The sequence below is a fragment of the Anomaloglossus baeobatrachus genome, chromosome 6, assembly GCF_048569485.1.
Source record: "Anomaloglossus baeobatrachus isolate aAnoBae1 chromosome 6, aAnoBae1.hap1, whole genome shotgun sequence".
Taxonomy (NCBI): Eukaryota; Metazoa; Chordata; class Amphibia; order Anura; family Aromobatidae; genus Anomaloglossus; species Anomaloglossus baeobatrachus.
The window spans coordinates 223,484,748-223,556,836 of NC_134358.1; positions in this window are offsets into that span (position 1 = coordinate 223,484,748).

The window sequence follows — 72,089 nt, forward strand, 5'->3', positions numbered from 1 at the left end:
ATGTTTAATTTACTCAGACGTAGGCGTACTTCATCTTGTGTTAAATTAATTATATCGGGTGGTGGACTTTGATTTTTCACTTGTTGAATGATCCCTGGTACAGTCAGTTCCTTGGTGAATACAGATGAGAAATGCCTATTTAATATCTCAGTCTTTTGTTTGTCCTCTATAACTAACTTGTTATTATATTTTAAGGGGCCGATACTATCCTTTGTTTTCCTTTTAGTAGTAAACAAGACAGGCGGGAGGGCACCAAAAATAATGAGGAAATAAATAAAGATGGGATCACAACCACTAGCACATTCAAAGCCAACAATTATGGTACACAAGAGAAAAAGAAAATGTGCAACAAGTGGGATCACCAGAAATGACCATGTAATATCATTTTATTAATCAAAAAAGACATACAAACACAAAGATCTTCATTAAAAACAATTAAAAAAAGCAAAAAAGCTTGTACATACATTTTGTTTCAGTAGCTAATTTTGCTTGTTTGATTTCTTTTTTACATTTCCTATTGATATCTTTATACTCCTGCAATGCTATTTCTGTATTCTCAGCCTTTAAGATTTTAAATGCCCTTTGTTTTTGTTTTATTATACTTTGTACAGTCTTATTTACCCATAGTGGTTTCTTTTTATTCCTGGACATTTTATTACCAGAGGGTACACGTTTTTTACAGGACTCTAGTAGTATATCCTTAAACTTACCCCATTTATGTTCGGTATCCCCAGTTACCATGACTTTGTCCCAATCTACACATTTAAGCTGTTCCCTTAATTTGTTGAAATCAGCTTTCCTAAAATTCCAGGTTTTAGCATTCCCCCTTTGAAATGTTCTATTGAATATTATGTTGAAGCTTATCATATTATGATCGCTGGTGCCCAAGTGCTCCCGGACCTGTAGATCTGAAATTGTATCCGGTCTATTTGACAGGACCAGATCTAGCAAATTATCTCCCCTGGTCGGTTCACCTACCATCTGAGAGAGGAAATGGTCTTGAATGGTAGATAAGAACTTACAGCTTTTAGCAGAACCAGAAGATTCTATGTCCCACTGTATGTCTGGATAGTTGAAATCCCCCATAATAAGAACCCGATTATTATTATTAGCTAACAATTCACATTTAACGAACACCACATTTTCCAAGTAAGTGCAGCTATACATTATTACTATCATTTTTTGTTAGGTATTCATAGTTTACAGTTGCAGGTTTCTTTTATTTGTATGGTTAGCACTATGCGGTAGTTTTAATATTGATATTTGGGTGTGATATGGATTTTGTTTTTTCATGCTAATAGGCTGCAGTAAGTTTATATGAGTGCAAGGGTGTAGCAATACATATTTTTTTTGTTTTTTTAATTGGTGTGGTCTGCAGATACCCACATTTTGCATTGGATCGGATCACTGGTAGTTTATTACATCCAATCATCTTCCCCCATTATTTATTTTTTACACCATGCTTTTATGAAATAATTATTCTATAGACAATACAGTATGCATATAGTATATACAGTCATGAGAAAAGCTACGTACAACTTCTTATGTTTCATTGGTCTTTTGGCAACAATTGCTAATCTAAGATCCTTGCTACCACCTTTCCACTTTGGCATTGTGTCGACACATGCCTGAATGCTCCAGACCAGCAAACTATCAAAACTTCTGCTTTTATACTGCTCAGTTACTGGTGAGCAATTAATCAAGAGCATTTGATTAGCACCTTCTGGCTACTACCTTACCCGTAATTCCTATGGAAAGAATAAGGTTGTATTTAATTTTTCAAACACCGTTTCTGCATTTTGACTCAGTTTTGGGGAAAAAAATGACACATACTGTAATAAATTTTCATGTGTTGCTGTTCATCTTAAATTATAGCTAATGTTAACACCTTATAAAGATCAGATGATTTTTTTGTTATAGCTTGATACTTAATTCTATATATTTAAAGAGTGTGTACTTATTTTTTCTCATTACTCTATATCAGATTTTTGTATACTTTTTTAAAATAAAATACAACCACAGAATCTAGAGAAAATAAAAAAAGAGAGAAGAAAACCTCTAATTTATTTCAGTGCCTAATGGACTTTCAAATGGCCATTAACTGAGAGTAGAGGGCTTTGTTTACAGAATGCCTCATGCTGGTGACTGTCACACTCACACTTTCTAACTGATGGCTGCTTTAATTAGCCTTTTCTTTCAAAGGGTCACTCAATGGAGCAATTACATCTATAAATCTATTTGTGAGACGCTCAGTGAAAAAAAAATCCTCTCTTCAAAAGCCACTGTGTGTCAGGCTGAAACCTAATTAATTAACAGTACAATTTTCCTCCTAGCTGAAAGTAGCTAGAATCACAGACTTATCCCCAGCCCCCACTTACACACACACACACACACACACACACACACACACACACACACACATACACACACACACACACACACACACACACACACACACACACACACACATACACACATACACACACACACACACACACACACACACACATACACACATACACACACACACACACACACACACACCACACCACACACTGATACTAGTATACTCTACAGCACTATATCCTTACTAATGAAAGATTCTAGGACAAGGGAGTGATTTTCGTATATTTTGCCCTCCACTCTCCATGTGATTGACATTTTAGAAGCGCAACGTCACATTCAACTAGGGCAGGATTCAATTAATTGCATATGAAATATTTATAGCTCATCTCTGTATTTATATCCAACTCGTATGCGAGAGATCTTCTCATTAGCATGTGTGGAGACTCATTTTTATGCTGTCACAGTTATTCTGAATTAAAATCCAATTAGTCCAATAATCCTGTGAATGTTATGAAATTACTGAAAACACCCCATTAAGGCGATAGTGTGCAATCTAAACCATGAGCAAAGATACAATTAGTCACTTGTGTTCATTTATATTCAGAACATTCGTACAGCCGCATAATAACCAGAGCTATGGTTTATATCGAGCATATTCAGAAATATATTTCATTTCATTATATATTGATGCTGCTGTTGAATATTGGGTTATGAATTTTTCTAGGACATTATGAGGGATATAGCCCATGTATGGGAGATGAATATTCCTACAGTACATATATTGTTCTCTGCTGATGGACTTGTATATTGTAAACATACTAAAAATATTCTTTTTTATATGACTAATGATATCTATATTTATATATAATACGTTCCTTATCTGCTCTGATGAGTCTTAAAGGGAACTTTCAACACTGAACATGATGTCTGAGCAGCAGGAGGTTAGCGGACTGATAAATACTTTCGTATAACTCCTAAGGCTATGTGCGCACTGGAAAATGGAATTTTCTCAAGATAATTCCGCAGGTATTCAAAGATTACCGCACCCGCGGTAAAAAACCGCGGCAAACCGCACCCGAAAACCGCATGCGGTTTGCTGTGGTTTTACCGCAGTATTGCTCGCAGCATTGCCGCGGTTTTGCAGCGTGCGGGTTGGTATGTGCTTTATTGCATTCAATGCAATAAAGCACATTGAAAAAAAAAAGAAAAAAAAAAAAGTCATTTCATTCTGAGATAGAGAAATAGGCAGAGAATAGATAAAGCCGGTCTTTTTAGCGCTAATAATAGATCTATTGTCTCAGATTTTCTTTTGTGAATAATTATGCTTTATTTATGACAATTTAAGTAAAATAAAGCTCTTGTTATCACTACGCGTTTCAGCAGGATTAAACTGCTTTCCTCCTTGACACCTGAGGAAAGCAGTTTAATCCTGCTGAAACGCGTAGTGATAACAAGAGCTTTATTTTACTTAAATTGTCATAAATAAAGCATAATTATTCACAAAAGAAAATCTGAGACAATAGATCTATTATTAGCGCTAAAAAGACCGGCTTTATCTATTCTCTATATACCTTCACTCCCTAAAGGGATTCCGGTTTTGAGCTGCTGATAGTAATAGATTTAATCATCCCAAATACCTTGAGGGAAGACAAATGGCCGCAATCAGTTCCTAGGATCTCAAGAGTCGGTGAACCAGGAACCAGGAGCGGTCATCTCCCCAGGTCCACTCAGCCTAACATCGGATACCGCCAGCCGAGACAATCCATCACCCTCCAGAGGAATTACACGATCATCACCGAGGTTGTGCGAGGGCGCACAACCTAATCAGGTGAGCAGTTTTCAATACATTACAATTTAATTGTCCCACGGGTGCTTCTCATATGCGCTATTTTTATTTTCAGAGAGAAATAGACAGAAGAATAGATAGATAGACAGACAGATAGACAGAGATAGATAGAGTCCCTGTGAGCACACTTTGCATTTCTCACGGTCGGCAGTGAGTTCACATTACCGGCCGTGGGAAATGCCCTGGAGTTACCTCGGCTGTCTCGCTGCGAGGCTGCATTCAGCAGTGTCTGTGTCAGTCGCGGCTGGATACAAGCATCGCAGGACGCCGGAGCTGTGGATTACGCCGGAGCTTTGTTTCGGGAGGGGTTAATAAAAGGGTGAACGAGGCTTGTTTGTGTTTTATTTAAAATAAAGGATTTTTCGGTGTGTGTTTTTTCACTTTACTTACGGGTTGATCATGTCAGCTGTCACATAGACGCTGCCATGATCAAGCCTGGAGTTAATGGCGGTGATCCGCCACCATTAACCCCTTGTATTACCTTGACTGCCACTGCTACACGGCAGCAAGAAGAGCCGGGACACGCCGGTACTGCCGCATAATGCATGCGACAGTCCCGGGGCAGCTGCGGCTGATATTCTCGGCTGCGGGAGGTGGGAGTGAGGCGGGGGACATTAACCCTGCCCCTCTCCCTCCCCAGCCGGAGAATACCGGGCCGCCGCTGTGTGCTTACCTCGGCTGGACGGTAAATATACAGCGGAGCCCACGTGTTTTTTTTTCTATATTTCCGTTTGCTTTCTATGTGTGTTCTATGTGTCTGTGTTCTATGTCTGTGATGTCTGTGTGTGTCTGTGTCTGTGATGTCTGTGATGTGTCTGTGTCTGTGATCTGTGTGTGTTTACTCTCTGCTCAGCTTCCTCTTTCTGTAATGACATCACTTCCCTGCAAAACCGCAGGCAAGCGATGTACATTACCGGAGGTAAACCGCGAAATACCGCAGGGAATAATGCAGGAAAACGCAGTGAACTGCACAGAATTTGCTGCCTGCGTTATTCCCTGCGGGATTTCACGATTACATTGGAGTCAATGGAGTGAAATCCCTCAGCGACGTGCGGAAAGAATTGACATGCAATTGTTTTTGCTGCGGGAATCCCGCAGCAAAACATGCAGCTGTCAAAATCCGCCTAGTGCGCACAGGAATTTTTTTTCCCATAGGTTTTGCTGGTGATTCACTGCAGAGATGTTATGAACATTTTCTGCAGCGAAACATGCAGCAAATCCGCAGAAAATCCGCGGCAAAATCCGGTAAGTGCGCACAGGGCCTAAGAATAGCAAGAGCAGGGATTTCAAGAAATAAAGAAAATACAAGTTATACTCTTTTCCCTCAAGACTGTAAAGACAAAAAAGAAATGGTGGCAAGGTACAAGACCAAAAGGCAGTACCTTCAACAGGGTACTGCATTGTTATTGCATGCATAAATTTAAAATTGAATAAGTAAAACAGATATACACTGGAGATCAAAATGAGAGAATAATGTATGATCATTTACTGTTTTCAGAAATAATGTAATCTACATTGATCAACATTTGAAGTTTTTTTGTAGGGCTACACCATGCCACTAGAACAGAGTTTTTTTCAAAAGATCCAAAGTTTATCAACATTAAACCTTTATTTTACCCAAAACATGATGATCATAATTAGAGAATAGCAATGACTGTAGCACAGAGGAAGATTATAACTAAATTTTCTGAAGGTAACAACAGTCACCATTCAGTAGGAAGTGTACAGGCCTTTGCTTTGAATGACTTCAGCACATCTGCAGCCATAGGACATCACTAGTCTCACACACTGCTCTGGTGTGATTTTTGTTCACTCTTTTTCCAGTTCTTTGACTGTTGTGGGATTCTTGGCCATTACTTTGCAACCAAGGATTTTCCAGAGGTTTTCTATTGGGTTTAAATCAGGACTCGGGCTGGTCATTTCATTGTTTCACTGCTTTATGTTTCAAGGAACTGCTTTACCCTTTTTGTTGTGTGACAGAGGGCATTGTCCTGCATGAAAATTTCTGGCTGATTGATTGATGAACGCAAGTAAGGAGCCGTGTGTTGTTGAAGAAGGTTTTGATACACACTTGCATTCACTCTGCCATGTAGCTGTATGAGAGGTCCAACTCCTGCTACAGAAAACATTTCCCAAACCATGACACTTCCTCCACCATCTTTCACTGACTTCTTAACACACTTTGGGTTCAGTATTTTTCCCAGTTTGTTGATGAACATAATGTTTCCCATCAGAACCATATAGATTAAACTTGCTTTCACCACTAAAATGAACTATGGACTGCTTCTCCTCTGTCCACACAACATGCTCCTCACCAAAGGTAAGTCTAGCATTTAGATTCTTACTGCTAATGAGCAGTTTGGTCATTGCAGAATGGAATTTCAGTCCAAATGCTATGAAACGTCATGACACTGTATGACGAGACAGATCCTTACCCTGTTCAGTGCCGAACTGGCGAACAATTCCAGCTCCAGTGTTGAAACGATTACCCATGGAGATTCTCCATATTATCCTGTCCTCTGTTGCCTTTGTCTTTTGAGAGCAACCAGCCTTCTTTGGGGACTTGAAAGAGTTTATGATGTTGTAAAGATGCAATATTCTTGAAATTACAGACTTGGAAAGACCATCTTTTCTTGCTATGGCTGATAGGGTCACCCCTTTGGCCTTCATCTGGACAACCTGCTGCAGGAGGGTTTCAGTCACTTTGGAATGGCACACCATTTTTGCAAAGTCAGTGCAAACTGGAATGTTAGGCTGCCAGTTAAATAGGGTTTGCCAGATAATTAAGGAAATGAGCAGCAAGTGCCAGATTAACGCCAATAACTTGCAGGTATCTGAAAGTGTTCTCTAATTTTGATCAGTGTTCATAGTATCATAGTATCATAGTTTTTAAGGTTGAAGGGAGACTCTAAGTCCATCTAGTTCAACCCGTAGCCTAACATGTTGATCCAGAGGAAGGCAAAAAACCCCCCAATGTGCCAAACAAGTTCCAATGGGGAAAAAAATTCCTTCCTGACTCCACATCCGGCAATCAGACTAGTTCCCTGGATTAATACCCTGTCATAAAATCTAATGTACATAACAGGTAATATTAAATTTTTCAAGAAAGGCATCCAGGCTCTGCTTAAATGTTAGTAGTGAATCACTCATTGCAACATCATGCGGCAGAGAGTTCCACAGTCTCACTGCTCGTACAGTAAAGAATCCTCGTCTGTGATTATGATTAAACCTTCTTTCCTCAAGACGTAGCGGATGCCCCCGTGTTCCAGTCGCAGGCCTAGGTGTAAAAAGATCTTTGGAAAGGTCTCTGTACTGTCCCCTCATATATTTATACATTGTGATTAGATCCCCCCTAAGCCTTCGTTTTTCCAAACTAAATAACCCCAAGTTTAATAACCTGTCTTGGTATTGCAGCCCACCCATTCCTCTAATAATCTTGGTCGCTCTTCTCTGCACCCTCTCCAGTTCAGCTATGTCCTTCTTATATATCGGTGACCAGAATTGTACACAGTATTCTAAGTGCGGTCGCACTAGTGACTTGTACAGAGGTAGAACTATATTTTTTTCATGAACACTTATACCTCTTTTAATACATCCCATTATTTTATTAGCCCTGGCAGCAGCTGCCTGACACTGTCCACTAAAGTGAAGTTTACCATCCACCCATACACCCAAGTCTTTTTCTGTGTCTGTTTTACCCAGTGTTCTACAATTAAGTACATAATCATAAATGTTATTTCCTCTACCCAAGTGCATGACCTTACATTTATCTACATTAAACTTCAATTGCCACTTCTCAGCCCAATCCTCCAATTTACATAAATCTCCCTGTAATATAAAATTATCCTCCTCTGTATTGATTACCCTGCAGAGTTTAGTATCATCTGCAAATATTGAAATTCTACTCCGCATGCCCCCAACAAGGTCATTTATAAATATGTTGAAAAGAAGCGGGCCCAATACTGACCCCTGTGGTACCCCACTATGAACTGAGACCCAGTCCGAGTACGTACCATTAATAACCACCCTTTGTTTCCTATCACTGAGCCAGTTTTTAACCCAGTTACACATATTTTCCCCTATCCCCATTATTCTCATTTTATGTACCAACCTTTTGTGTGGCACTGTATCAAAAGCTTTTGAAAAGTCCATATACACAACATCCACTGCATTTCCCTGGTCCAGGCTTGAACTTACCTCTTCATAGAAGCTGATCAAATTAGTTTGACAGGATCGATCCCTCATAAACCCATGTTGATACTCTGTCATAAGGTTATTTTTCTTGAGATACTCCAGTATAGCATCTCTCAAGAAACCCTCAAGGATTTTACCAACCATAGAGGTTAAACTTACCGGCCTATAATTTCCCGGCTCAGTTTTTGTCCCCTTTTTGAATATTGGCACCACATTTGCTATGCGCCAGTCCTGCGGTACCGACCCTGTTATTAAGGAATCTGAGAAGATTAAAAATAATGGTCTATCTATCACAGAACTCAATTCCTGTAGTACTCTGGGGTGTATGCCGTCCGGGCCCGGAGATTTGTCAACCTTAGTGATTTCGAGGCGGCGGCGTACTTCCTGCTGGGTTAAGCAGGTAATATTCAAGGGTGAATTTATGGTATCACTGGTCATGTCATCTGCCATGGCATTTTCTTGTATAAAAACTGTAGAAAAAAAGTCATTCAGCAGGTTGGCTTTACCCTCATCCCCTTCCACCATTTCACCAAGACTATTTTTAAGGGGGCCAACACTATCGCTTTTCAGTTTTTTACTGTTTATGTAGTTAAAGAATATTTTAGGATTATTTTTACTTTCTCTCGCAATGAGTCTCTCTGTCTCAAACTTAGCTAACTTAATTTGCTTTTTACATATTTTATTTAATTTTCTATAATTATATAATGCCTCATCACTACCTACCCTCTTTAATTTTTTTAAGGCTTTCTGTTTTTCTTTTATTGCTTCCCTTACAGCTCTATTTAGCCATAGGGGTTTCCTCCTATTTCTAGCATGTTTGTTCCCATAGGGTATATTTTCTGCACAAGCCCTATTCAGGATGCTCATAAAAGTCTCCCATTTGCTTTGTGTACTTTTATTACTTAGTACATCATCCCAGTTTATTGCACTAAGATCATCTCTCAACCGTTTAAAATTTGCTTTCCTGAAGTTTAGTGTCCTTGTAGCCCCTCTACTAGACATCTTACTAAAGAATACATGAAAACTTATTATTTTGTGATCACTATTCCCCAAGTAACCCCCAACTTGTATATTTGATATTCGGTCTGGCCTATTGGTTAGTACAAGGTCTAGTAGTGCTCCCCCTCTTGTGGGGTCCTGTACCATTTGTGAAAGGTAATTATCTTTCATTGTTATCAAAAATCTATTTCCTTTGCTGGAACTGCAAGTTTCTGTTCCCCAATTTATATCAGGATAGTTAAAGTCCCCCATAATAATTACCTCTCCGAGACTCGCTGCTTTATCAATTTGCTTTATGAGGAGATTCTCTACCTCTTCCATAATATTCGGCGTCTTATAACACACCCCTATCAGTATTTTATTATTCATTCTCCCCCCCCTTATCTCCACCCATAGGGACTCTACATTCTCAGTACCCACACATATGTTGTCACGCAGGATGGGTTTTAAGGATGATTTTACATATAGACACACACCTCCCCCTCGCTTATTTGTACGGTCATTCCTGAATAGGCTATAACCCTGTAAATTAACAGCCCAGTCATAGCTCTCATCCAGCCATGTCTCTGATATCCCCACTATATCATAATTTTCTTCCAACAATATTAATTCTAATTCCTCCACCTTATTTGTGAGGCTTCGGGCATTAGTGTACATGCACGTTACGTATGACTCTGTACCTGTATTCCTGCTTACTGTATTAACTGTCCTAACCCTTCCCCCCGTACCACCCCCAATTTCATTACTTGTGCCCTGGTCACTATCTGCACTACATTCCCCTTCTATAAAGTGAATACCCTTGCCCCCCATTCCTAGTTTAAACACTCCTCCAACCTTCTAGCCATTTTCTGCCCCAGCAGAGCTGCACCTTCCCCATTAAGATGCAGCCCATCCCTAGCATAGAATCTGTAGCCAACTGAAAAGTCGGCCCAATTCTCCAGGAACCCAAAACCCTCTTTCCTACACCAATTCCTGAGCCACCTGTTAACCTCCCTGATCTCTCTTTGCCTCTCTGGTGTGGCTCGTGGCACAGGTAGTATTTCCGAAAATACCACCTTTGAGGTCCATGCTTTAAGCTTACAACCTAATTCCCTGAAATCATCTTTAAGGACCTTCCACCTACCTCTAACTTTGTCATTTGTGCCAATGTGTACAATGACCGCTGGGTCCTCCCCAGCCCCTCCCAGTAATCTGTCAACCCGATCAGCGATGTGCCGAACTCGAGCGCCAGGAAGACAACACACTGTTCGGCGATCCCTGTCTTTGTGACAGATTGCCCTATCTGTCCCCCTAATAATTGAGTCCCCCACTACCAGTACCTGTCTTGCCTGCCCTGCACTCCTATTCCCCCCCTTACTGGAGCAGACACTCCTCTGGCGTTCAGAGGTCATGTCTTGCTGCAGCAATGCTACCCCTGTAGTGACATCCCCCTCATCTGCCAAGTTTGCAAACCTATTGGGGTGTGTCAGTTCAGGACTAGCCTTCCTAGCACTTTTCCCTTTACCCCCCTTTCTAACTGTCACCCAGCTACCTACCTCACCGTCCTGCCGCTCCCTACTACTATCCTCCCCCACATCTGACCCAGCAAGCTGCTGCTCAGTGTTCTTTTTAATTTATTTAATATACATTTTTATCATGTGCTTTTGAAAAATTTCAATTTATGTAATAAGCTTAAAATACTACTGGTTTACATGTGTTAGGATATAATCACATAGGACTACAAAATGGCCTTAACATTTAGGAAATTGTGTGTTGTTCTCTAATTTTGATCTCCAGTGTATATCTAAAAAGTTTTTTTGTGACATGCACACTTGATGAATTAGATAATTGCAGTTAAATAAAAATGAAATAATACCCATGCGCCAAAAAGAAAAATATCTATAGAAAGGCAAAAGTAATTTAGGACCTTTGTTTATGAAGCAGCATGCGGGTATATGACACACCTGTCAATTGTGTACAATAATTTCAAACAGTAAATAGCATAAAAATACCTCTGCGCTATCAATGTACAATAAACACAATAATTGATAACAAATAAGTCATGTAAGTAAAAACAGTGGCTGATTTTTCAATGGTGAAGATCCTATAGATACGGCAATAAAGTGTATATGCTGTTGTTCACATTAATCAGAAAATGAAGTGACACACAAAGACATCAATAATAGATTCATGTATGAAATAGTTGGCCTTACAATATGGATCTCGTATATGAAACACCGATATATATAGTATTGCCTCTATATAACAAGCTGGTAGAGTCCCTGGTAATGGAAGCAGAGACTTAGTTCATGAACAGCGTGACATCACACAGGCACAGTACAGAGATTACACATTTAAAAACCCATGGGTTCCTTCATCAGAGAAGGCTATGTTCACATTGTTGCAGGCAGCTATAAATGCACACACGTAATCATGGGTGTTTAACCCCTTTGATACAGTTAGTTTGCATTGTTCATTAAAGCATGTCAATAATGAATGGCTTTTCAGCCCAAAGTATTGCTGTGGTTTAAAAATATCAATCTGTGGGTATGTCTCTTTCAACAGTATATAGATTTAAGATAAAAAAATACATATGACACTCCCAGCTCCAGGGCTGGGGGGTACTCGTTACCGGGCCGGACTAGTCCGGTGACGTTGCGGCGGCGTGGCCCAGTTCTGTGACCCTGGCGGCGTCTTTCAATAATAAAGGGATGATGATTATGATGATGGAAGTTGAAGTTAAAAATAAACGTTTGTGACACCACCTATGGTACTACAGCTATATGGGCTGCCGCTGCGCTGTGTATTCCCTGGGGAAGATGATGATAGCGCAGCTGAGTTGATATTGCTCCCCACAGGTGGAGCAGGACCCCGGGGCAACCGTTGCAGAGTCTGTTTTTGGGCAACTGGTGGACTTCATGGTGCATGGCTAGGGATGTGGACAATAACGGACAAGGACTGCAGTTTTGTTACCTTTCACTTTACTTGTTAACCGGTGAGGAAGTCCTGGGAGACTGGTACAGGTGTTGATGATGGTGGTCCGAATAGCTTGGAAGCAGTCGGGGAAGCCTCCCTGGGTGTGAGGCCTAACCGCTACACTCTTTCCTGGTTTTCAGGGCCCCCACTGCATTAGCTAGGCTGAGGCCCTCTCCTCTGTCACTTGTGGTAATTCTCTCACCCATATGGCAGGCTGTGTGGGCCGTCGCAGGTAATGCTTTACTGGTCCCTAATCTGTGGCTTTGCCTTCAGGTGATCTGTGGAGGCCAGGTGACTTATAATCCTCCTTCCCTCCGGATTTAGGTACCAGGGCTCGAGTACCCGAGCAGCCACGGACCCCGGTGTCCAGTTTCTAGCGTGCCCTTCTGGGCTGAGCCGGCTTAGCTCCACTCCCCAGAGTCTTCCTCCTTTTTGCCGCTTTGTCAGACTCCATTTCCCTAGGCCGAGCTTCTCTCAGCTCCCCGACCTCAGGAAAAAACGGTCTTCTCTCCTCAAACTCCTGGCTCGAATTCCTCTCTCTCCAACGGTCAACTCCAAACTGTCAGTCCTCTAACTCCTTCCCCAGGTCAAAGCTTCTGGGAAGCTCCCCAGAACTCCAGGTTTAGAGCTCCCTCTGCTGGCCCGGAGTAGGAACTGTGTTGAATGTAGGTACTTACTGACCAAGGAACCCCTCGCTTGCTTCCAGACTTAGTATTAACCCCTCTGTGGGGGCAACACTACTATGACAACCAGGCCACTGGGGTGCCACACATATATATACAATTTTAAAAATGATGTGTATTGTATTTATTTTAAAAAAATATGCCTGTGTTTTTCAGGTTATTTTTTTAAAGGGTTTTGATCTACTATAATAAACATTGCATTATGGATGCTGCCATATATGTATTGTAAGATAGTCCCTGGTAAAATCCTGGAGGGGAGATATGTTTAACAGAGGTTGTCTGCCTTAGGGATGTGAACCTGGAAGCATACTCCAACATATTATATGTTGAGAGGGTTACTCGCCCATGATCAGGCCAGAGTTTGTAAACAGCTAAAGAGTTGGGTGGGATGGCTGGTCCCATATCTCCATCCTAGGGTGTGCATCAGCAGATAAAATGAAGGTCTTTGGATTCATTGAGTGTCTGCATAGGGAGGTGAGTAGACCTCCGGATCTGTGTTCACAATGAAAGACCTGAACCTTTTCCTGAGCAGGTGGACCCCACAGTTGTATGGACTGTTAAGAGCTGTTTATTTCCTTTATGCTGAACAGGCTGTGTTAGTTTGTTTTATTTTTGTCCTGGTTTATGAAGTCCTAATAAACCAGTAGAAGACTTAAACCAAAACCATTCCTCTATCTCATTAAACATCTGAGTGAGCCAAATCCTTACACTATATACACAAAATGCTTGTATCACATATACATGTTAATACCCTAACAAATAATTGAGATTAATATAAAAAATTGGTAATAATGTATATATAACTGTGCATTAGGAGAAATAAAATAAGATATATCACATATACCTATTAATACCTTGACAAAAATCAATAAATAGGAATAAATACAATAACCGCTGATAAGTATTGGATAAAAAAAATATTGATATAATCAAAAATCTCTCAATTATGTTATGTGCTATGTGTCAAAATTACAACAATACTAAATTCCAAATGCCTATATCCTAAAACACCATGACATTTCAGAATACAGACATTTTGACAAAATGATAATAACCACAATTTTTTTTAGCTTCATGTAAAATTACATTAAAACACAAGAACCATCACCAGTGTGGGGGACGTGGACACAAGAGCAACCAAAACAATTTAAATATACAAGTATAAAATAACACTATAACAAGTATACACAAAGGAACTATACATCTGTATTGTAGGTAAGTTAACTATTCACCAACAGTCTAAGGATCTAAGTCATATATAAATATAGGAGCCTATTCATACAGTGCTAAGTCAAAGAAGTATATATCCCTGTACGGACCTATTTATAAAGTGCCTAGTGCTTAACTAATGTAGTAAATACAGAGGTAAATACCCATAAGTAAAGAGAGCACATACCGTGTTTTTCCAAAAATAAGACACTGTCTTATATTTTTTTTGCCCCTCAAAAAAGCGCTAGGGCTTATTTTTGGAGGAGGTCTTATTCTTGGAGAAACACGGTTGGGGGTAAGTTTACGCCCCAAAAAAGCAGACCCCCCCACTTCCCAGGAGACTAATACTTACCAGACCAGGATGTCTGCGTGGTTCCCAGGTCCTCCTGTGATCTCCGGTCGGTGCTGCACACCATCCTACCCTGCTGCTAGCTGACACGCTGACACACACAGAAGATCCCAGACACACACAGCAGATCACACACAGACACACACACACACACACAGCAGATCACAGATATACACAGCAGATCACACACAGCAGATCGCAGATACACACAGCCGATCACAGATACACACAGCCGATCACACACAGCAGATCGCAGATATACACAGCAGACCACACACAGCAGATTGCAGCACACACAGCAGATCGCAGATACACACAGCCGATCACACACAGCAGATCGCAGATATACACAGCAGATCACACACAGCAGATCGCAGGCACACACAGCCGATCACAGATACACACAGCCGATCACAGATACACACAGCCGATCACAGATACACACACAGCAGATCGCAGGCACGCACAGCCATCACAGATACACACATCCGATCGCAGACACACACAGCCGATCACAGATACACGCAGCAGATCGCAGGCACGCACAGCCATCACAGATACACACATCCGATCGCAGGCACACACAGCTGATCACAGATACACACATCCGATCACAGGCACACACAGCCGATCACAGATACACACATCCGAACGCAGACACACACAGCCGATCACAGATACACACATCCGAACGCAGACACACACAGCCGATCGCAGAAAAACACAGCCGATCGCAGACACACACACACAGCCGATTGCAGACACACACACACACACACAAACATCACCACATCACATCACATCCAGCACTTACGGCAGCAGAGAATGAGAACAAGTCACGTGTCCGGCCGCAGGTCCTGTTTGTTGCGCTTCACCGCACTGCCTCTCAGGATTCTCCCGGCGAGAAGAGATCGGTATCACTGGATGAGGTAAGTGTGTATGCGATCCGATGTGTGTGCGATCCGATGTTTGTGTATGTGTGTGTGTGTGATTTGTTGTTTGCGTGTGAGCCGATGTTTGTGTGTGCGATCTGATTATGTGTGCGATCTGACTGTGTGTGCGATCCGATGTTTGTGTGTGAGATCTGGTGTGTGTGTGAGATCTGATTGTGTGTGTGTGTGTGAGATCTGATTGTGTGTGTGTGTGTGTGTGTGAGAGCTGATGTGTGCGGGTGTGTGATTACTGCAGGTCCTGCCGCTCAGTGTCGGGTGAGTGTAATTGCCGGGTGCCGCTGTGTATAATGAAGTGTCCTGCAGTATCTGTATCTTTTTTAGCTGCACGGACACTTCATTATTGATCTGGGGCTTATTTTCAGGGGAGGGCTTATATTTAAGCCTTTCTCTGAAAATGCTGAAAATCCCTGCTAGGGCTTATTTTTGGGGAGGTCTTATTTTTGGAAAAACACGGTACTAATTACTCTAAGACAATGCAGGGAATGGATGAACAAATAACAGACAATTAAGTTCTAAAGAATATATGTATCAAACTAGATCTGCATAGGAATCAAATACCTGTGGCCTGTGTTCCTGTCTCCTGCCTCCAACGAGCGTTACGTCACTTTCATCAGGGGGGCGTGTCACTCATACTTTTTATATAAGGAATGTGAGACAGCTGTCAGACATCCTTGGTTAATCATTGTGCTTCAGCATGTTTCTAATAGCACATGTTCTCACCTCCCACCACTCTAATCATGTGTCCTCCACCTTCCGGTCGGTGGAATACATGACTGCAGGGTCGCCATTGTAACCGGCGATGCTTGGTGTCACTCACTAGTGCCAGGAAATTCCAGAACAGAAGAGGAGAGATGGGGCATGTACACTACAAGCTGAGCGCAGCACTGCTGGGAATGTTTCCTAGATATACTAAAGGGGCTGAATTCTATCAAGTGTTTGAATGAAAGGCTAAACGACCTAAGATTGTGTTATTAAATATAGTTATTAACGAAGCCTAATGATATTGGTGTAACAAGAATGTCAAGGATAATTAATAAGATGTGTAGAATTGTTTAGAGCCTGATGGCAATAACAGTTTATCTATAAAGTGCAAAGTGTATAAACTATGTGAAGAATAGATGAATTATTTATGGAGTATATGTGATTAATAAAACCTAATAAAGTTAAAAGGTTATTTATAAAGTGCAGGGGTGAATAAATTACAGGAGAACCTACACCTAAAAGGCTAAGGATAAACCTACTGTAATAAAGTGATTATGTAAGAAGTGCTGTGTGCATAGATTGCAGGAAAAGCCCTTAAATTAAGTCAATAAATCCAAACCCATCCAGATAATTAAATATTAATTACTATATGTGACTTATAACCGGATATTACAATATTTACAGTACATTATACATATGCAATAATTTAGTAAAATTAATCCTTATATCAAAAAAGATAGTACACCCCTTATAGTTAATCAATATATAAAAAGACATGAATTCATGTTTAGTAACAGTTGGATATTTCTGAACTATGAGTTTATACATCTAGTCAAACAGAGTGCAAATATAATATTACAAACATTTAGGATTACAATCAAATTACTACATTAATGTCAGTTTTAAAGTTTTTATCTCATTTATGACTCTTCTTTTTCTATCTTCCTAAGATGTTCTTATTATCAACTGGTCTAGAATTTTGTCTTCATCATGTTCACCTTTGAACCTACTGCCAGTAAGTATATACAGATGATACTCTAATAAATACATAAAAGCAATAATTAAAATCTTACAGACACAATACAGCTGAATTCTCTTTATGAATAGGCTCCTATATTTATATATGACTTAGATCCTCCATACTGTTGGTGAACAATTAACGTACGTGCAATACAGATTTATAGTTCCTCTGTGTATACATCTTATATAGTGTTACTTTATACCTGTACACTGTGTACAGAATTATTACGCAAGTTGTATTTTAGAGGATTTTTTTATTATTGTTCAACAGCTATGATCTCAATCAACCCAAAAGACTCATAAATATCAAAGTTTAATATTTTTGGAAGTTGGAGTGGGGGTTGTGTTAGATTTGGCTATCTTAGGAGGATATTTAATTGTGCAGGTAACTATTACTGTGCAGAATTATTAGGCAACTTAATAAAAATCAAATATATTCTCATCTCACTTGTTTATTTTCACCAAGTAAACCAATATAACTGCACAAAATTTAGAAATAAACATTTCTGACATGCAAAAACAAAACCCAAAAGAATTAGTGACCAATATAGCCACCTTTCTTTATGATGACACTCAGCAGCCTACCATCCATAGATTCTGTCAGTTGCTTGATCTGATTACGATCAACATTGCGTCCAGCAGCCACCACAGCCTCACTGACACTGTTCCGAGAGGTGTACTGTTTTCCCTCCCTATAGATTTTACATTTTATGAAGGACCACAGGTTCTCTATGGGGTTCAGATCCGGTGAAAAAGAGGGCCATGTCATTATTTTTTCATCTTTTAGACCTTTACTGGCCATCCACGCTGTGGAGTAGTTGGATGCATGTGATGGAGCATTGTCCTGCATTAAAATCATGTTTTTCTTGAACAATACCGACTTCTTCCTCTACCACTGCTTGAAGAAGTTGTGTTCTAAAAACTGGCAGTAGATCTGGGAGTTGAGCTTCATTCCATCCTCAACCCGAAAAGGTCCCACAAGTTCATTTTTGATGATAGTAGCCCATACCAGTACCCCACCTCTACCTTGCTGGCATCTGAGTCGGAGTGGAGCGCTCTGCCCTTTACTGATCCAGCCTCTGGCCCATCCATCTGGCTCATCAAGAGTCACTCTCATTTCAACAGTCCATAAAACCTTTGAAGAATCAGTCTTAAGATATTTCTTGGCCCAGTCTTGATGTTTTATCTTATGTTTTTTTGTTCAAAGGTGGTCGTTTTCAGCCTTTCTTACCTTGGCCATGTCCCTGAGTATGGCACACCTTGTGCTTTTTGATATTCCAGTAAAGTTGCAGCTCTGAAATATGGCCAAACTGGTGGCAAATGGCATCTTTGCAGCTTCACGCTTGATTTTCCTCAATTCATGGGCAGTTATTTTGTGCCTTTTCTGCCCAACACGCTTCTTGCGACCCTGTTGGCTATTTGCCATGAAACGCTTGATTATTCGGTTATCACGCTTCAAAAGTTTGGCAATTTCAAGACTGCTGCATCCCTCTGCAAGACATCTCACAATTTTGGACTTTTCAGAGCCCGTCAAATCTCTCTTCTGACCCATTTTACCAAAGGAAAGGAAGTTGCCTAATAATTAAGCACACCTTATATAGGGTGTTGATGTCATTACACCACACACCTCCTCATAACAGAGATACACATCACCTGATTTACTTAATTGGTAGTTGGCTCTCAAGCCTTTTCTGCTTCGAGTAGGACAACATGTGTAAATATTATCATGTGATCAAAATACTCATTTGCCTAATAATTCTGCACATAGTGTATGTTTATATTATTTTGGTTGATCTTGTGCCCATGATTCTCACTCTGGTGATATTTCTTGTATTTTAATGTTATTTTAGATGAATTTAAGAAAAATTGTAGTTATAATTAGCATTCAGTGTCAAAATGTCCGTATTGCCATATTTCATGGTGTTTGAGGATAAAGACATTTGGGATTTGGTAAAAAAAAAAATTCTTGTACCAAAATGCAAATAGCTCATTTTCACAATTCAAGCCATTGGGTGTGTGTTTAAATATATTTAGACTCCGCTTGGGAAAATTTAGCAATATAATTCCAACCTCTCCAATCTATTGGTATTTTTTCTACTCCTACAAATGGCACCTCCCATTAAGAGCCTTTATGCTTGAGAAAAAAAATGTTTAGACCTTGATGTTGTGAAATTGTTCTTGCATTTGTGTAGCTAAACTAGGTCTCGTGTAAGTTGTGTCACATTGACAAATAATGGCATAAATAACACCTATATTATGAAAAATAATGCATTGGTTAATAGGGAAATTGTCGGTACCTGTGGAGTTAGACACTGCAGAACAGGTTGTCATTGTATTAAGGGTATATTTACAACTCTAACATTTACCACATTTAAAAAAAAAAACCTTTTAGAGTAGACATAGTTGATCGTCTGTTTCCAATTTTGTTCCCATGTTAGAAATGTATGGATCATTGATTGGTAGTCTTGGACAAAATTGCTTTTTTTACCATTAAGTAGGTTCCCTATATTACGGGCTCTACGAAAGACAAATTTGGAGAAAACTGGTAGATATTTCCAAATTAACAGGCTTAAAAGTTTTTACCAGTTTCTTAAATGGTTCAACTTGAGCATTATTCTGGGTAATAATTAGAATGTTGGCCAGTTCATCTCTCAAAGAACCTACAGAGCCATTATGATATGTTGATTGTCACAATCCTCCATGCAGCACGTTTTGGACTTTTTAGTATGTTGAAGTTTCTGGTACCTGGGTATGGCTGAGTTGTCAGTCTGGTGATGTCAGAGTTATTCTACTTGCTGGTTCTGGGAAGTGTTGGCTCAATCAAGTGTTTCTACTTCCAGAGATTACTTTGCTTCTTAACTGAGCAGCTTTTCCTAGTTTGCTGCCAGTCGTAAACTTTTTCCACCTGCTGTATGATAATGTGCTGATCCTGATCTTTGTTACTGACTTGGAATGACCTTTGTTTACCCCTTTGCCTTTTATCAGTACCTGTTAGCTAGGTCATGGTTTATTGATCACCGAACTGTGACATGTTTAAGCCTCTGTGTTATCCCTTCATCCTCGAAATGCTCTCCTGGAATATCTGACCTTGGACCACTTTTGACCAAATCTCTGGTTTCTCCTTTGCGACTTATCCTAGAACTGACCCCAGGTTGCCTAACCACTCTGCTGTCTCTATCCCTGAAAGTTGTGACATACGTCACAATTTGTGTCACAATTCTTACTGTAGTGAGCAGCACCACATAGATTTATTGATTCATTTGTCCTTAGATAGGGATAATACCACTGTAATTGCTTTATTCAAAGTATTTAGTTTGTATCCTGTATTCGAACATTGCATTTTGAGGCGGGCAGCTTCTGCCATAAAGTCTTCAATGTGTGTACAATTATGACTCATATACAGTTATTGAAGCACATATAGGATCTTCGCAATTGAAAAATCAGACACTGTTTTTATTTTACATTAGTTAATTTTTAGCATTTATTGTGTTTGCTATTGTACATTGATCTATGGACTATTTTTAGCGTAGAGTTGGAGTTAAATGTTTGAATTTTAAGAAATTTTATTTTTTATTATTTAAAAATAATTACTGACGCTTCACAAAACCAATTGTTAAAAAAAAATACAGAAAGTCATTGTAATTGCTTGTGAGAAACAAGCATGCCATCTCTGACTGATACTGATTTCAGATTATTCTTCCTTAAAAACTGTTGTGCAGCCTTAGTTTTGCTTTCTAGTGCTAATTCAAATGCAGTGGGACAAATGCCAGGTACAGCATCTCACTGATCTATCCCATTGACTTTGGCATAGCTACTGGCACTTCTCCTATCTCCCGCCTCCTATCAATTAAAGTTTTTAATTTTCACATAATTCTATTATTATCTTCTTTAGATTTTCAGTTATACAACATATTCCAGTTTAACAGTCTGGGGTATTGTATGATGTTTCAGGGTTTTTTCTTCTTATCACAATTTAACCACCCCATCGTATGTGCGGCACGTTCAATTTTGTTGAATGTGCCGCACAAACGATTAACCCCCGTCACACGTACTTACCCGTCCATACGACCTCGATGTGTGCGGCGAACGTCACTTCCTGGAGTGGGAGGGACATTCGGCGTCACATCGACGTCACGCGGCAGCCAGCCAATAGAAGCGGAGGGGCGGAGATGAGCGGGACGTAAACATCCCACCCACCTCCTTCCTTCTGCATTGCTGGCCGGGAGCCGCAGGACGCAGGTAAGATCTGTTCATCGTTCCCATGGTGTTACACACTGTGATGTGTGCTACCCCGGGTACAATGAACAACCTGACGTTCAATTCATGAGGAATAAACGACGTGCGTGCGATGAACGTTTTACCGTTCATTCGCAATTGCATGTAGCTGTTACACACTACAATGTACCTTACGATGCCGGATGTGCGTCACTTACGACTAGAGATGAGCGAACTGGCCGTGGTTCGGCTCGAGTTCGGTTCGCCGAACGGCGGTCTCGTTCGAGTTCGGTTCGTCAAACGTTCGACGAACCGAACTCGAACCTATAGGATATAATGGGAGGCAATCACAAACACATAAAAATGCATAATAAATCTACACAAACAGTTAATAAATATTGCCATAACACTTACCGGTCCCCGCGATCCCTCCTGCACTCTGTCTCCTGCCGCTATTCCATCCGATCATCGCTGAATCCTCCCGGTGACCAGCACTGCCAGCAGAGATGCAGGACCTATCGTGACGTCAAAATAACCATGTGACCAGTCACGTGGCTATTATCTCACTGGCTACAGACTGGTCACATGACTATGACGCGTCATGTAGGACCTGAGAGTGCATCTCTCCGGTACACGGTGCACATTTGTGTATCGCCGTGTACCGGCGACATGCTCTAGCACACGGTCGACTCCCCATTCCGTTAGGGACCGGCTGACACAGCCGGTCATTAACGGAGATCACCGTTGCCATAGCAACGCAGTTAGCGGTGACGTCACCGCTAACCGCGGCTCCGGGAGCACCGTTGCTATGGTAACGCGTCTGTCAGCGTTACCGCTGACAGCCAGCAGCACTGATCACTCACGGAGTGAAGGCTGCATGGGGAGCAGCAGCGTCTTCCCCCATGCAGCAGTGATGGAGCAGAGCTGCATTTGTTGAACGAGGAAGACAGAAGACCATGGATCGTGGAGGGCTGACAGGGGGTAATAAAGATGGAGTCTCTAATGTGTCTGTGTATTTATTTCTATTAAAGTATTTTTTCTCTGTGTGGTGTCTTTTTTTTAACCCTTTATTGGAGATTCTTAATGGCCGGGTCAAACGTGTCTGACATTAAGAATCTCTGGCTTAATACTAGCTAGTAAAACAAAGCTAATATTAACTCATTTTTACCCAACAAGCCACCCGGCTTCAGGGCTGTTGGAATAGTTGGATACAGCGCCAGATGATGGCGCTTCTATGAAAGCGCCATTTTCTGGGGCGGCTGCGGGCTGCAATTCGCAGCAGAGGCGCCCAGAAACCTCGGGCTAACCTGTGCTGCGGATTCCAATCCCCAGCTGCCTAGTTGTACCCGGCTGGACACAAAAATGGGGTGAACCCCACGTCATTTGTTTTTTAATTATTTCATGAAATAAGTGAAATAATTAAAAAAAACGGGCTTCCCTATATTTTAGGTTCCCAGCCGGGTACAAATAGGCAACTGGGGGTTGGAGGCAGCCCGTGGCTGCCTGCTGTACCTGGCTAGCATACAAAAATATGGCAAAGCCCACGTCATTTTTTTGGTGGGCAAAAAACTTCTGCATACAGTCCTGGATGGAGTATGCTGAGCCTTGTATTTCTGCAGCTGCTGTCTGCTCTTCTCCATACAGACATACAGCAGTTGCAGAACTACAAGGCTCAGCATACTCCATCCAGGACTGTATGCAGAAGTTTTTTGCCCCCTTAAAAAATTATGTGGGCTTCGCCATATTTTTGTATGCTTGCCAGGTACAGCAGGCAGTTACGGCTGCCCCCAACCCCCAGTTGCCTATTTGTACCCGGCTGGGAACCAAAAATAAAGGGAAGCCCTTTTTTTATTATTTCATGAATTTCATGAAATAATTAGAAAACAAATGACGTAGGCTTCGCCCCATTTTTGTGTCCAGCCAGGTACAACTAGGCAGCTGGGGATTGGAATCCGCAGCACAGGTTCGCCTGAGCTTTCTGGGCCCCACTGCTGCGAATTGCAGTCTGCAGCTGCCTCAGAAAATGGCACTTTCATAGAAGCGCCATCTTCTGGCGCTGTATCCAACTCTTCCAGCACCTGCCTGCTATACCTGGCTAGCATACAAAAATATGGCGAAGCTCACGTCCTTTTTTTGTAGTTTTTTGGCAAAAAAAATTAAAAATGCTTCCCTGGATTTTCCATTGCCAGTGAAGGTAACACTAAGCAGTGGGGGTTAGCAGCCAGTAGCTGCTTGGATTACCCTTAGCTAGCAATACAAAAAATGCAGCGGGAGCCCATATATATTTTTTTTAATTATTTATTTAAATAACTAAAAACAAAATGGGCTTCCCTGTATTTTGATTGCTGGACATCACAGTGCTGTAAAAATAAATCTTTAAAAAAAATGACGTAGTGCTCCGCGGTATTTTTGATTCTCAGCGCAGATAAAGCAGACAGCTATGGGTTGCCACCCCCATCTGCCTGCCATTACCTTGGTTGGCAATCAAAATACAGGGAAGCCCATTAATTTTTTCTAGTTAAAAAATAGTTACAAAAAAAATGACGTTGGGTCCCCCCATTTTTGATAGCCAGCTAGGGTAAAGCAGATGGCTGTAGCCTGAAAATCACAGCTGGCAGCTTTACCGTGGTTGGGGATCCAATGTGGAAGTCCCCCCAGACTCTTTTTTTATAATTATTTTATAAATATTAATAATTACACAATAAAAGTAGGGTCCCCCCCAAATTGGATCACCAGCCAAGGTAAAGCGGACAGCTGTGGTCTGGTATTCTCAGGGTGGGAAGGTCCATAGTTATTGGGCCTTCACAGCCTAAAAATAGCAGGCCGCAGGCACCCCAGACGTGGCGCATCCACTAGATGCGCCAATCCTGGCGCTTCACCCCAGCTCATCCCATGCCCTGGTGCAGTGGCAAACGGGGTAATAAATGGGGTTGATACTAGCTGTAAAGTCACCTGAGATCAAGCCCAGCAGTTTGTGATGTCATGGCATCTATTAGATACCCAACATCATAAACTGTCAGTACTAACAAAAAAAAAATCGACAAAAGAAATTTATTTGAAAAAACAGTCCCCAAAACATTTCCTCTTTCACCAATTTATTGTAAGAAAAAAAATAAAGGGGTCCCACGACGACTCTGGACCGTCTAGAATATGGGGGGGAGACACTCAGGGAACGTATCCCCCATTTTCTAGGAGTGCGGACCCTTCATGTGAGGAGTGTGGGTGCAATGAATCTGCACTCACTCTCCCCGGGTCCACAGCAGCAGAGTCCATGTCGTAATGGTTGCTACCAAAGCTGCAATGCCCTGCTCATGAGGTAAGGGCATGCCTAATCAGGAGAACTATTCTACATTTCCAAATATTGGTATTTGCTGATATTATTGCTATTCCACATACTATATATTGGGGATAGGATCTTGGAGATGGAATACCCCTTTAAGTCCAGTTATTCAGCTGAATGAATACTTAACAACAGAGCTCGCTATTTAGATGTGTTTTCTTGTGGCGTATAACGGACTCTCATGTTTGGTAGTCGTTCAACAGGGAAACTATAAAAGCAAATCCCTCCATTTGGAAATGTAGTATATAGCTCTCCTGATCAATTATGTTCCTTACCTCATGAGCAGGGCAATACAGTAATAATAATAATTTATTCATTTATATAGCGTTATTAATTCCATAGCGCTGTATGTCTTTGGAGTGTGGGAGGAAACCGGAGTACCCAGAGGAAACCCACGCAAACACGGGGAGAACATACAAACTCCTTGCAGATGGTGTCCTTGGTGAGAATTGAACCCAGGACCTCAGCGCTGCAAGACTGCAGTGCTAACCACTGAGCCACCGTGCCGCCCATTTAGCTTACAGATGCATAACCACCACTCACTGTGTCTGAACACAGGAAGCTGAGCTGACAGCCGCTCTGTGCATGCGGCAGCGTCTATTGTGAAGGAGAGGGCCGTGGGGGGATCAACGCTGCACAGGTACCTTGGGACACCGGGGAACACCGGTGGGGTTATAGGGGGTGACCTGGCAGGGCCTGGGGAGGAGTTTTCTGTCGCATGTGTCATGGCACATGCGACAGAAATCAGAGGAGTAGGGTGAATGCGGCCGGCGCGCTGCTGTGCGCACGGCCATCTTGGATTTCTGGGAGGGCATCAGGGGGGGCACTTTGGCGACACCGGGGGACCGGAGGGGACCGGAGGGGACCGGGGAGGAGATTTATCATGTTTGTTCATGCCAGATGGGAGATAAATAATTTTTTACCGGCGCTGTCATTTACTGTAACGTGATCATCGGTGTACGGTGTATACAGGTGATCACGTGAGCGGGGACCGGAAAAACCGTCCTGAATCATGATCTCCAGGGTCTCAGCTAGACCTGAAACACCGGAGATTTTCTGACGCTGGGGGGCGTTATTCACTTATTTCTGCCTGCTGTTTATAAACGGCAGATCAGAATAAGGCTACATTAACACGACCGATCCATTTTGGCGGTCTGCAAAAAACAGTCCGTTTTTTTTCACGGGTGCATCCATGTGGCATCCGTTTCCGTTCCGTAGATGGTCCGTATGTCATCTGTTTGTCATCCGTGTGCCTTCCGTTTTTTTTGTGTACTGCAAAAAAACTGAAGGAGGGTAAATGCATAAATTTACCCAGGATCCATAGCTTCATCCTACATGAGGCGGTCACATGTTCACGCCAGTGCCATTTTCTACTGCTTTTCACAGCGTAGAGCGCTCTGGTGATTTTCTTGTGCTTGTGCACTTCATATCAGTCTTTTCTGTCATTATAATGGCAGAAAGACACATAATGTCCCACTCTCCAGCATTTTGTAATTTTGCACCCTTTGGTGCCTTTCATGTGGCACTAAGGGGTGCTTAGCTTTGTATTTAGCCAAAAAAATGAAAAACAAAAATGACGTAGGGTTCCCCCTAGTTTTGTAGCCAGCTAGGGTAAAGCAGACGGCTGCAGCCTGCAGACCACAGCTGGCAACCTCACCTTGGCTGGTAATCCAAAACTGAGGGTACCCCACGCTGTTATTTTAAATTAAATAAATAATTAAAAAAAACAAAACACGTAGGGATCCCCCCAAAATTGGATCACCAGCCAAGGTAAAGCAGACAGCTGGGGTCTGATATTCTCAGACTATGGAGGTCCATGGTTATTGGACTCTCTCCAACCTAAAAATAGCAGGCCGCAGCCGCCCCAGAAGTGGCGCATTCATTAGATGTGCCAATCCTGGTGCTTCGCCCCAGCTCATCCCGCGCCCTGGTGCGGTGGCAAACGGGGTAATATATGGGGTTAATACCAGATGTGTAATGTCACCTGGCATCAAGCCCTGGGGTTGGTGAGGTCAGGCGTCTATCAGATACCCGACATCACCAACCCAGTCAGTAATAAAAAAATATAGACGACAAACATTTTTATTTGAAAAAACACTCCCCAACACATTCCCTCTTTAACCAATTTATTAGAAAGAAAAACAAATCAAGGTCTGGTGTAATCCAAGGGGTTGCCATGACGATCCACACTGTCCCAGTCAATGAAGAGCAGGATGTTCCCCATTGGCTGGGAGAGCAGTGCAGTGACCTGAGCTAACATCAATGGGTCAGCCCAGGTCACTGCAGGGCATGACAAGTGCTGCTGTCAGCGAGGTACATTACCTGCGCTGATCTCCTGCACCGCTGACAGCCCCTGTCACTGAGTTCAATGACCGCCGCCTTCACAGCCAAGTATCGCGAGAGGCCCGTGACGTCACCGCTAGTCAGTCTCGGGTCGGAAGCGAGAGAAGGTGATGTGACAAGCGGCGGCCATGGACGACAGTGACAGCGCTGAGGTCGGGACTTCATCACCGCAGGTAAGCCGAGCGCGACCATGTGTGTAGAGTGCCAGGATGACGGATGTGTGTGTGTGTATGTATGTATGTGTACATGCCAAGTGCAGGAGGGGGCGGAGCGAGCTGAGCGGGGAAGTGTGGGCTTCCTGCACGTAACTAGGATAAACATCGGGTTACTAACCAAAGCGCTTTGCTTGGATACCCGATGTTTATCTTGGTTACCAGCTTCTGGCAGGCTGCCTGCGATGGCTTTTTGCTGCTTTTTGCTGCTAGAACCGTTCTCGAATGTATCTAGAACTATCGAGCTTTAGCAAAAAGCTCGAGTTCTAGTTCTATCTAGAACACCCCCCAAAATCACTCGAACCGCGAACTGGAGAACCACGAACCGCGCTCAACCCTACTTACGACGTGACCCCGCCGACACATCGTAAGATATATTGTAGTGTGTAAAGCGGGCTTAAGATTTTATACAGTCTATGATAGTCCATCCTGATTGGCTGAAATATAGAATGTGATGTCATAGCTACAAGGAAATATGGTGATGCCAGCTCTGTCGTGCCTGAGGTCATGTCAGCCTTCTGTTACTGATGGAATCTTCTGAAGTTTATACACAGACAGATGGTATTTATTTGGTGATTCATGCTAATGGCATTGTGTCACGCTCCCCGGGTCCCCTGCCCAGCTCCCCGGCTCCCCTGCCACGCTCCCCGGCTTCCCTGGCTCGCCTCCCGGCTCCTCTGTCCGGCGTCCCCCGCTCCACAGCCTCCAGGCCTCCTCACCTATGATCCCCAGGCGTCCCGGTCCCCGCTCCCAGCGTCCGCCGGCAGCTTCGCTCCAGCCCGGCTCCCCTGCCTCCTGTTCGCCGCTCCCTGCCCTGGCTTCTGGCACCCGGGCCTCGCGCATGCGCATTAGGGCGCGCGCGGTCATTGACCCTTTCTTAAAGGACCAGCGTCCACGGACAGGATATTGAACACACAGGTACAGGGTATAAAGGGGTTTAATGTCCAAGTGGGCGGGGCCTGTTCTTTGTGTTTCCTAAGCTAGGAGTCAGGTCTCCTTGTGTCTGCTGGTATACTTACCTATCTCTCTTCTAGAGCCGCTCCTGCCTCGCCATCCGGTCCTGCCGATTCCCGAACCCCGAACGCTGACTATCTGCCATCCCGTCAGTCCGTACCATCTCTGATCCCTGTGGTGATCCATCCTCTCGCTCCATCGGTTCCGGACTCCGCCTGACAACATCTCGGCCTCCGAACCTGAGCTCCGTCACCCGGACTACCATCAGTGACTCCGTGGTCCCAGGGACTTCTACATTCCACTCTTTCTAACGGACTGTCCTGCTACCTGTTGTGCTCCGGCTACCGGACCCCTTGCCTTCAGTAAGGTGTTCGGCCCAGTGGATCCACCTCCTGGGTCCGCCCGTCCACCTGGCCCTAACAGTAAGAACAGGCCATGGATCCCGCCGAAGCACTAGCAGCCTTGCAGGAGGAACTCACACGCCAGCGTGAGACCCAGACCCGCATGCTAAACTTCATGTCTTCTGTGGATGCCCGCCTGAACACGCTACAAGCGTCGGTCACATCTTCAGCATCTCGAGCTTCCACTGTACAATCCACGGCCACAGCTCCCGTGGCAGCCTCCTCGGATGCTTCCAGACTTCGTTTGCCCTCACCACCCCGGTACGCCGGAGATCCCAAGACCTGCAGGGGATTCATCAATCAGTGCTCTCTCCATTTCAAGCAGCTGCCGCACTTGTTTGCCTCCGACCAAGCCAAGGTCGCGTTCATGATGTCCCATCTAGAGGGTGAGGCACTGGCCTGGATGAACCCCTTGTGGGAGAAGGAGGATCCTGTGACCACTAATATCCAGGACTTCCTGCAGGCATTTCGTGGCACCTTTGACGAGCCCGGACGCGCCTCCGCGTCTGCCTCATCTCTCCTCCGGCTACGTCAGGGGACTCTGACGGTGGGCCAATATGCCATCCGTTTTCGCACCTTGGCTTCGGAACTCGGGTGGAACAATGAGGCTCTAACCGCCGCCTTCTGGGAAGGTCTCTCGGGTCGAATTAAAGATGAGCTGGCTGGTCGTAACGTGCCGTCCACCTTGGATGCCCTGATTGCCCTAGCGACTCGAGTGGATCTTCGCTTTCAGGAACGATCCAAAGAGGTGTCCCGTGAGAGACGTCCGATACGGCATTCATCTCCTCCGCAGAAGCCCGCCGTACTTCAGTCAACGTCATCTGGTGTCTCCGTCCACGAGCCCATGCAGATCGACCGTTTGCGGCAGTCCGAACAACGCCGAGCAGAACGGCTCGCCAAGGGTCTCTGCTTCTACTGCGGAGAGGGCACACACCTGCTACGCTCCTGTCCAGAGAGGCCGGGGAACTCCAAAGCCTAGGGTTGGTAGGAGAGGCCACCCTAGGTGCTGGGACTCTCTCTGACCCGGTTACGTGGACTGTTCAAGTGACAACGTGAGAGACGCGGTTCACGGCCGAGGCGTACCTCGATCCTGGGGCAGCAGGCAATTTCATCCAGCAGGCCACGGTGGATAAGTACCAGGTGCCTGTTACTCCACTCGACAAACCCCTCGTGATTGCCTCTGTGGATGGGAGACCCCTCTCTGACACCATCTCGTGGATCACCAAGCCGGTGGAACTGCGTATCGGTGCCCTGCACACCGAAAACATCGCTCTCTATGTCCTCCCACACATGTCCCATCAAATCCTGCTGGGACTCCCCTGGTTACGGACACACGAACCGTCAGTCAGCTGAGGTACTGGTGAAATCACCCGATGGGGCTCCTCTTGCCACGAGAACTGTCTGAAGACTATACAGCCCATCCGACGACCTCCGGTTCCTGAATCCTTACCGGGACTGCCCTCGGCCTATTGGTCCTTCGCGGACGTCTTTGATAAAAAGGAGTCAGAGGTACTGCCGCCACATCGTCCTTACGATTGTGCCATCGACCTGCTCCCGGGAACTACACCACCTTGAGGATGGATATATCCGCTGTCTCCTGCCGAAACAAGGGCCATGTCTACCTACATCACAGAGAACCTGGCAAGGGGATTCATTCGGAGATCCTCCTCTCCTGCTGGAGCAGGCTTCTTCTTTGTTAAGAAGAAAGAGGGCGACTTACGCCCATGCATTGACTACCGGGGATTGAACCAAATCACCGTGAAAAATAAATACCCCCTGCCGCTCATCCCCGAATTGTTTGATCGGCTTAGAGGAGCTCGTGTGTTTACCAAGTTGGATCTTCGGGGTGCCTACAACCTGGTCCGCATCCGCTCTGGGGACGAATGGAAGACCGCATTCAATACTCGCGATGGGCACTATGAATACTGTGTGATGCCCTTCGGCCTGTGTAACGCACCAGCAGTCTTTCAGGAATTGGTGAACGACGTGTTCCGGGATCTTCTCTACGTCTGTGTGGTGGTGTATCTTGATGACATCCTGGTCTTTTCTCTGGACCTCCAGACCCACAGAGAGAACGTGCAGCTGGTTCTACAAAGACTGAGGGAGAATCGCCTGTACGCCAAGTACGAGAAGTGTGTCTTCGAGCAGTCTTCTCTTCCCTTCCTGGGTTACGTGATCTCCGATACCGGCCTGCAGATGGATCCGGAGAAGGTCTCTTCCATTATCAACTGGCCCCCTCCTTCTGGACTGAAGGCAATCCAACGCTTTCTGGGATTCGCAAACTATTACCGTCAGTTCATCCCTCACTTCTCTGCTCTGACTGCACCTCTCTCCGCCTTGACCAAGAAGGGGGCTAATCCAAAGGACTGGTCACCTGCGGCCGACGCCGCGTTTGGCTCCCTGAAGCAGGCATTTGCTTCCTCCCCTGTGCTCCACCGTCCGGAGTTAAACCGACAGTTCACCTTGGAGGTGGATGCCTCCTCCTCGGGAGCCGGAGCAGTGCTCATGCAGAAGTCCTCCTCCGGGAAGATGGTGACTTGCGGTTTCTTCTCCAAGAGCTTCTCAGCGCCTGAACGCAACTACACCATCGGTGACCGAGAGCTATTGGCAGTCAAACTGGCTCTGGAGGAATGGCGCTACCTTCTGGAGGGAGCAGTGTACCCCGTGATCATTTATACGGACCACAAGAACATGGAATACCTGCGGTCCGCTCAGCGACTGAACCCACGGCAAGCCAGGTGGTCCTTGTTCTTTGCCAGGTTCGATTTCCAGCTCCATTTCCGACCCGCGGACAAGAATGTGCAAGCAGATGCCTTGTCCAGGTCATTCATGCCCATGGAACAGGAGGAGGAAACATACCAACCCATCATCTGTCCTAGTAAAATCATTCCGGTGGCCCCTGTCACCCTGGCCCAGATACCGCCCGGGAAGACCTATGTCTCTGAGACCGACAGGCAAAAAGTGCTGCACTGGGGCCATGCCTCGAAAACAGCCGGCCATGCTGGTCAGAAGAGAACATGGAGTACGATTGTACGTCACTACTGGTGGCCATCCCTCCGCACGGACGTCGCTTCTTTTGTCTCAGCCTGCTCCTCTTGTGCCAGGAACAAGACGCCCAAACACCTGCCATATGGTCGTCTTCTGCCTCTGCCTATACCCTCCGTTCCGTGGCAACACATTGCAATGGACTTTATTACGGACTTGCCCCTGTCCTCCGGACACACAGTCATATGGGTCGTGGTGGATCGGTTCTCCAAAATGGCTCATTTCGTCCCTATGGCTGGACTGCCCTCAGCCCAGGAACTCGCTGACGCCTACATACAGCACATCTTCCGATTGCATGGCTTTCCATCACACATTGTGTCCGACAGAGGAACTCAGTTCACCTCCCGCTTCTGGAGGGCTCTCTGCAGACATCTGGGAGTGACTCTGGACTTTTCTTCAGCCTACCATCCTCAGTCGAATGGCCAAGTGGAACGAGTCAATCAGATCTTGACCTCCTTCTTACGTCACTACGTCAACGCCCATCATGACGACTGGTCCACGCTTCTTCCTTGGGCTGAATTCTCCCATAACCACCACGTCAGTGAGTCCCCCTCCAGCTCTCCCTTCCATGTCGTTTACGGACTTCAGCCTTCCGTCCCATTACCTGTATCCTCTTCCTCGGATGTCCCTGCTGCTGATGCTGTAGCCCGTGACTTTGCAACAATTTGGGACTCTGTCAAGTCGTCCCTTGGACGTGCTTCCCTGCGGATGAAGAGACACGCAGACAAGAGGCGTCTGGATCCCCCGTGTTTCTCTCCAGGAGATCTCGTCTGGCTTGCTTCCAAGTACGTCCGATTGAAGCTACCGTCATACAAGCTGGGTCCTCGCTACATCGGGCCGTTTAAAGTCCTCAGCAAGATCAATGAGGTCTCCTACAAGCTGCAGCTCCCGGCCACGATGAGGATACCCAACTCCTTCCACGTCTCCCTGCTCAAGCCGGTTGTCCTTGGTCCCTTCTCCGCTGCTGCCAGTTCTGCTCCTCCCCCTATTGCTGATGATGACATCTATGCGGTAAGGGATATCGTGGCCATGAAAACTGTACGAGGCCGACAGTTCTTCTTGGTGGACTGGGCGGGGTATGGTCCTGAGGATAGGTCCTGGGAACCCCGGGAGAATGTGGGTACTCCTCTGATTCGTGCCTTCCTGTCCCGGTTGCGGGGAGGGGGACGTGGGGGGGGGAACTGTCACGCTCCCCGGGTCCCCTGCCCAGCTCCCCGGCTCCCCTGCAACGCTCCCCGGCTTCCCTGGCTCGCCTCCCGGCTCCTCTGTCCGGCGTCCCCCGCTCCACAGCCTCCAGGCCTCCTCACCTATGATCCCCAGGTGTCCCGGTCCCCGCTCCCAGCGTCCGCCGGCAGCTTCGCTCCAGCCCGGCTCCCCTGCCTCCTGTTCGCCGCTCCCTGCCCTGGCTTCTGGCACCCGGGCCTCGCGCATGCGCATTAGGGCGCGCGCGCGGTCATTGACCCTTTCTTAAAGGGCCAGCGTCCACGGACAGGATATTGAACACACAGGTACAGGGTATAAAGGGGTTTAATGTCCAAGTGGGCGGGGCCTGTTCTTCATATTTCCTAAGCTAGGAGTCAGGTCTCCTTGTGTCTGCTGGTATACTTACCTATCTCTCTTCTAGAGCCGCTCCTGCCTCGCCATCCGGTCCTGCCGATTCCCGAACCCCGAACGCTGACTATCTGCCATCCCATCAGTCCGTACCATCTCTGATCCCTGTGGTGATCCATCCTCTCGCTCCATCGGTTCCGGACTCCGCCTGACAACATCTCGGCCTCCGAACCTGAGCTCCGTCACCCGGACTACCATCAGTGACTCCGTGGTCCCAGGGACTTCTACATTCCACTCTTTCTAACGGACTGTCCTGCCACCTGTTGTGCTCCGGCTACCGGACCCCTTGCCTTCAGTAAGGTGTTCGGCCAAGTGGATCCACCTCCTGGGTCCGCCCGTCCACCTGGCCCTAACACATTGCAAATTGTTTTATTTTGCCGGGACCTGTAAATTCAATAAAATTCTACTTGAATTTATATCAAATTGATCTAGGCTTCAAAAATCTTGTTTTACTGTACAGCAACATTATCTGTTGCTGGCAGTGTAATATTATTCCTTCCAGCTTCCTACAGAGAAACGCATGTCGCTATGGATTTTATTGTTAAATCGAACTAATAATACAATAGAAGGCATGTCTTAAAAAGGTATCTTACAAAATGGGGGGTCCTACTTGGAACCAAAGCTGCTAACAAACTTTGACTCTCACTGTGGTAGACACAAGCTTTTCAAATATTAATTGCACGGTGGCCATGTAATCTTACAAGTCTAATAGAGTTCAGTGTATGTTATTTAAAAAGGACCTATTGCTTATAATAAAAACATTAAATGTGACATACAAAGTGACATGGGATGGAATTGTAAGGGCATTGTTCACGTCGGTCTTAGGCGGGCTTTACACGCTGCGACATCACTAGCAATTGCTAGCGATGTCGAGCGCGATAGCACCCGTCACCGTCGCACATGCGATATGTGGTTATTGCTGCCGTAGCGAACATTATCGCTACGGCAGCTTCACACGCACATACCTGGTTGGCGACGTCGCTGTGACTGCAGAACAATCCCTCCCTCAAGGGGGAGGTGCGTTCGGCGTCACAGCGACGTCACTAAGCGGCCGGCCAATAGAAGTGGAGGGGCGGAGATGAGCGGGACATAACATCCCGCCCACCTTCTCCCTTCCGCATTGGCGGTGGACGCAGGTAAGGAGATGTGTGTCGTTCCTGCGGTTTCACACACAGCACTGTGTGGTGCTGCAGGAATGACAAACAACATCGTACCGGCAGCAGCAGCGATATTATGAAAAGGAGTGACATGTCACCGATCAACGATTTTTGACGTTTTTGTGATCGGTGATCGTCGCTCCTAGGGTTTACACGCTGCGTAACGGCGCCGGAAGTGCGTCACTAACGACGTGACCCTGACGATATATCATTACCGATGTCACAACATGTAAAGCCCGCCTTAGAGAATGCTGGATTCACATTCTCCTGACTCGTTCAGAGGTGCACACCTCTTCATGAATCTGGAGTATCTGACGAGTGGTGTGCATCTCACTGCACTTTGCCAGAAATCTCACTCCATTCATGTACTGGAGTGTGATTTGTGGCATACAGAACACCACAGATCCACATGACTAAAGGCGGCGTTACACGCAATGATTTATCGTGCGATCGCATGAGCGATCGCACCCGCCCCCCCGTCGTTTGTGCGTCACGGGCAATTCATTGCCCGTGGCACACAAAGTCATTAAACCCCCATCACACGTACTTACCTCCCTAACATCGTCGCTGTGGGCGGAGATCATCCTCTTCCTGAAGGGGGAGGGACGTTCGGCATCACAGCGACGTCACACAGCGGCCGCCCAATAGAAGCGGAGGGGCGGAGATGAGCGGGACATAACATCCCGCCCATCTCCTTCCTTCCTCATTGCCGGCGGGATGCAGGTAAGTTGTAGTTCGTCGTTCCCGGGGTGTCACACGTAGCTATATGTGCTGCCACGGGAACGTCGAACAACCAGCGCGCAGAAGGAGGAACGACATTATGGAAATGAACGACGTGTCAACGAGCAACGATAAGGTGATTATTTTTGCTCGTTAACAGTCGTTCGGAGGTTTCACATGGTATGATATCTCTAACGATGCCAGATGTGCGTCACGAATTCTGTGACCCCGACGACATATCGCACGATATATTGTACCACCGTGTAACGCCGCCTTTAGACTATAGCTGTAATGCCCTGCTGCTCCCCAGCCTCACCACAACGCTGCTCATTTTGTCTGAGCTAGGAACTCTGGAGTGAAAACACCAAACATTACAAAATTTAGACGCAACAATGATTTTTGCCTAAACTTAATGACTTTTCAAAGCTTTAACGCCAGAATGCGACCTTGAAAGCTTTGATGAATTTGGCCATTTCTCCAGTATAGTGTGTGTAATTAGTAAATCAGGTTGTACTTTCACTTTACCAAAGTGAGCACGAAGTTTGGTGGGATTTTCTCTCGGGGATATACCAATTGTGGTATTGATTCTGTACAGCACGTGAAAGGCAATGTGGGAACTTGTGCTCAGATCTTGCAGGAATTGGTCTTTTTTGCACTTTGTTGGCTTACTGGTACTTAGAATATAATGGGAGAAATTATTCACCTTTTTTCATTCAAATTCTCTAAAGGATAATTCATTAATGCTTCCCAATGAGCATGGAATCAGCAAAATGCATGTTAGGCAAAATTGTTTCTTACGTGCAACCATGAGTCTGAACTTTAAAACCTAGAAAATATTGTTATTTATCAGCCAATAAATATGTTCATGTATAAGGATCTACCAACAGCTAAATCTAATGGTCACTACTCACTGATGATTCTCATGGATTTCTCCGCAGCATTCAACATTGTGGATCACTTCTCACTATCTATTGCTCTGTTGGGCTCAAGGAAACATATTTCGATTGGTTTTCCTCCTACCTCTCCAACCGCTCCTTCACTGTATGTTTTGCTGGCTTCTCTTCCACTACTGTTCCCCTTACTGTTGTGGTTCCTTAGGGTTCATTTCTGTTTTCCCTCCTTTTCTCTCTATATACTGCCCCTGTACTTTACTACATCCCTGTCTATCACCCTACTCATGCCCTCAATTCAACTAATGACCTAACACTTAATGCAGTGGGTCTGGAAAGATAAAAAGCTCAAGTAGGGTCTTAAATGTGTGAAAATGGAGAACCAGATGAGAGATGCAGTCATCTGGTTTGGTTGTAAAATTCACAACTCCTGTAGGAACATCAACAAAAACGTCTGCTGTTCTTTCACAATGTATGGAGAAAAGAGATTAGGAGAGAATTGGATGTAATATGTGCTGTTGATAGATCAATGAAGCTCAAAGTGTAAGAAGTAAAGAAAATGCGGTTTACTGAACTCAACGTGTTTTGAAACCCACAGGTTCCTTCATCAGGACAAACCATCAACTTTGATTCTGACAGTTTGAGCTTCATTGAACTATCGGCAGCTTGGATTACATCCATTTCTCTCCTAACCTGTAATGACCTAAAACTCAATAATCCTCAGCAATCTGAACCTCCTACAAGCTCTACCAAGACTTTTCGCAAGCTGTGCCAATTCTTTGGAATGCACTACCCAGGACCATTTAATTCTCAATACCCACAGTTTTAAGCATGTCTTAAAATGCATTTCTTTAGACTGGCCTATTGCCATACCTCACTTATGTAACTATTTAAGTTTTGCCCTTCCAAAAAGATAAAAAAATTATCTTCCAACTCTGGTCCCTCGCAGCATCTGTTTACACCCCCTCCATACACTTAATAGCATGGCAATTAATTTGTACTTGTACATATACTGGCTGGTTACCGGCTCATGCACTGTTATTTGAATACCCTATTTATTATACTGATGGCTGGGCCATACAATACAAGCATTTTTACCACTTACCTTTTGTGTCTCACCTATTTCTTCATAAATCGTAAGCTTGCGAGTAGGGCCCTCACTCCTTTTGGTATCTGTTGAATGATGTGTTTACTCTGTAATGTCATTGTAAAGTTCTGTGGAATATATTGGTGCTATAAAAATATTATTATATTGGCATTTTGCATACACATATAACATAAAGGGCATGTACACTTTTCTGAACTAGGCATTTATCTATATAGCTTCAAATGGAGAGATGAACAATTGTCACCCCTGTCCTGCTCTGCCCTTATTCACATCGAGGTCGGCTTACACAAGGTTATAATACTGGAGACATGCTAGAACTGTCCATCCCTACTGAGTACACTTTGTTGCAGTTGGAGAAATGTTATGCTTTTTTGATCAAAATTGCATTAACCATGTACTCTACGTTATTTACATGTATTATTATTATTATTTTTTTTGGAGGGGGGAATTTGTTTGTGAAATGGCCACAGTGTGAACCTACTCTTACGCATTGCACGTATACCAACTTATACTTCGGCTTCGGCTTGTTACTTTGGCTTTACACACGCCGCATACACACAGACATGCTGGCACAACACACTGAAGAGAACACCAGAATTTAATTTTATTGTTGCAGCCTCCTCCTTCTGATGTGCCATAAGACACAACAATCCAATGTAGATTCTTTTATAACTGCACTGAGTATGAAATAAGATAGTAACAAATATCCTCCCCGTTTATCCTTGAAACACTCCCATTTTTCCACTCATGCTCTATTATCTCTCATCTCAGAAGCAGTAAGTGTCATACAGGTGTTAAAATAATGAGACAGTGAAGAGTCAATGTAAGCCTCACTTTAATTTCCCTTTCTTGAAGAGATTTTTCCACTACTGAAAATCTATCCACTGATTTTATATAAATGACCTATCCTTAGGAGAGGTCATCAATATCAGTGTAGTGGAAAACCCCTTTAAGGACAGAGCTTTCATCACAACATTTAAAGGAATTTTTTAGCTTTTCGAATGATATAAGAAAGTCTTCTTCTTCTTGTTCTATATAATTCATCATTGCATTTTTCACCATTTTTTGCATCAGTACCTCTCAGGCCTGGAACACACTTCCGTTAAAAACACGCACGTGCCGTTAGACACGTATTTACCCTGCGTGTTGCGTGTGGTAAATATGTGTCTCGGGTACGTGCGGTCCACGTGTGTTCTACGTGTGCTATCCATGATAGCACACGTAGAACCGGTAATTTGCATACTCACGTGGTCCGCGCTGCTGTCCGTGGTGCTGATCTTCGGTCTCCAGCCCTGCCGTCTCCCCGCTGCTGCTGCCGGCTGCAGTGAAGTGAATATTAAATGAGCATAATGAGCGGCGGTCGGCAGCAAGTGGCAGCAGCGGCAGAGACAGGAGGGCAGGAGAAGGTGAGTAAATGTTATTTTTTTTTTCACTGACACGTGTGTTTTCTCCGATGCATGTCACATGGGACCGCATCCACACTACATCCGTGTGGTACGGGTGCGGGACGTGTGACACCCATGCTGCCGGAGAAAACGTGGACATGTCAGTGTGTAGAAAAACGCACACACGTACAAACGTACACGGACACACGTTCCGTGTGGTTTTACGTGTGTGTGCCTGCTACAATAGGGTAGCATTGCTGAACGTGTCTCCGTGCCGCCGGTTCGTGCAAAAAATGGCAAACACGTACCGGCGGCACGGATGTGTGTCGGAGGCCTCAATTAGTGACTTTTTCATTTGTGAAATATTAATCAAATGATTTAAGATTTTTTTCAGATTTTTATGTCAATGTGGCTTTTCCAGGTTTTTTTAAACAGATTCATAAAAAAAGTCACAGAATTTGGCTCAACTCTAACCTAGTTTCAGTCTTGATTGATTTTATGTATATACCAATAATATATTCTGGCAAATTTTTGCAATATTTTAACATTTTCTATAAAAAAAGTATTAAAAAAAAATCCTGTACAAAATTCATGAATTGTTTGTGCCATTTTGATGAATTTCACAAAAAAGCATAGTCAAAACCACAAATCATAAAAGAAAAGTGAATTAAGAAAATCCACATTTGATAAATCGGGCAGTTTATAAAGATGCCTTTTAAATGGCATTCTATTAATGATAATAATCCTGATTATCCTAATAAGACACAATAAAAACAGCATTGTAAAACAGTTATTAGAATGAGTTTCTGTTCTTCTGTGAAATAAATAATTAGTAATTTAATTAGAACTTTTATTATGTTTTTTGTAATAGGTAGTGGACATGCGTTATTATTTAGCCATCTGAGTTTGCAATGAATGCAGACCACAATAATTTGCAATATATTTATATCTTCAATGCTGGAGAGTAGAAGGGGTTAAAGTCATGCTGTCGCCAATGGATGATAAAAAAATTGTTGATTTAATGAAAGATTATTTTATTCCATAGGTCTACGCGTTTTGAGGTGAGGAACTCTTTTTCAGGACCACAAAAAAACAGAAAAATCAACAATGAAGATTAGGCAGCCGCCTATTATCTGTGTGCTTTTTGTGTTGGTTGTGACTATCACAATCACACTAGGTGAGTGTACAGTAACATACTTTTATTTTAACCCCTTAATGACCGCAGGCAGTAATATTACATCCTAGCTGTCATAATTAGAGATGAGCGAACCGGTCCCGGTTCGGCTCGAGGCGGTTCGCCGAACGGGGGGTCTGGCTCGAGTTCGGCTCGTCGAACGTTCGACGAACCGAACTAGAACCAATAGGCTATAATGGGAGGCAATCACAAACACATAAAAATGCATTATAAATGTACACAAACAGTTAATAAACATTGCCATAACACTTACCGGTCCTCGCGATCCCTTCTGCACTCTGTCTCCTGCCGCTATTCCATCCGATGATCGCTGAATCCTCCCGGTGACCTGCACTGCCAGCAGAGAAGCAGGACCTATCGTGACGTCAAAATAGCCATGTGACCAGTCACGTGGCTATTATCTCATTGGCTACAGACTGGTCACATGACTATGACACGTCATGTAGGACCTGCGAGTGCATCTCTCCGGTACACGGTGCACATATGTGTATCGCCGTGTACCGGCGACATGCTCTAGCACACGGTCGACTCCCCGTTCCGTTAGGGACCGGCTGACACAGCCGGTCATTAACGGAGATCACCGTTGCCATAGCAACGCAGTTAGCGGTGACGTCACCGCTAACCGCGGCTCCGGGAGCACCGTTGCTATGGTAACGCATCTGTCAGCGTTACCGCTGTTACCGCTAGCAGCCAGCAGTGATCACTCACGGAGTGAAGGCTGCACGCTGCTTCCCGATTGTAGTGAGCATTGTAGTTAGGATGGAGGTTCCCCAGCCCCAAGTGATGCCCCTCACTACAATCGTCACTACTACTACACTAGAAAGAAAGAAGACAGAAGAGCAGGATCGTGGAGGGCTGACAGGGGTAATAAAGATGGAGTCTCTAATGTGTCTGTGTATTTATTTCTATTAAAGTATTTTTTCTCTGTGTGGTGTCTTTTTTTAACCCTTTATTGGAGATTCTTAATGGCCGGGTCAAACGTGCCTGACATTAAGAATCTCTGGCTTAATACTGGCTGGTAAAACAAAGCCAGTATTAACTCATGATTACCCAACAAGCCACCCGGCTCCAGGGCTGTTGGAAGAGTTGGATACAGCGCCAGATGATGGCGCTTCTATGAGAGCGCCATTTTCTGGGACGGCTGCGGACTGAAATCCGCAGCAGAGGCGCCCACAAACCTCGGGCTAACCTGTGCTGCGGATTCCAATCCCCAGCTGACTAGTTGTACCCGGCTGGACACAAAAATAGGGCGAAGCCCACGTCATTTGTTTTTTAATTATTTCATGAAATAAGTGAAATAATTAAAAAAAACGGGCTTCCCTATATTTTTGGTTCCCAGCCGGGTACAAATAGGCAACTGGGGGTTGGAGGCAGCCCGTGGCTGCCAGCTGTACCTGGCTAGCATACAAAAATATGGCGAAGCCCACGTCATTTTTTTGGTGGGCAAAAAACTTCTGCATGCAGTCCTGGATGGAGTATGCTGAGCCTTGTAGTTCTGCAGCTGCTGTCTGCTCTTCTCCATACAGACAGACAGCAGCTGCAGAACTACAAGGCTCAGCATACTCCATCCAGGACTGTATGCAGAAGTTTTTTGCCCCCTGAAAAAATTATGTGGCTTCGCCATATTTTTGTATGCTAGCCAGGTACAGCAGGCAGGTACGGCTGCCCCCAACCCCCAGTTGCCTATTTGTACCCGGCTGGGAACCAAAAATAAAGGGAAGCCCTTTTTTTATTATTTCATGAATTTCATGAAATAATTAGAAAACAAATGACGTAGGCTTTGCCCCATTTTTGTGTCCAGCCAGGTACAACTAGGCAGCTGGGGATTGGAATCCGCAGCACAGGTTGGCCTGAGCTTTCTGGGCCCCACTGCTGCGATTTGCAGTCTGCAGCCGCCTCAGAAAATGGCATTTTCATAGAAGCGCCATCTTCTGGCGCTGTATCCAACTCTTCCAGCACCTGCCTGCTATACCTGGCTAGCATACAAAAATATGGCGAAGCTCACGTCCTTTTTTTGTAGCTTTTTGGCAAAAAAAAAAAAAAATGCTTCCCTGGATTTTCCATTGCCAGTGAAGGTAACACCAAGCAGTGGGGGTTAGCAGCCAGTAGCTGCTTGGATTACCCTTAGCTAGCAATACAAAAAATGCAGTGGGAGCTAACATATATTTTTTTTAATTATTTATTTAAATAACTAAAAATAAAATGGGCTTCCCTGTATTTTGATTGCTGGACATCACAGTGCTGTAAAAATAAATCTTTAAAAAAATGACGTAGCGCTCCGCGGTATTTTTGATTCTCAGCGCAGATAAAGCAGACAGCTATGGGTTGCCACCCCCATCTGCCTGCCGTTACCTTGGTTGGCAATCAAAATACAGGGAAGCCCATTAATTTTTTCTATTTAAAAAATAGTTAAAAAAAAAAAATTACGTTGGGTCCCCCCATTTTTGATAGCCAGCTAGGGTAAAGCAGACGGCTGTAGCCTGAAAACCACAGCTGGCAGCTTTACCGTGGTTGGGGATCCAATGTGGAGGTCCCCTCAGGCTCTTTTTTATAATTATTTTATAAATATTAATAATTACACAATAAAAGTAGGGGACCCCCCAAATTGGATCACCAGCCAAGGTAAAGCGGACAGCTGTGGTCTGGTATTCTCAGGGTGGGAAGGTCCATAGTTATTGGGCCTTCACAGCCTAAAAATAGCAGGCCGCAGGCACCCCAGACGTGGCGCATCCACTAGATGCGCCAATCCTGGCGCTTCACCCCAGCTCATCCCGTGCCCTGGTGCAGTGGCAAACGGGGTAATAAATCGGGTTGATACTAGCTGTAAAGTCACCTGAGATCAAGCCCAGCAGTTTGTGATGTCATGGCGTCTATTAGATACCCAACATCATAAACTGTCAGTACTAACAAAAACAAAAAATCGACAAAAGAAATTTATTTGAAAAAACAGTCCCCAAAACATTTCCTCTTTCACCAATTTATTGTAAGAAAAAAAATAAAGGGGTCCCACGACGACTCTGGACCGTCTAGAATATGGGGGGGGAGACACTCAGGGAACGTATCCCCCATTTTCTAGGAGTGCGGACCCTTCATGTGAGGAGTGTGGGTGCAATGAATCTGCACTCACTCTCCCCGGGTCCACAGCAGCAGAGTCCATGTCGTAATGGTTGCTACCAAAGCTGCAATGCCCTGCTCATGAGGTAAGGGCATGCCTAATCAGGAGAACTACTGTAGAGGAAGCTCTGCTCACTGGTATATAGGTGCTCAGAGGTAATAATAGATAAAATTAGTGAGTAACCTCGGCACTCTATATCTCCCAGACTAAGTCAGTAAGTCACAACGGATAGTAATGCAAAATCACTCTTTATTGGTCCGTATTAAGAAAAATTTTTTTTCATAAGCATATATGTTTTTGTCCAAAACAAGTTACAAATGACGTTTCGGCCTGAGCCTTCGTCAGATTGGACTTATCTGCATGTAATCATGAAAAATGACAATAATCAGTATCACATAAGAGTGAGAGAACAATAACATAAACTCGAACAATGTAGAGGTACAATTGGGATGCAGCAAAAAAATTGCAACACAGCAAGAAATGAAACACATGATACAAATGTCATAATACAGTACAAGGACAATATAGTAATGACAAATATGGGGTCAGAGTAGACTTAGACAGCTCTGGTACGAAAGAGATGTCAATCATAAAGTAACATGTGCAGTAGGTGTAGAGCTACACTATGCATGGCAGAGCTAATGGGTAGACCGACCATAGAAAAAGTAGAGAAAAAGTGGAGAAAAAGTGGAGAATAAGTGGAACATAAGAGGAGAAAAAGTGGAGAAAAAGTGGAGAAAAAAGTGGAGAAAAAGTGGAGAAAAAGTGGAGAAAAAGTGGAGAAAAAGTGGAGAAAAAGTGGAGATTAAGAGGAGAAAAAGTGGAGAAAAAGTGGAGAAAAAGTGGAGCATAAGAGGAGAAAAAGTGGAGAAAAAGTGGAGAAAAAGTGGAGAAAAAGTGGAGCATAAGAGGAGAAAAAGTGGAGAAAAAAGTGGAGAAAAAGTGGAGAAAAAGTGGAGCATAAGAGGAGAAAAAGTGGAGAAAAAAGTGGAGAAAAAGTGGAGTAAAAGTGGAGAAAAAATGGAGAAAAAGTGGAGAAAAAGTGGAGATTAAGAGGAGAAAAAGTGGAGAAAAAGTGGAGAAAAAGTGGAGCATAAGAGGAGAAAAAGTGGAGAAAAAAGTGGAGAAAACGTGGAGAAAACGTGGAGGAAAAAGTGGAGAAAAAGTGGAGAAAAAGTGGAGAAAAAGTGGAGAAAAAGTGGAGCATAAGAGGAGAAAAAGTGGAGAAAAAAGTGGAGAAAACGTGGAGAAAAAGTGGAGCATAAGAGGAGAAAAAGTGGAGATTAAGAGGAGAAAAAGTGGAGAAAAAGTGGAGAAAAAGTGGAGAAAAAGTGGAGAAAAAGTGGAGAAAAAGTGGAGAAAAAGTGGAGCATAAGAGGAGAAAAAGTGGAGAAAAAGTGGAGAAAAAAGTGGAGAAAAAGTGGAGAAAAAGTGGAGAAAAAGTGGAGAAAAAGTGGAGATTAAGAGGAGAAAAAGTGGAGAAAAAGTGGAGAAAAAGTGGAGCATAAGAGGAGAAAAAGTGGAGAAAAAAGTGGAGAAAACGTGGAGAAAACGTGGAGAAAAAGTGGAGAAAAAGTGGAGAAAAAGTGGAGAAAAAGTGGAGCATAAGAGGAGAAAAAGTGGAGAAAAAGTGGAGAAAAAAGTGGAGAAAAAGTGGAGAAAAAGTGGAGAAAAAGTGGAGAAAAAGTGGAGAAAAAGTGGAGATTAAGAGGAGAAAAAGTGGAGAAAAAGTGGAGAAAAAGTGGAGCATAAGAGGAGAAAAAGTGGAGAAAAAGTGGAGAAAAAGTGGAGAAAAAGTGGAGCATAAGAGGAGAAAAAGTGGAGAAAAAAGTGGAGAAAAAGTGGAGAAAAAGTGGAGCATAAGAGGAGAAAAAGTGGAGAAAAAAGTGGAGAAAAAGTGGAGTAAAAGTGGAGAAAAAATGGAGAAAAAGTGGAGAAAAAGTGGAGATTAAGAGGAGAAAAAGTGGAGAAAAAGTGGAGAAAAAGTGGAGCATAAGAGGAGAAAAAGTGGAGAAAAAAGTGGAGAAAACGTGGAGAAAACGTGGAGGAAAAAGTGGAGAAAAAGTGGAGAAAAAGTGGAGAAAAAGTGGAGAAAAAGTGGAGCATAAGAGGAGAAAAAGTGGAGAAAAAAGTGGAGAAAACGTGGAGAAAAAGTGGAGCATAAGAGGAGAAAAAGTGGAGATTAAGAGGAGAAAAAGTGGAGAAAAAGTGGAGAAAAAGTGGAGAAAAAGTGGAGAAAAAGTGGAGAAAAAGTGGAGAAAAAGTGGAGCATAAGAGGAGAAAAAGTGGAGAAAAAGTGGAGAAAAAAGTGGAGAAAAAGTGGAGAAAAAGTGGAGAAAAAGTGGAGAAAAAGTGGAGATTAAGAGGAGAAAAAGTGGAGAAAAAGTGGAGAAAAAGTGGAGCATAAGAGGAGAAAAAGTGGAGAAAAAAGTGGAGAAAACGTGGAGAAAACGTGGAGAAAAAGTGGAGAAAAAGTGGAGAAAAAGTGGAGAAAAAGTGGAGCATAAGAGGAGAAAAAGTGGAGAAAAAAGTGGAGAAAACGTGGAGAAAACGTGGAGAAAAAGTGGAGAAAAAGTGGAGAAAAAGTGGAGAAAAAGTGGAGCATAAGAGGAGAAAAAGTGGAGAAAAAAGTGGAGAAAACGTGGAGAAAACGTGGAGAAAAAGTGGAGAAAAAGTGGAGAAAAAGTGGAGATTAAGAGGAGAAAAAGTGGAGAAAAAGTGGAGAAAAAGTGGAGCATAAGAGGAGAAAAAGTGGAGAAAAAGTGGAGAAAAAGTGGAGAAAAAGTGGAGCATAAGAGGAGAAAAAGTGGAGAAAAAAGTGGAGAAAAAGTGGAGAAAAAGTGGAGCATAAGAGGAGAAAAAGTGGAGAAAAAAGTGGAGAAAAAGTGGAGTAAAAGTGGAGAAAAAATGGAGAAAAAGTGGAGAAAAAGTGGAGATTAAGAGGAGAAAAAGTGGAGAAAAAGTGGAGAAAAAGTGGAGCATAAGAGGAGAAAAAGTGGAGAAAAAAGTGGAGAAAACGTGGAGAAAACGTGGAGGAAAAAGTGGAGAAAAAGTGGAGAAAAAGTGGAGAAAAAGTGGAGAAAAAGTGGAGCATAAGAGGAGAAAAAGTGGAGAAAAAAGTGGAGAAAACGTGGAGAAAAAGTGGAGCATAAGAGGAGAAAAAGTGGAGATTAAGAGGAGAAAAAGTGGAGAAAAAGTGGAGAAAAAGTGGAGAAAAAGTGGAGAAAAAGTGGAGAAAAAGTGGAGCATAAGAGGAGAAAAAGTGGAGAAAAAGTGGAGAAAAAAGTGGAGAAAAAGTGGAGAAAAAGTGGAGAAAAAGTGGAGAAAAAGTGGAGATTAAGAGGAGAAAAAGTGGAGAAAAAGTGGAGAAAAAGTGGAGCATAAGAGGAGAAAAAGTGGAGAAAAAAGTGGAGAAAACGTGGAGAAAACGTGGAGAAAAAGTGGAGAAAAAGTGGAGAAAAAGTGGAGAAAAAGTGGAGAAAAAGTGGAGCATAAGAGGAGAAAAAGTGGAGAAAAAAGTGGAGAAAACGTGGAGAAAACGTGGAGAAAAAGTGGAGAAAAAGTGGAGAAAAAGTGGAGAAAAAGTGGAGCATAAGAGGAGAAAAAGTGGAGAAAAAAGTGGAGAAAACGTGGAGAAAAAGTGGAGAAAAAGTGGAGAAAAAGTGGAGCATAAGAGGAGAAAAAGTGGAGATTAAGAGGAGAAAAAGTGGAGAAAAAGTGGAGAAAAAGTGGAGAAAAAGTGGAGAAAAAGTGGAGAAAAAGTGGAGCATAAGAGGAGAAAAAGTGGAGAAAAAAGTGGAGAAAAAGTGGAGAAAAAGTGGAGAAAAAGTGGAGATTAAGAGGAGAAAAAGTGGAGCATAAGAGGAGAAAAAGTGGAGAAAAAAGTGGAGAAAAAGTGGAGAAAGTGGAGAAAAAAATGGAGAAAAAGTGGAGAAAAAGTGGAGAAAAAGTGGAGAATAAGAGGAGAAAAAGTGGAGAAAAAGTGGAGAAAAAGTGGAGAATAAGAGGAGAAAAAGTGGAGAATAAGTGGAGAAAAAAATGGAGAAAAAGTGGAGAAAAAGTGGAGAGAAAGTGGAGAAAAAAATGGAGAAAAAGTGGAACACCCTTTGGTACCTTTCATGTGGCACTAAGGGGTGCTTAGCTTTGTATTTAGCCAAAAAAATGAAAAAAAAAATGACATAGGGTTCCCCCTAGTTTTGTAGCCAGCTAGGGTAAAGCAGACGGCTGCAGCCTGCAGACCACAGCTGGCAACCTCACCTTGGCTGGTAATCCAAAACTGAGGGCACCCCACGCTGTTATTTTAAATTAAATAAATAATTAAAAAAAAAAACCACGTAGGGGTCCCCCAAAATTGGATCACCAGCCAAGGTAAAGCAGACAGCTGGGGCCTGATATTCTCAGACTAGGGAGGTCCATGGTTATTGGAATCTCCCCAGCCTAAAAATAGCAGGCCGCAGCCGCCCCAGAAGTGGCGCATCCATTAGATGCGCCAATCCTGGTGCTTCGCCCCAGCTCATCCCGCGCCCTGGTGCGGTGGCAAACGGGGTAATATTTGGGGTTAATACCAGATGTGTAATGTCACCTGGCATCAAGCCCTGGGGTTGGTGAGGTCAGGCGTCTATCAGATACCCGACATCACCAACCCAGTCAGTAATAAAAAAAAATACACGACAAACACATTTTTATTTGAAAAAACACTCCCCAAAACATTCCCTCTTTAACCAATTTATTAGATTGAAAAACAAATCCAGGTCTGGTGTAATCCAAGGGGTTGCCATGACGATGCACACTGTCCCAGTCAATGAAGAGCAGGATGTTCCCCATTGGCTGGGAGAGCAGTGCAGTGACCTGAGCTAACATCAATGGGTCAGCCCAGGTCACTGCAGGGCATGAGAAGTGCTGCTGTCAGCGAGGTACATTACCTGCGCTGATCTCCAGCACACTGACAGCCCCTGTCACTGAGGTCAATGACCGGCGCCTTCACATCAAGTATCGCGAGAGGTCCGTGACGTCACCGCCAGTGTCAGTCTCGGGTCGGAAGCGAGAGGTGATGTGACAAGCGGCGGCCATGGAGGACAGTGACAGCGCTGAGGTCGGGATGGCGGGACTTCATCACCGCAGGTAAGCCGAGCGAGCGAGCGAGCGGGCGGGCGGGCGGGCGGGGGGGGGGGGGTGGATGTGTGTGTGTGTGTGTGTTTGTGTATGTGTATGTATGTGTACATGCCGCGGGCAGGAGGGGGTGGAGCGAGCTGAGCGGGAAAGTGTGGGCTTCCTGCACGTAACTAAGATAAACATCGGGTTACTAACCAAAGCGCTTTGCTTGGATACCCGATGTTTATCTTGGTTACCAGCTTGTGGCAGGCTGCCAGCGATGGCTCCTGCTCACTGTAGCTGTAAAAAGCCCTGCTTTTTGCTGCTAGAACCGTTCTCGAACGTATCTAGAACTATCGAGCTTTTAGCAAAAAGCTCGAGTTCTAGTTCGATCTCGAACAGCCCAAAAATCACTCGAGCCGCGAACTGGAGAACCACGAACCACGAACCGCGCTCAACTCTAGTCATAATGTTACTGCCCGCGGGCTGCCGGCGGCAGCATGCCGCTATCAGCGCACATCTCAGCTGATTTTCACAGCTGAGATGTGTGCCTGCTAGGTATGAGCAGAATCGTTCTCTGTTCATGCGGTTTAACCCCTAAAATGGCCCTGTCAATATGTGACAGCGCCATTACAATCGCGATCACGGTAAACTTTTACTTACCGTCCGATACCGGAAGTCACGTGACGTGATCACGTGACTTCCGGTGGTTGTCATGGTAGAACAGGGTCATGTGATGGCTCCTGTGCTAGACATGAACTACTTTCAGTTTCACTCGGCCCGGAGCCCAGTGAAGCAGAAAGTGAACGTATCTGCTGTTTACAGCTGTATTGCTGTGATCAGCAGATAGGGCAGAACGATTGGATTGCTGATCGCTATAGCCCCCTAGGAGAACTAGTAAAATAAAAAAAAGTAAAAAAAAAAGTTTTAAAAAATTTAAAAAACCCCAAAAAACTTAAAAGTTCAAATCACCCCTCTTTCGCCCCATTGAAAATTAAAGGATTAAAAAAATAAAAAATATACACACATTTGGTATCGTCGCGTTCAGAAACGCCCGATCTATCAAAATATAAAATCAATGTATCTGATCACTAAACGGCGTGGCGGCAAAAAAATTCCAAACGCCAAAATGACGTTTTTTTGTCACAACAACTTTTGCGCAAAATGCAATAACAGGAGATCAAAACGTATCATCTGTGCAAAAATGGTACAGTTAAAAACATAAAAAAACAAGCTGTCACTGAGCCATAGATCCCAAAAAATGAGAACGCTACGTGTCACGGAATATGGCGTAAAACGTGTGCCACTTTTTTTGGACAAACTTCAGCTTTTTTTTAACCCCTTATATAAAAGTAAACCTATACATGTTTGGTGTCTAAGCACTCGCACTGACCTGGCGCATCACACCCACACTTCAGTTTTACCATATAGTGAACACAGTGAATAAAATATCTCACAAACAATAGTGCTACCGCACTTTTTTTGCAATTTTTGTGCATTTGGAATTTTTTTGCCATTTTCCAGTGCACTGTATGGTAAAACTTATGGTTTCATTTAAATGTACAGCTCGTTCCATAAAAAATGAGCCATCACATGACCATATTGACTAAAAAATAAAAAAGTTACGTCTCTCAGAAAAAGAATGGCAAAAAAAAATGGATAGCGAGAAATCAGCCGGTCGTGAAGGAGTTAATATCTGGTAAGTCACTATTTTGCGCTCTCTCTTAGTTTTACAATATATTTATATGAAATGCTTAATTAACTTAGACCATCCCTAAGGTAACCCCACAACCTATATTTTTCATGTGTCTCATGTCTCGTGTCTCAATGCTGTTTTTTCTTTCAGACGTGGTTTATTGATTAATGACAATTTACCCTGCGGTCTGTTCTAAACAGAGTCCATTTTTTAAGCAGCATTTTTTTTTAATCCCAGAAGATTCCTGAAGTATTTCTATAGTTTGTTGCTTGAAAGCTAGTTTTATTCTCATAATGCATTTTATCCACTTTCCTTAAGGTTTGCTTCTCTCGTCATGGGCTGTATTTGCTGGTATTGATTGGTTTAAATGAATAATTCATGTAGACTTATCACTATTAATATTCTTTATATATTACTGACATAAATAAACTGGTACATTTGGTACATTCAAATCGATATACTAGTATAATACAACAGGCATGTGCATGGATTTACTAATTTAATGGCTTATACCCATACATATTTCTAGCGGAGTCCAAAAGTCGCAGGGCTGATAGCAAAGGCGCTGCTTTTTATAGTACTTTTTATTCAGGCAGAATGTTCAGGTGCATTTATAAATCAGTAATAAACAGGTTCTCATTGATTTTCTGCCAGAAGTTCCAAGGAATAAGAATTAGTAAGAAATCTAACAATCTGAAAACTAAATAAGTTGGCAGTGTTAAAGCATTAGTTACATTTGTAAATCGGTAAAGGTGAATTTCAGTTCATTGATGAAGATAACTGTGAATGCAAAGTTCACAGAAATATTGGTATCATTGATACGTTGGTAACAAAAACATCACAAAATGGGTAATAGAGGAAACAAAAAAGGGTCAGTACAATAAAAAAATATTTAATTAAGTATGCATTAAAAACACCCCCCCAAACAAAAAGATATATTAATAAGGAGATCAAGGATGATACAAACACAAATCTCTAGACAACAATAACAATTCAGGTACCAAACTAACTGAAAAAGTTCCTGGTAAACCCTAGATAATAATATTACCTGCCTATTCGTTGGGGATTGGCACCTTAAAATGTCACAATGGCGCCACCATCTACATTGGCTAAGCACTTGATGACACTAAATATCCCTAAAGAATGGGTATATAAAATACTATATGAGCAACAATAATGCAATGACATTTAAGCAGATAAATATCAGCTAAAATTAAACTCTCTCCAAGACCACAATACAGACAGGGAGAAATGATACACAATACCGCTATACTGAAGAAATATCATGTATCTTACATAAAGAGGATACCACTAATTACTCGTTTCATATTCTACAACCGTTTGTCATGCCCTTACAATCATACATAAGAAACACGCCTAACTTACTTATAAAACTTGAGGATCTCATCATACACGGCAGTTGTTAAATAATGGGTTTACGGCGACAACTGCATAGCCAGTATATAATGATTGGAGCGAAGATAGGTCAAAAACATATTATGAATTTATTCAGATAAGAGTTGGAGGGTTACAGTCATTAGAGAAAAATAACTATCTTGGCTTGAGTTAATAGATGGAGACAGATAGAAAAAAATAACAGTTCATATCTCTTACATCGCTGTATTGTGTAAGTCGTCTCGGGATGGTCTGTAGATGGTCTGGTCGGATGGGTCCGTCTTTCTCCTGTCACCTTCTGCCTCTCCCTCCTTCCCCCCCTACCTTTGAAGTGTGGGCATCTTTTATAACCCAAAACCCCTCCTCTGGATTGTCCTTATCTCTTTACATGGTAACACAAAAACTAACTATCCTTAATTTAGGTTTAGCATTACATCATGTCACGTGGTACATTTTACCCGCGAAATAAGTGTACTTGCGCACTAGAGACCTGTAACAAAACCTACTTCAATCTATATATATATATATAGAAACCCTTTGAGGCTCGCTGAGCTTTGACCTCAGTGTAACAGTAACTTACAGTAAAACGTTTCTCATGGCTATTTCAGCTCATAGCCCAACATTCTAAACAATATATAGCACTACTTTGACAACTTTGACAAACAATGTCAGATGGCTTTGATGGACGACTAACAGATGAGTTTGGTTCTTACCATCTCAAACTCTTGGTTTAGCATTTTCCAACACACAGGCATCCTTAAAGGGATGGGGAAATATACATATATTTATGAATATATGTAATCCAGTCTATGAATCAATCTCCATAAACTCACTCTTTTACAGTCCCCCCTTATATGGACGTTTGATGAACCCCGGGAAACCCTAACTCAATCGTGTCATCATTCGTATCACATACATTCTTGTTGGAAATGCTAGACCAATATTTGACTTGATAAACCAATCTGCAACTTTCTGTCAAAAAGTCATCTTGCGATTTAACATTCCTCTAAGAATGTTATCTTCCTTTTTCATTTCTATTTTTATGTTCCTATATATCTTCTGAATTCTACACATCACAAAAACTTGATATATAATACACATCAAAACTAATAAAAATATGATTATGATGGGATTAAATAAAACATTACCAACCGCTGACTGAAAAGATGACTTAGACCAGGAATGTACAGATGTACTAAAACTCTTCCACCAAGTTCTACCTGACATTCCATTCCATTCGTGTTCAATATCACTTAATTCACCTTGTTCATGCCTGAATATAATTTCTGCTTCCTTTAACTGTTTCGTTAATAAATCTAACAAACCCTTGTCTTTCTTTATTTCACTTGTCCACATATCCCAAGGAAAATCATTTATCTGTGATAAATTGAATTGTATCGGAAATGCCGTTAGATTTCTCTTTCCTATAGAAGTGATATTAAAACTTCCTTCCTTCTTTGAAAGAGATCTCACATCTCCTTCTTTACAATACAAACCCATAGGTAGGTTTTCCTTATGTACACAAGCAGAATAGTAAACAGAAACCTTCTCTGTCTCAGACATGACCTGAAAACATATCTTAGTTGGACTTACTGGAGTCACCAGATCATGTAATGTCTGTACAGTCTCTATTCTCGCATGACAAGAAGAATGATTATGAAAACATGAATGATAAATCACCTTATCCTGTCCAGGTAAACACATCACCTTAGAAACAAAATGCAAACATGAAGAAATGTCTACTTGTTCAGTGTTCACTCCATCAAATGCAAAATCTGTGTACTGCAGTTGATAGAACACTTGTTGTGTGTTGCTCACAGGTATACCCAAAACTGTAACAGGAACAATAGTTCCTTCTCTTCCAATCACTGGGATTAGTGATGTGCCAACACAAATGTTTCGTTCACATCCTAACCACTTATTTACCCACAAATCCGTATGATTCAATGCAAAATCATACTCTACAGGTAAATTTCGCAGTATTCCCAGTGGAGTAATTCCACTCTGTAAAGCTTGTGCAATCAGCTTCAAATTAGAAGAGTACTCTACCTGTATCTCCAGGCACGCTTTAGCCACTTGTGTTTCGTGTGTGCTTTCCACGAGAGCTAATGTAGCATCCTGTAGATGTGACACGGTAGAGCCTAGTACAGCAGCTGTATTCATTACCATCTTTTCAAGAAGTTGATTCAGACTCTTCTGAACCTTTACACCTTTTCCTCCAATAAAACCAATATTATCCAAATCTGACTTAAGTGTCTGTATATCTATGGCATTAGTCAGACTTCCCACTGTCCCAATTCCTCCCAGAATTCCTTCTAACACTCCTCTCTTACTCCTAGTCTGAGTAGTTCTTTTCCCAAACCACTGTTCTATCCCCATCTCCATGTTTATGAGATGTGATTGACACTGAGGAAACCTGGTAGAGATCTTCCAATGAGACATATTGAAAGTCCACACCATTGTCATAAATTCTCCATCCCTTAATAAGGACTTGGACTGAAATTGATTAATTTGGAAAGGAGAAGACGGCATGAACCTCGTGTCTGTGCATGCACTATCTGCTGCTGACCAAATATTCACACTAACGTCTTTACAATGTCTGTAATGTGTCTTTGTTTCAACGCAACACTGGTAAATTCCAGAGTCCCTGGAAGATGGATTCTCTATGGAAAAAATGAAAGTATCATCCATCCACCTGATATTACCAATCTGACCTCTGTGAATGACATTAGTTGGACTGTTTAAAAACTTCCCAAAAATGCTGAATTTTTGGTCCATGTCAACAAAGACTCAGAAGGCAATTTCAACCTTGTGTTACATTTTAACATTATGGGTAATGTATTTACTTTATTATGTACTGTCTGTGGTGAAACCCTTATTTCCGGAACTATAGTGTTAGTAGCGGTAAACACTACAGATACCTGAACTTGTACAGGTTCCCGTGTTATCTGGAAATTCCATGTTTTGACCCAATCTTTATCTCCTTCTGTGATGGAGAGTAAAGAAGGATCCAGAATTTTCCCAAAAACCTGAGTTTTTAACAAAATTTCTGTTTTGGATCTTCCAAACTTTCCCTTTGCAATCATGTCATTTGTAATATCACCGGACCATACAGCAGGTTCATCACCTCTGATCTCTATGTTCCAGTATAGTACATCTGTAGGAGAACATTCCCATGTACCAGTTTTATTATTGTGTACATATTCTCCTTGTAATTGTGTGAATCTAGTTTTAGGTCCTGCAATCGCATGTAATATTATGTCTGTGTCGTGTATGAAATGTAATTCAATGCAACATTTTGTTCCATATCCCATGCAGATATTTCCTGTTATCTCCACAGAATTGTCCGTGATGTCCTCTGTCAGTAAGTTCCGTGTATCTGATCCTCTTGGTCTTCGTGAATGTTGAATCTCTCTAGTCTGTTCATTCACATCATTGGCGATTGTTCCTTGATGTAACATGTAAACAATGACGAAAATAAAGCAAAGCAGCAGGAACGTAGATCCCATCACGTAGAAGCTGGTCTTGAGCTTGGGAAGATGTTCTTTCTCCAGAAGGCTTGATGTCATCTTTCCTTCACAGTCTTTAGGTTCTTTATTCCAGTTCGTATAGGAAACCATTTCTTCCTGGAAAGAAATGCAGTATCATTATTTTGTCACAAATATTTTGCACTGGTCAACGTGAACCCACACTTTTTGTGTTTTCCGGGTCTTTTTTACCACATTTGACACTCGGTGCACAAGAATCATGACTTGTCCCATAGTCTCAAGGACTTCAAAAGGACCTTCCCAATTACACTCCCATGGACCACTCTTGCGAAAGGTTTTGATCATCACTAGAGCACCTTTCTTGAATTTGGACTCATAGGGTGGCTCCATTTTCTGCATTCTCGATGCCGCATATGGCAGAATCGCTTTCAGGTTCTCCTGCAGCGATCTCAACCATTGGGACCTTGAGATAGCATCTTTTTGTGGAGTGGATAAAAATGGCTCATGTGGGAACCACAATGGCATTTTTCTTCCCGTCATCAACTCAAACGGAGTGAATTGAGTTGTAGAAGAGATTGAACCTCTTATACTCATCAGTATGAAAGGTACCTTGTCAACCCAAGTGTTACCTTTGTCCAAAAGCATCTTTGCAATTCTGGACTTGATTGTCCTATTCATTCTTTCCACAATTCCCGCAGATTGTGGATGATAGGGGACATGAAATTGCTGTCGCGCCCCTAGAATAGCACAAGCAGTTTGCATGATTTTACCTGTGAAGTGGCTACCTCGATCGGAGGTAATCATCCTTGGGATCCCCCAAGTACAAAAGACATGTTGTACCAATTCCCTTGCTGTGGACAAAGCATCATCTTTCCTAACAGGTAATATTTCTACCCATTTTGAGAACACATCTACCACAATCAATGCATACCTGAGACCATGTTTACCTGAGGGTAAAGGACCAATATAGTCTATCTGCAGTGTAGACCATGGACCATCTGCAGGTGCGATCCGTAGAAGTGGTGGCTTCTGTCCTTTAGGTCTTGGATTTATTTGGGCACAAATGAGACATGATAGTACAACACTTTGAACTGTTTCGTCCATTTTTTCCCAATAAAATTTCTCCTTGAGAATGACTAACAATTTCTGTTGTCCCAAGTGACCTAAACTCTCATGGTTGTATCGAGTGAATTCTACCTGTAGATGTTTTGGTACAACTGGACGCAATTCTTCATTTGAACTGTGACACAAAACCCCATTTTCACAGATGAAAGGAGGTTTTGGATCATCCAGAAAAATAACAAGAGAAGGATCTTTTCTCTGTTCTTCTGCAAATGAAGGTATGTACGTGTCTGCTCTCTGAACCGCTGAATTCTCAGAAGGTTCAGAGTCAAACACTTCCTCTCCTGTCAGGGCAGCTTCTTTGGCTAGAGCATCTGCGGTTGCATTTCCTACAGATAACTCATCATCAGATCTTTGATGTGCAGCGACTTTCACTATAGCAAATCTATTTGGGGCCCTAGATGCCATCTCAAAAATTGATTCTAGAGTTTCGCGGTGCAACAAGGCTTTGTTGGATGAGTCCACATAGCCTCTCCTTTCCCAAACAGGCAGGTAATCGGTTAGGGATCTGACAACATAGGAGCTATCACTGTAGATTACCATTGGAGTTTGATCATCAGCTTCATTCAGCTGTAGGACCATTCTTACCGCTTCTATCTCTGCCCTTTGAGCTGAGAAATGACTCGGTAACTTGTGTTTTACCACTTGTCCTCGCTTGGAATAGAAAATTCCATATCCTGTGTGATAGTGTCCTTCCAGAAAAAATCTAGAACCGTCTACAAACACAGGTTCATCTGCGTCTTCCGACTGTCGTCTGAAGAGAGATGGACTTGGTTCATGGAACGTTTCTATGCAATCATGGGTTTGTCCTTCATACTGCATCAATTGAGGAAGAACATACTTGGCCTTATAATCTACCTCAATTTGATTTGGAGACAATGAGAGCAACCAATGGGCAAATCTCTGATTTGACACACCTGGGATGTTTTTTTCAAAGAGAAGTTTCAGTGTGGAATGTGGCGTTTGGAGAATAACCTTTTGGAACCCGATGATGTGTTGAGTGATTTTTATTGCAAAATACACTCCCACCAGGTGTCTTGCGCACACCTCAAACCCCCTCTCAACAGGTGAGAGAAGCTTAGAGAAGTACCCCAAGATTCTCCATTCCCCCCCTTGCAGCTGCAGCAAAACCACAGAGATACTTGTCTCTGAAGTGTGTGCTTGAAGCGCAAAAGGTGCGTTCTTTTCCACCATACTTAACGCAGGTGCGTGTTGTAGATCATGTTTCAATTGTGTGAAGGCTTTTTCCTGTTCGACACTCCAGGGACCAAAATAATCATCATTGTCACCTTTTAAAAGATCATACAAAGGTCTGGCTTTGTCAGCAAAATTTTCAATGAAATCCCTTGAGTAATTTACAAGTCCTAAAAAATGTCTTAGTGCCTTGTGTGATGTTGGAATTGGAAGAGATGCAATTGCCTCTATTCTGTCCTGTAGGGGTCGCCGTGTACCTGGACTTAACAGAACTCCTAAAAACCTGACCTCAGTCTGCATCAGCTTGACCTTTTTGGTATTCAGTTTTAAACCTGCATCATGCAGCAGCTCAAACAATTCTGCAAGCAAGATCACGTGCATCTCCTCATTCTCCGTGCTCAACAAGATATCGTCCACATATTGCAATAAACATTCCGGACGAGAAAATTTCGACAAAACGTTCGCTAGCGCCTGATGAAAAATGCTTGGCGACATACTAGCCCCCTGAGGAAGCCTACAGCATACATATTGCTGATCGAGGTGGTTGAATGCAAATCGATATTGGCAACTTTGCTCAATCGGTATACTGAAAAAACCATTACTGATATCCAATACTGAGAAATACCTTGCCTTAGCATCCAATCTCGACATCATGTCATGTGTATCAGCTACAATCGGTGCTACATTGGGAGTACACTTATTGAACATCCTCAAGTCCAACAACATCCTATAGCTACCATCGCTTTTCAGAACACACCACAATGGATTGTTACAGACAGAATTTGCCTTACGTATCACACCTTGAGCCAACAATTCCTGTATAATCTTCGACATCGGAGCAACTGACTCCGGAGGCAACTTATACTGACGCTGTGGAGGTGGGTCTCGGCCTTCAATTTTGACAATTACATCCTTCATTGTTCCAACCTCATTCCTGTACTGAGCCCATAAAGAAGGAAACCGTTGTACTAACTCAGTCAATACTTCATCACCACCAGTTTCAGGCCACAAATGATCTGCTGACACTACATCGGTCAAACAAATGGTCCCGACATGACTATATTCATCTGGATCAATAACTACCGCCTTACAACCGTTAGAATCTTTCCATACTGTTTTGTTACCCAAATCAATAATCCAGCCATGCTTTTCCATAAAATCAGTGCCAATTATATTCTCAGTATCCTGACAACACCAAATATCCATTTTCGTTTTCAAAAAACCAGGTATTTCCAAAGAAACATCCTGCGCTAAAGTCACCTTTGTTCCATTTTTACCACTGAAACCAACAATTGTGCATACAGGGGAATCTGGCTTTAAATGTAAATCAACATTTGTGACACTCAATTGCGCACCTGTATCAAGGAGAAATGTTACTTCCTGACCTTCAAGATTTACCTTTAAAAATGGTCGACCACAGCTATCCATTGAAACTCGAGTGACGAATTCCAGTGGATGCAGCCTGGGGACCGGCTTTGCCAGTCAGGATGATGGAGAAGGGAGAAGAGCAGCAGGTGTCTTGCCCCTTCCTTCCAATCCCTGTATGGACATTTCCCTTATCTGTCTGGTCAGAGGTGCATATGGTGATTGGTTATTTCTGTTGTCAGTATGAGTGGGCGCGTATGGTGATTGGTTATTTCTGTTGTCAGTACGAGTGGGCGTGTATGAAGGTGGAGGTGCTGAAGATGGGGGAGGTGCACTGGATGTGTTTGGCATCAGTCCATTTTCCTTACCCAGCCTTTCCTCAACTCCCGCCCTCAGGAATTTCTTGCATTCCCACTTCAGGTGTCCGGGTTGGCCGCAAAAAAAGCAATGAATTGTGCTTTTCCTGTTACCCCCCCCTGAATTCTTGTTTTTAGAATTCAACACCGGTCTTTTGTTGTTTTTGATCTGTTTTTCCTGGGATACTAATGTGTCAGTGTTCCCTTCTATCATGGCTATTTTTGATTTTACCTGATTTTGCTTCATTCGTCTACGTATTCTATCAATAAATGACGTGACCTCTTGTAGACTTTCCATTCTAGAAGCTATTTCGAATGAAGCAGGGTCCAAATATTTAAACTTTTTAACAAAGGCCTTGATCATGGAAGGCGGTTCTTGATCAGATCCGATTTCCATTATCAAACGATATCCTTGCTCGAATTTGACTAGGAAGACAAACGGATCCTCCTGTATGTGTGTCTTAAGGTTTTCTAACAATTCGACTGTTGGGGTAGACTCTCCTGTGGTAAAGAGAATCAACTGTCTCAGCCTATCTTCCTTTGTGTCATGGATCAGGTCATTGTGTTCGTCAGTCCTAGGTGTTGCTTGTAACCTTTTTGCCATGTGGGAGGGAAGCCATACCCTATAAATCTTGTTTCTCTGTTCATTTGTTAGATTATATTTATCGGAATGTGACTCAAAAATGTCCGCATTATGGAAGGCGTCCATTTTATCATCATATTTCGGTATGTCCTTAATGATTTTCATTAATTGGTCATGGATTTTAATGTTAAGACGGGCGGCCTTATCATGTAACTTCTTTTTTCGAAGTTCCTCCTCATTCAGAGTCTCGTCCTCGGCCGTATTCAGCCCGTCCGGTACGTCTGAACCTAAAGCTTCTGTCTTGTTCTGTCTCGTATTAACAGATACATATTTAATATCTTTCCGTAGTTTTGATATTAAATCTGCTCTTGTTTCCAACTGATCCTCCAGATGTTCGATATGTTCTGCTAATATCGAACAATTTGGACAATCTGTTGTTTCTGAATCTGTGACGTGTGTGTCTGTTGTATTGGGCGTGCCTGTTGTTATGGGTGTGTCAGTCACCATACAGATAGTGCGTGCATATGGCTGTGCCCCACCCACCATGGAATTGTAAGTGTATACCATACCCAATACATTCTGTATCTTTTTCTGTAACCGATTTATAGTAAAAAACTTTTTATCTAGCTTAGAATTCTCAAGTTCACATTGCCGGTACAGATTTGACCATAACTGTGCGTCACTATGTGTATGATCAAACGAATACTCTACATGACAGTTACTAGAATAATCATGAATAAACTCCATTTCTCACCAGTATGTGATGCTTGTCCTTGAATGGCTTCAACCGTCTTATGGATGGATGGTCCTCGGATGGCTTCAACCGACTTATGGATGGATGGTCCTGGAATGGCTTTGACACATACGACCTCCGAGCAGCTTGTCACGTTAACCCTCTCTTAGGTTCTGATGTGGACACAGTGTATCGTCGTTCGCCTGCAGCTTGGACAGAAAGTTTTACTCACTGACCCCCCCTCACGGACAAAGGGCAGGGAATGACGTGAGAAAAAAAAAAAAGTCCTTATCGCTGTGAATAGGCAGCGTGAAAAAAATCACCTCGCACAGAAAACAGCTGTGTTTCACAATCATTCAGGCTGGTGCTCGCCAAATGTTAAATAATGGGTTTACGGCGACAACTGCATAGCCAGTATATAATGATTGGAGCGAAGATAGGTCAAAAACATATTATGAATTTATTCAGATAAGAGTTGGAGGGTTACAGTCATTAGAGAAAAATAACTATCTTGGCTTGAGTTAATAGATGGAGACAGATAGAAAAAAATAACAGTTCATATCTCTTACATCGCTGTATTGTGTAAGTCGTCTCGGGATGGTCTGTAGATGGTCTGGTCGGATGGGTCCGTCTTTCTCCTGTCACCTTCTGCCTCTCCCTCCTTCCCCCCCTACCTTTGAAGTGTGGGCTTCTTTTATAACCCAAAACCCCTCCTCTGGATTGTCCTTATCTCTTTACATGGTAACACAAAAACTAACTATCCTTAATTTAGGTTTAGCATTACATCATGTCACGTGGTACATTTTACCCGCGAAATAAGTGTACTTGCGCACTAGAGACCTGTAACAAAACCTACTTCAATCTATATATATATATATAGAAACCCTTTGAGGCTCGCTGAGCTTTGACCTCAGTGTAACAGTAACTTACAGTAAAACGTTTCTCATGGCTATTTCAGCTCATAGCCCAACATTCTAAACAATATATAGCACTACTTTGACAACTTTGACAAACAATGTCAGATGGCTTTGATGGACGACTAACAGATGAGTTTGGTTCTTACCATCTCAAACTCTTGGTTTAGCATTAGCAACACACAGGCATCCTTAAAGGGATGGGGAAATATACATATATTTATGAATATATGTAATCCAGTCTATGAATCAATCTCCATAAACTCACTATTTTACAGCAGTCAATAAACATTGAAGTGCTCTATAGAAGTATTCTGCATGATGCAGGTTTATGCCGTTGCCCGAAAATCTAGCGATATTAATTTCCATTCTTAATCTATTTGTACTCAGTCAGTGGAGATGAGGGCATTAAATTGCGAATTTACTGGAATTCACATTGTAATGCCAACTTTGAACATTTTGAGTTCAGATTTGATTCACAGTTCATAAAAAAATCTTGCCCGGCATCATTACCTACATTGCTGGAGTAAGAAAACGTAATTTTGCTTTGTCAACATAATGCATGCAGCTAGGATGTCTTATTGATAATCAAACATACCTTGTATGGTGGTGCTCTGTACCTGGTTAATCAGAAATCAGCTGTCGAGCACAGTTTGTCTTAAGTCACTGGGGAAGTCTCTCTCTTCTCTAGATTTTAATCTTTTATAATCAGCGGGATGTTCTCTCCTGTAGAGTGTAAGCTCTTGTGAACAGCGGGGTCTTCTCTCCTGTAGAGTGTAAGCTCTTATGGTCAGCAGGGTCCTCTCTCCTGTAGAGTGTAAGCTCTTATGATCAGCAGGGTCCTCTCTACTGTAGAGTGTAAGCTCTTATAGTCAGCGGACTTCTCTCTCCTGTAGAGTGTAAGCTCTTATGGTCAGCAGGGTCCTGTCTCCTGTAGTGTGTAAGCTCTTATGGTCAGCAGGGTCCTCTCTCCTGTAGAGTGTAAGCTCTAATGGTTAGTGGGGTCCTCTCTCCTGTAGAGTGTAAGCTCTAATGGTCAGTGGGGTCCTCTCTCCTGTAGAGTGTAAGCTCTTATGGTCAGTGGGGTCCTTGTGTCCATGGTGGTCTGATTGAGAGGACTCTCACCAAGACTGAGAAAAGATCTCTGAAATTCACACCACTCTATTCATTGTCTATGGGACTGCTGGTATTACCTATGGAGTAACCAGAGCTCCGGTCTAACATAGCCTATATTGTTAAAAGCCACACTGCTGTCTACAAGGAAAATGCTTGTGCTTGCAAGAGTGATTTTTTTAATATGTTTCGGAGTTGAAAACTCCTTCATCAGGATAATCACAATTGGCATTGTTTGTGCGTGCTTGTGTGTGTTTGTGCAGACTGCAAGAGCGGGTTAAAGTGTGGTGGATGTGCAGAACCGGAAGTGTGTGCGGTGAGTATTTTGCTCATACAGCAAGGCTTTCTCGTAAACCGAGTTACAAATTTACAGAAAGCCTTGCTCGTTAGGTGAAATACTCGCTAACTGGGTTACTCGTTAAGCGAGGTTCCACTGTATAGCGGTTGAAATTAGTACTGAACACATCACCAATTTTACAAGTAAATATATTTCTAAAAGTGCCAGTAATATGATTGTCTCACCAGATGTTGGTAACAACCCATCCAATCTACACAGGCAAAGAAATCAAGCCATAAATATCCATAAACTAAGTGATATGTAATAATGAGAAATGACACAGGGAAAAAGTGATGAGTATGCTTACTGACATAAACAGTATATATATATATATATATATATATATATATATATATATATATATATATATATATATATATATATATATAATATAATGGTATACATAGTACTGAAACTATGGAGTGAGGACTAGAAAATGAGCTGTAAACAAGGTATATTTCATCATAATTGATTCAGTGTAAATAAAGCATTACATTTAGCCTCAAGGCAAATGATTAATGAAGAAAAGCATGTACCATTAAATTACACATATTCCTAGAAAAGGTCTCAGCAGGTAACTTGAATGAATGCTTTCTTGATACTAAAGTTGTGATTTAAAAAACATGAAGGAAAATGTCTCCCTTCACCTTACAATATTTGTTAATGGCGCAGTAGCAGAAACCATTTTCTCAACATTATCACTTTGGTAAATCAAGATTTTTGTCAGTATGTGTCTTACTTTTTTGTGAAGAGATTTCATTTTATTCTTATTATTATACTGTAATTTTAAGGAAGCAGCTACCTTTAATGCATGCTCTTCACAGCCATAATGGCTGCACCTGCGCTTTGCATCCGCCTTAGAACTGGAGCAGCTGTGACCAGTAATTGCCGAGCATCATTTTATATTCCTCGCTGAATGTATTGATGTTGGTGTGTGTATAGGAGCCATTTGTAATGAGTTTGGCCAAATGACCAATTAATTTGATAGCTGCATAGCAAGATGTCATATTTTTTGAGGAATTGTTAACCTCACATGTACTGCAAGCTCCCAAATAATGGCTTTGTTTAACCCCCCCTCTATGAAATACACAGGAAACACAGAAATAGGCTTATCATTTTCCAAAGTGTGTGCAATTTCAAATATTTGAAATATTGCAATTCATCTCTAGCCCGGTATCGTCTTCTCATCAGCATGTGGTGGAGATTTAACAGGACTTTATGAGATTTCTATGAGTTTTTACCATACCTGACTCCTCACTGATGACAATACATGCATTCTTAATTTGAAGATATTTCTCGGTGTGGCTATTGCACAGATTTGCACAGCTGGGATTCACGTATAAAGGTTGGATGTGTTGTGCAGTACGGTTGTACTTTTCTGGAAATATCAGTTTTCTTAAGCTCCTCTGATGCAAATTCTCAACCAATTACCTCCATTTACATTTCTGCAAAGTTATACAGATTTCTGCGATAGCGCAGAGTAACACTAAATAGGAGCTTGCCATGCTCGAAGGGATACAAATCAAATTATCTAATTATTATAAATATTTACAAAAACAGTTGAAAGAAAGCACACAAAATTGTAATACTTTGTTTATGGATATTTAATATATGGCAGAACTGTATGCATGTAATATACAGTATACAGCAACAGATACCCTACAGAAAGGAACATCTAACCCATAGACAAAGAGTGAAGCTAAAATGCCCTGTGATGGCAATGATCACTGTTTTCAGATGGCTTTACACAACATTTTGGAGTGTGTAAAAACTTGTGCTATGAGGGGCTGCTAATAAGTCTTTGGCTTTACCCAAAAAGAAACGAGATAGGATGATGAAACTTTACATTTATTCCACATACTTTCCACTTTCAACACACTTCTTATATCGGTATTCCAAGTTCTGTAAGCCTAACAAAAAGAAGGATTTTGGTTGTGCCTCAAACCAGGCATCCGTAGCAGCCATGGCATCAGGAATGGTGTGAAATTTGGTACCTTTTAAATGTTTCTTCCGGTTTGAAAACAGATGATATTTGGAGGGAGCTAGATTTGGTGAATAAGGTGGGTGGTCAACTAGCTGGAAGCCTGCTGTGCTAATTTAGCCGGTGGTCGCTTGTGCAGTGTAAGCAGAGGCGTTGTCATGCAGGAACAAGATCCCTTTGGACAGCTTTACACACCTTTTGGCCTTCAGAGCTGCCTTCAATTGGTCCAAAAGTTCAATGTAATACCTGGCATTGATGGTGGAACCCTTTTGAAGGGAATCCACCAGCAGCGCGCCCTCCTTATCAGAGAACACAGACGCCATCACCTTAGTGGCTGATTTTAGCACCCTGAACTTCTTTGGACGAGGAGAACCACTGTGCCTCCACTCCTTTGACTGCTACTTGTTTTCAGGGTCATACAAATAAATCCAGTTCTCATCCATAGTGACCAGTCTATCCAGGAAGTTCTTATTAGTCCAGAAATGTTGACAAATGGACCGGGAAGTTTTCACTTGCATGCTTCTCTGATCTGTTGTCAAACATTTGGGGACCCACTGTGCAGATAGCTTCCTCATGTCCAAATGTTCATGGATAAGGACACAAACACGTTCCTGGGAAATTCCCATGATGTCTGCTATTGCTTTAGCTGAAATGCTTTGATTCTTCAGTATCAGATTGTGCACAGCATCGACGATCTCCAGAACAACAAACACTCTCAGTCGTCCAGGACGTTCCTCATCATTGGTGCTGAAGTGGCCCATTTTAATTTTGGCAACCCAGTTTTTAACTGTGGAATATGAAGTTGATACCCCAATGCTGCGACATATCACCATGAACATCCTTCGCGGACTTTCCTTGCAGAAACAAGAATTTTATCACTCATCTGCTCTCAGTTGCTGTGAATACCACATTAGACTCCGCCATTTTTATTTTCCCGCGTGCGTAGAACACTGTTGCCATAAGCAACAAACACAAAATTTTGAAAACATAGTATATTAGACACAAAAGGCTTTTATGTGATGTAACATTCGTTACCATAGAAACAAAAAAAGATCACAAAGCCAAAGACTTATCAGGAGCCCCTCATAATTCTGCCCAAAAAACATTTGTGAGGACAAGCACTGACTTTAAATGAGAAGGTCTGAACTGCAGATGATGTTCTAATTACAGTGGAACCTCGCTTAACTAGTAACCCCCTTAACGAGAATTTCGCTTAACAAGCAAAGCTTTCTGTAAATTTGTAACCCGGTTTACGAGAAAGCTTTGCTGGACGAGCAAAATCCTCACCGCCCACACTTCCGATTCCGTACATCCACCGCGCTCTGACCCGCACTTGCAGTCCACACAAATACACACATGTACGCACAAAACACACACAAACACACATGCATGCACACACATACAGTATTATGCTCACCTTACCTTCCGTTTTATCACCGGCCTCATGGTTCTTGTAGTTCCCGGGTTCATTGCGACGTCCTCACGGCGAACTACAAGTAATATGAGGCCAGCGGTGGAATGGAAGGTAAGGTGAGCATATAATATGTGTACCTTCCGTTTCATCGCCGGCCTCCTGGGTCTTGTAGTTCGCCGCTCCGCTCCACTCCAGGCTGTGCATCGGCATCCATAGCGACGAGACAGGAACTTCCTGTCACCGCTACTCAAAGGCAGCGAGCTGGCTAATCAGAGGCAAGCAGCTCTGCTTTTGACGTCAGTGCTCTGGCCGCAGAAGCTCCTCCCTCGTCGTTATGGTAACCCGATACACAGCCCGGCCGGCCCCGTACCAGAGAACTGCAAGTCCCAGGAGACCGGCGATGGAACGGAAGGTAAGGTGAGCATATAATATGAGTGTGTGCGTGCGTGCTTGTGTGTTTGTGTGTGTTTGTGTGAGTTTGTGTGTGTTTGTACGTGTTTGTGTGCGTTTGTACATGTGTGGAATGATAGAATAGGGGACCAGAATGGGACATTTAACAAGTTGTGGAACGAATCGTCTGCATTGCAATGATTTCCTATGGGAAATCTTGCTCTGCTGAACGAGTAACTTGGTTAACAAGCACAGTCCCAGAACGGATTGTTCTCGTTAAGCAAGGTTCCACTGTATTCCCAAACATTTTAATTGGGTTGAAGATATGGTTCTGAGCTTGACACATTAAACCCATCCAACCATGCTTTTATGAGCCTTGCTTTGGGCACAGGGGCATAGTTGTACTGAAACCGTGGCCATGTGGCTGGAACATTTAATTGTCTAAGGATACATTCTCACGATGGGTATTGTATTTGGTGTGTTTTCGATGTTTTAGATCGTCTTCATTTCTGCATCTATGTGGTGTTTTTTAGATGCATTCTTATGGCATTTTTCACTTTTTTGTGTCTAGTTTTCGTATGTCATGTTTTAAATAAACAATCAGATGTAGTTGGAAAGAAATAATTGCGCAAATAGGGTTTTATCCACTTTATAAAAAGATGTTTGTGAGAAGCTAACCTCATGTGGTTGTGCAAGTCTCAACCACTATAATCGCCTGTAGGCCGCAACAGAAACTCACATGGAAACTGCTAGCTATATCTCCAGGGTGGACTTGTTTCAAGGAGTTCCAACCTAGCAAGATTAGGAGTTTCCCTATTGTCAAATACCGTTTTAGTGCCTGCTGCAGTGAGTGGTTTAGGGTTGTTGTCCTGCTGGAAGGAGAAGTTATGCCCCAGTCCCAAGTCTTTTGCAGCCTTCAATCCTTCAATAGGTTTTCCTCCAGGATTGCCCTGTACTGTATATAGCGCTATCCATCTTTCCATTAACCAGACCAGATTCCCTATCCCTGCTGAAAAACAGTATTTCCACAACATGATAGTGCCTCCACTATACTTGACAGTAGGGATGGTGTTTACTGGGTGATGTGCAGTGTTAGTTTTATATTTATCCCAAAAAGTTCCACTTTGTTTCTCATTTGACCAGAACACTTTCTCCCATATGCTAGCTATGTCCTCAACATGTTTTTTTGTGAACTGCAAATGGGACTTCATATGGCTTACCTTCAAAATTGGGTTTCTTCTCGACTCTATTCCAGGTCAGATTTGTGACTGCACGACTAATAGTTGTCTTGTGAACTGATTCTCCCACCTGAGCAGCTACTCCAGAATGACCATGGGCCTTTTGACTGCTTCTCTAGTTAGTGCTCTCCTTATTCAGGATGTCAGTTTAGGTGGATGGCTATATCTTGGTAGGCTTGCAGTTGCATCATACTCTTTCCCTTTTTGGATGATGGATTAATTGAGTCAATCAGATGTTAGGAATCTGGTATTTTTTTTTTATAACCTAACCCTACTTTACCCATAGCAAAGACTTTTTAAGGAAAGAGAACTTTCCAGCTCACCTCCCATATACTTGTTCAGGAGTAAATCACAAGGATCCAGCACGGAACTCCTCAGGTGCAGGTAACTCACAGCTGGATTTTGTATTCTTTCTTACTTTACCCATCACCACAACTCTATCCATTTTGATGATATAATGTTTTCATTATATTGTTTGGTCCCTAATGTTCTTAAACAAACTTCTATAGCATTTACAGAACAGGCATTGTTAGGCTATGTGGGCACGTGTGCGCTCTGCACCGCACCTAAAAGGTGCGCTTCAGAGCGCAGCTGAAAAGCTCCGTTCTGAAGCGCATGGTGCCGGCAGTGAACGTGCGCTCTGCCTGCAGCTCCTGCCATAGACAGAGCAGGGGCTGCCGGCAAAGCGCACGGAAGAAGTGACATGTCACTTCTTAGAATGCGCGCTTCGGGCAGCAGCCGAAGCGCTGCGCTCTGAGACGCCACGTGCGCACGGCCCCTGCACAATCTCCATAGATTGTGCAGGGGACGCAGGACGCATGCAGTTACGCTGCGCTACAAAGCGCAACGTAACTGCATGAATTACGCACATGTGCGCACATAGCCTTATACTGAGAATAAATGACACACTCATGGACTCAATTAATTAATTAAGTGATGTCTGGAGGTAATTAGTCACTCAGGATTTTATATAGGGGTATCAGACAACAGGCTGAATACAAATGCATGTTACAATTTTCAGATTTAGAGTTTTAAAATATTTAGAAAACTATGTATCTTTTCCATTACACTTTACAGATACATGCTACTTTGTATCGGAGTATCACATAAGAACCCAATAAAATACAGTTAACTTTGTGGGTGAAACATCAAAATATGTAGAAAAATCCACAGGGAATGAAACATTTTTCAAGACATCATGTATATACAGTTCCTTGCGAAAGTATTCGTCCCCCTTGCATTTTTAAACCTTTTCCCACATTTCAGGCTTCAAACATAAAAATAAAAATGTTAATGTTGTGGTGAAGAATCAACAACAAGTGCGATACAATTGTGAGGTTGAACGAAATTTATTGCTTATTTTAAACTTTTTTAAAAAATAAATAACTGAAAGTGGGGCGTGCAATATTATTCGTCCCCTTTAAGGTAATACTTTGTAGCGCCTCCTTTTGCTGGGATTACAGCTGCAAGTCGCTTGGGGTATGTGTCTATCAGTTTTGCACATCGAGAGACTGAAATTCTTGCCCATTCTTCTTTTGCAAACAGCTGGAGCTGAGTGAGGTTGGATGGACAGCGTTTGTGAACATCAGTTTCCAGCTCTTTCCACAGATTCTCGATTGGATTCAGGTCTGGACTTTGACTTGGCCATTCTAACACCTGGATACATTTATTTGTGAACCATTCAATTGTAGATTTTGCTTTATGTTTGGGAACATTGTCTTGTTGGAAGACAAATCTCCGTCCCAGTCTCAGGTCTTTTGCAGACTCCAACAGGTTTTCTTCAAGAAAGGTCCTGTATTTTGCTCCATCCATATTCCTATCAATTTTAACCATCTTCCCTGTCACTGCTGAAGAAAAGCAGGCCCAAACCATGATGCTGTCACCACCATGTTTGACAGTGGGGATGGTGTGTTCAGGGTGATGAGCTGTGTTGCTTTTACGCCAAACATATCGCCCAAATAGTTCGATTTTGGTTTCATATGACCAGAGCACCTTCTTCCTTATGTTTGGTGTGTCTCCCAGGTGGCTTGTGGCAAACTTTAAACAACACTTTTTATGGATATCTTTGAGAAATGGCTTTCTCCTTGCCACTCTTCCATAAAGGCTAGATTTCTGCAGTGTATGACTGATTGTTGTCCTATGGACAGACTCTCCCACCTCAGCTGTAGATCTCTACAGTACATCCATAGTGATCATGGGCCTCTTAGCTGCATCTCTAATCAGTCTTCCCCTTGTTTGAGATGAAAGTTTGGATGGACGATCGGGTCTTGGTAGATTTGCAGTGGTATGATACTCCTTCCATTTCAATATGATCGCTTGCACAGTGCTCCTTGGGATGTTTTAAGTTTTGGAAAACTTTTTGTAACCAAATCCATCTTTAAACTTCTCCACAACAGTATCACGGACCTGCCTGTTGTGTTCCTTAGTCTTCATGATGCTATCTGCGCTTTAAACAGAACACTGAGACTACTACAGAGCAGGTGCATTTATACGGAGACTTGATTACTCACAAGTTGCTTATATTTATCATCATCAGTCATTTAGGACAACATTGCATCATTCAGAGATTCTCAATGAACTTCTGGAGTGAGTTTGCTGCACTGAAAGTAAAAGGGGATGAATAATATTGCACGCCCCAATTCTCAATTTATTCTTTTTTTACAAAACTTTAAAATAAGCAATACATTTCGTTCAACTTCACAAGTGTGTCCCACTTGCTGTTGATTCTTCACCATAACATTAACATTTTTATCTTTATGTTTGAAGCCTGAAATATAGCAAAAGTTAAAAAAGGGGGCCGAATACTTTCGCAAGGCACTGTATATATATATATATATATATATATATATATGTGTGTGTGTCGCCCAAGCAGTGGATTGAACCGCTCGGATCCGTGGGCAATGTCTGTTCGTGGCTCGAGGGTCTCTGGACCCCGGGGCTTGCGGCCACACTCTAAAGTAAAAGGGGATATTTACAGGGAGATGATAGTTCGTGATGTCACCCGTGGTTTGCGGTAATTGGGAGTACCGCCGCTGCTGTTGTTGGGAGTCCCGGGGTGATGGAATGGGGCAGCAAGGTGTCGTTACCCTCCTCGGGTAGGGGTATGTCCCAGGGCTCTGGAAAATGATACTCGGTGCCGTGACAGGGAGATCACTCATGTACTCACTCAGCCAATAAGCAGACGCTGACATCCGGGTAAACCAAGTCTCTAGGTGCCGCTGCCTCTCAAGGGGAGCTCGTCCGGGTCCCGTCCCCTGCAGTGCTGCCTGGTGATTCGTGACTTGTCTCCTGGCACAAAGTTTAGATTCACTGTAGTGGCCCAGTAGTCTGGAACTTGCCGTGCCCCAATCCCCACTGTGGCTAAGTGTGATAGCCTGCTCTCAGGGCTCACGCTTGGGATTTCAGTGGGCTGCGTATGTGGAAGAACCTATCTCCCTTGTGGCGCTGGTGCCCCGATTCTGGAGCTAGTGGGAACAGTCCATAAAGGCTCCGTTCTCCGCAGGTTAATTGCCGGGTTGCCTGAAGCTTCTCCCCGACCTAGGGTCCATGTACCTCGCTGTACCCCGATAGGACAGGCTGCCGACCGTTCACTCAACAGGTCCAGGCACCTTGCCTCAATCCCCTGCGACTGGGGGTCCGACTCCTCTAGGTATAGACCACCGCCTGCAACCTAGACAGCTACTCAGGGGAGCCACTGCTCCCTGCTTCCTCCACTTCATCCCTCCACTTCACTCCCTTCTTTTCACTGACACTCTCTTATCTAACTGACACTCTCCTGACCCTCCCTTCCTGACCCCTAGGTGGGCGACCCTATTCCGTTTCAGCTGTCCACTGGTATGTCTGGTGGGTGTGGTGCAGGGTGTTCCTAGGATTTGATATGCTATTGGAAACAGCACTGTAGGATGGGGACCTAGAACCATGAGGGATTCGAATACTGCACTAAGGGAAAAGAGCGTGCAGTACCCTGTGATGACCTGATAGTCCAGGGGTGTCACATATATATATTGTATATATACTGTGTATGTATATATATATATATATTTATATATATATATATATATATATATAGTTACATAGTTACTAAGGTTGAAAAAAGACCTAGGTCCATCTAGTTCAGCCTTCCTCTACCAGTTCTACAGTTGGTCACTAAGTCATTTATAACCAACAATGTTTTGTGTACTGAGGAAATCATCCAGCCCTTTTTTAAAAGCTGTTATAGTATCTGCCATTACTACCTCTTGTGGTAGGGCATTCCACAGTCTGACTGCTCTAACTATAAAGAACGCTTTCATATTTAGCTGTCGGAATCACTTTTCTACCACTCGCAGTGAGTGCCCCCTGGTCCTTAGTATTGTCGTTGGAAGAAATAAGTCATGTGCCAGTCTTTTATATTGACCACACATGTATTTATACATATAAATGAGATTTCCTCTGAGACGTCTTTTTTCTAAGCTAAACATATCTAACTTTTTCAACCTGTCGTCATATGGGAGGCCTTCCATTCCTTGTAATAGTCTAGTTGCCTGCCTTTGAACAGACTTTAACTTCTGATTGTCCTTTTTAAAATGTGGAGCCCAATACTGGATCCCATATTCCAGATGTGGCCTTACAAGTGTTTTATAGAGGGGTAACAATACGTTGGGATCACAGGATCTAATCTCTCTTTTTATACACCCTAGAATCTTGTTTGCTTTAGCAGCTGCTGCTTGACATTGAGTGCTGCTGCTCAGCT